The sequence below is a fragment of the Papaver somniferum genome, chromosome 4 (assembly GCF_003573695.1).
Source record: "Papaver somniferum cultivar HN1 chromosome 4, ASM357369v1, whole genome shotgun sequence".
Classification (NCBI taxonomy): Eukaryota; Viridiplantae; Streptophyta; class Magnoliopsida; order Ranunculales; family Papaveraceae; genus Papaver; species Papaver somniferum.
The window spans coordinates 136,329,402-136,384,919 of record NC_039361.1 but is presented as its reverse complement, the minus strand read 5'-3'; the positions used below and the strand labels follow the sequence as shown (position 1 = coordinate 136,384,919).

At 36.5% G+C, this 55,518-nt stretch overlaps 2 protein-coding genes, 1 long non-coding RNA gene and 1 pseudogene across 4 annotated transcripts; 2 read left to right on the top strand and 2 right to left on the bottom strand.

Moving 5' to 3' along the window:
* The first annotated feature begins 13,565 nt into the window (after window positions 1-13,565).
* LOC113362756 lies at window positions 13,566-15,434 on the top strand. Its single transcript, XM_026605248.1, has 2 exons — window positions 13,566-14,020; window positions 14,424-15,434. The coding sequence occupies exons 1-2, from the start codon at window positions 13,598-13,600 to the stop codon at window positions 15,309-15,311; spliced, it is 1,311 nt and encodes a 436-aa protein (XP_026461033.1). The 5' UTR covers window positions 13,566-13,597; the 3' UTR covers window positions 15,312-15,434.
* A 1,604-nt stretch (window positions 15,435-17,038) lies between these two features.
* LOC113362755 (histone-lysine N-methyltransferase, H3 lysine-9 specific SUVH4-like) lies at window positions 17,039-24,018 on the bottom strand. The gene is made up of 15 exons (XM_026605247.1): window positions 23,354-24,018; window positions 23,158-23,241; window positions 22,628-22,699; window positions 22,382-22,436; window positions 22,153-22,262; window positions 21,820-21,999; window positions 21,610-21,708; window positions 21,231-21,329; window positions 20,346-20,395; window positions 20,170-20,258; window positions 19,898-20,057; window positions 19,320-19,425; window positions 18,992-19,174; window positions 18,609-18,836; window positions 17,039-17,572 (listed from the first exon to the last, which is right to left on the bottom strand). Exons 1-15 carry the CDS (start codon window positions 23,786-23,788, stop codon window positions 17,459-17,461), a joined length of 2,064 nt encoding a protein of 687 aa, XP_026461032.1. The 5' UTR covers window positions 23,789-24,018; the 3' UTR covers window positions 17,039-17,458.
* Window positions 24,019-40,094: 16,076 nt separating this feature from the next.
* LOC113273166 lies at window positions 40,095-42,026 on the bottom strand (annotated as a pseudogene).
* A 1,709-nt stretch (window positions 42,027-43,735) lies between these two features.
* Window positions 43,736-47,400, top strand: LOC113362753. Of its 2 annotated transcripts, none has more exons than XR_003365812.1 (2): window positions 43,736-45,792; window positions 46,892-47,400. It is a non-coding gene; the product is annotated as an uncharacterized LOC113362753 (long non-coding RNA). The 2 variants fall into 2 exon arrangements; XR_003365811.1 differs by having other exon boundaries at window positions 43,736-46,630.
* Window positions 47,401-55,518: the final 8,118 nt, after the last annotated feature.

Genomic DNA, 55,518 nt, shown 5'->3' with positions numbered 1-55,518 from the left:
TTTTTGATATAGGTCCGATGAAATCACCCCCTATAGATGAGGAAGGTAATTATATCCGACCTACTTACACGATATACAAAAATTACATGCACTTTTTACCATATTTTATTCGTGAGTACGTCAAGTCCACCGACGATGTTGAGGGCGATGGAAATTGTGGTTACCATGTGTTCATAGATCAACTTGGAACTTTTGAGGCAAAAGAATGGGGGTGACGACCAAATTACTTATGTAAGGCATAAGTGTTTGCTTGAACTAGTTGGTTTCCCCGGTTTCTACAAGCCAATGATGAGATTCGAAAGAAATAACACGGAGGCGATGTTAAACGAGGAGTTCAACGCATTTGAATGGCGTTTAATGGGCAACACTACATTGACAAGTGAATATTGGATGAGAATGCCAATATGTGGCTATCTACTCGCCAACTCATTCCATTGCGTTATTCATTCCATCTCCTAGCACATAGTGTTACATACTCACCAACTAGACGTATTTTTACCGAAAAATAATCTCCAAAGATAGTCATCATGGGGTTCGTGAACATGAACCATTATATAGGCCTCCAATTGAAAGATGGATGCCCATTACCTCAATTAAGGAAGGGAGACGGTGGTGACGGAGAAATACCATTAGGTTGGTGTCATAGGTTCGAGGAAAGATTTCAAACATGGGATGCATTACAGATTTCGAGGGATGGCCCTTGTCTACTAATGGATTCCGATGAGGATGACTATGAGTAAATGTGGTGTGAAGGTTAGTGATAATATGATAACAATGTTTTTTGTATGGTGGTGATTAAAATGATAATATGATAACAATGTGGTGTGAACCTATGTATTTTGAACCACTCATTATATATGAAGAATCTAGTTTTACTCTTATTATGTGTTTGCAATGATAATATGATAAAAATGTGGTTATTTAGAGGTATTTACGGCCAGGTCATAGGCTGACACGACCTAGCCATAATGACCCAAGTAAGTTATTCGCAGAATTACGGCTGAGAAACCTAACCGAAAAGCCAGTAACGGCTAGGAATCCTACCAGTATTTCTGGGTACTGTCAGATTTACGGTTGGTAATCCTGGCCATAACTCTTCCTGGAATATCAATTTCAGATTTTACTCCATTACGGCTGAGACACCAAACCGTAAAACCAATTTCGGATAGGATTCCTGCCCGTAATTCTGGGTATTGTCAGTTTTACGGCTGGTAATCCTATCCGTTAATCCAACTTACGGCTGGTAATCCTGGCCGTAAATTGCCATGGATTGTTAGTATCATATTATACTTAAATAAGAATCTGATAAATTAAGAATCAAAACACTAATATCCATTCATTCGAGGTTAAGTCTGCATAATGAAAAGTAAGTCTGAAAAGTAAATAACCCAAATCCATAACCTAAAACATGCTAAAAGTCTGCATAAACATAAGATGCAATGAGTTAAACAAGTACATAACCTACAATCATCCATTACGACCAACGATCGAAGGAACATCCTCAGAAGATGATGAAGAACTGTCGGGAGTTTGGGAAAGACTAATCCAATCATCTTCGTCGTTAGTATAAAGATCATCCTTCGCTGGATTATGTGACTCCTAAGCCTGAGAAGCGGTGTTCTTTGTTCGTCGCAATCCAAATACAAAACCTCCTCAATGTTACAGATCAATGCCCTGGCAATCCACTTAGCTCTCTTGACCTATTTTCACATCATTCAATTAATAGTGGTATATAATTTGAGAAACGTATACAAAAAAAAGATCATATACTTAGCCTACGTACCATCATCGTAGAAATATGACACATTGGTAGTTCCTGGGGTTCTTTCTCCCTTTCAGGGTTCCTAAAAATGATGAAAAACATATCAAAAGATAGGATCAATTCACACGGAGTGATACAATTACGGTTAGGAAATAACAGATAACCCATCCGTTCTATAAAATATCGTCTGGGAAAAGTGAGACCTCCTAACCGTAAACATAGTCTGGGATAAGAAATATGCGGACAACCTAACCGTAAACACAGTATCGGCTGGAAAATACAAATAACGGTTAGGAAAATTTATTTACGGTTAGGAAACTCCCAGCCGAAACACTCATCACTCAATTTTACTCTTCAAACACATGACGACTTACGGCTGGGAAAGTCCCATCCGTAAAGGTATTTCATGATTGGGATCTCAACTTTTCCTAACCGCGTGAGACATTAACGGCTGGGAGTTCTTGATGTCCCAACCGTTAGGTATATATTATGCCCAGAACGATATGATATCTCAGCATACGCTCCAGAAAACCATTTTTGAAAACCCTAAAACCATCAATAGAACCTATTTTTCAATCTAATGGTAAAATAACTGATGGGTTTTTCGATTCTTACCTAATAGGAGTCATTTGTGGAGGATTCGCAGGTGTTTGAACAGATTGGTTCACCACAGGAGGATTTGCAGGTGTTTGAAGAGATCGGTTCACCACATCTCCATGAAAAGGAACATCAATAACTTGCCCTGCTTCAGAACTAGGGTTCAATCGGCCGGATCCTGTCACTCTTGATCTTGCTGCCATCTTGAGAATCAATGGAGAAGAGAGAGAGATATTATTAGGTTTTTGAGAGTTTTTTTTGAGAAGAAGAAGAAGAAAGAAAATGAATGGGTTTTGATGTTTGGTTTTGATCTAAGATTAAGATTAGGATTAGGTTTTTATTTTAAATTATTTATTTACAAAGGGTAAATTTGACTTTTCAATCACTTGAATATCCTCTTATCTATTATTTACCTACCCAAAGCAATGAAGCCCCCAAAACGGTCAATGGGTTAAGCCCCAATAATAGGATTCTTTTCATTCGCCAGGAGGAGACGGGGTAATTGTAAGACCTGATACGGCACAATTAAAAGCATCTCCAATGCAGGGGTAAAGGTCCTATCTTTAAGGTTGTCTCATTTTTTTTTCTTATCCAGATATGACATAATTAGAGTGTCTCCGATGTTAGGGGTTAAGGTAATCTTACTTGGAGGTTTTATTAACACCTTCTTTGTGGGGTCATTGCTAAATGACAAAATAAAAATAAAGATAAGATTTTTGACCTAAAGTTCATCTATAATTCTTAAGGTCTTATCTAACATCTTTTTGTTGATGGTGGATTTTCGACAAAGGCTAAAATCATAAAATCATAATTTTTCATATTTCTGACACGGCTTCAGACACGTATGTGAAGTTCATATTTTAGGATTCAGACGTGAAAACACATTTCATAATCTCTGACTGAGTGTACAATCTCTCAGAGCATGCATGAATATGTGATCCTTAAAGCCTCTCAACCGAGCTTTCAATACTTCGCATATTTCATCAACACTTCTTTATATAATTGATAATGATTGGACGGTTCCTAGACATATTGCATGCTAGTATAGAGCGTTAACGTCTTCAGGATGTCTCAGTGTTCCCTGACTATACATAATTAATATTCAGAAGGAGTTTCTACCATCTCATACCTCAATTCTCGAATAAACATAACGCTCCTAGACATATTGCATGCTAGTATAGAGTCTTTCATAAATTATTTATAGCGCAATATTCGTCAATTGAATTTCTAGCAAATAATATATTTTATCTTATTACTCTGTTCCATGGCTTTTCTCAGCTAAATTACATGGATAGTAATAGATATCCACTTTTCGGGCATTTGGGCCAGCACCGAGTAAGCCCCCATAAAATGGCGTGAATGTAATTAACAATAATGCACGAACGAGCACCTAAATATGCATGATGAACACCCAAATATGCATAAACGGGCAACCAAATATGGACGAACGAGAAAATACGAGGAACCTAGGAATAATAATAAACAGGGAAGAGGTATCACAAGACCAGGCCGCCGGCCGTGACCGGCCCCACACCTCCCTATTTCCTTATTCTATTATTTCCCTCATCTCTTAAAACTATCTCGTTTGAGCAGAACTCCTAGTTTCCATATTTTTCCAAATATTGCTCAACTTTCCAAAAAAACTAATTCCACAACTATTAGGTTTTGTTTTATTAATAATACTGAAATAACATTATTTCAATATTTTACAATATTGGATGCATGCACAAGAAAGTATGGAGACCTATGCAAAATATGAGAAGAAAATAATAGTAAAAAAGAACTAAAGAGGCGCACGCATGGGACCGGGCCGTGGCAGGTCCCACGCCTCTCCATCTTTTCTTTTTTACCTTATTTTATTATTTTTCCTCATCTCTTGAAAACTCCCTGGTTTCAGCAAACTTCCTCGCTTGAGAAAAACTCTTAGTTTTCCATATCTCTTCACACAAGGTGAAAAATAATAATAAAAAGCAGGACTGGGCCTACCGGCCAAGCCACATCCGTGGTCGTTCCCACGCTTCTCCAGTTTCTTATTTTATTATCATTACTTCTCTCATCTCATGGAAAAACTCCCTTGTTTGAGCAAACCTTTGGTTTTCATGTTTTGCTCAAACATCCAAAAAAGCCAAAAAGTCAAATGGTCCACAACCATGTCCGGGCTTCTCATGAAAAATATTATTATTTTAATATTCTAAAAATATTGGTCGTAAGAGAAAAGACCTACTTGCTCATTCATGCATAATGAGAGTTTCAGTCAAGATCAAACTCTTCTGAAAATCCAGAATATTGCTCGAACGAGCAACAAAATACCTAAAATTCTCAGGAATGCACGTGCGAGAGTCATGGTGGCCCGTGCACTACCATGACCGAACATGGGCGGTCCCTTGGTCATCATGGCCGCCTGGTCCCACGTTTTTCCATTATTATTTCAATAATAAGAATTCATATCTTTCATGATCCTCCAATGAATCCTTGTTCATGCAAATTCCTCCGCACGAGCGACTATCCATCATCAATGGCCGGCTCTCTTGCCCATTGATTGGTCAACATTCTTAACCCATATTGGACCAATCTCCATCATTCAGGATTCTCCGAAATTAGGGTTTCGAATTTACGGTAATTCGATAATTTTTATATTGATCCAGCAATTAATATTTAGTCCTGCTACTAGCATTTTTGCTCGACTGAGCAACATGGTTCGAATGAACGACTATTCAGTATTTACGTGATTCCTACTATGTCATTCGAACATTCATGACATATTAAATCATAAATAAGCATTTTGCATAATTTAACAACATATATGATTTCTTGTTGAATATTCGACATATTATAATAGGTCCACGATCGAGCAATCTCATCGTACGTGCGTCAATCCAAATTATCAGAACATCATTATTACCTCAACTGGTAAAATGATATATCTCAATTCATAAAGACTCAACGTCTGAGCATCACTACTGTTCCAACATACACCTTATTGTTAATTCATGAGTCTTAGAGTATATCACATTGATTCATTATGCTCAACTCATCAAGGCTAAGACTCATAATCTAGCCAAGTCAACAATTGTAAATACACGTCTGCCTTGCAGACTCCATATTCATGAGACATCAATCATGTCACATGGGGGGATATTCACTAGGGTTTTGGTCTGGTGGCCTACGGCACGTGTGTACACCCACGATGAGAAATGTGAGTAAGTCGTGCAAGCAGTTGAAGGAGTTATCAAAATAGTTGATGGATAATCAACCAATTCTCCCATGCACGTGGAACTGGTTTGACCACGATTTTCCTCTTTCACACTCTCACTCCATAAACTGTCACACTTACTGGGGATCAATGTGTCTACTATTTTTGCAATATAAATAAGTTTCTGGATCCACGACTGAGGACGAACAATTTCGATCAACAAGAAATTATCACTCAATCGATCGAAACTTATCTCATCTGAACTCGACAGTTCACAAACTTGCAGAAATATCCAACACATCCACAATCCCCGATCATCATTGATCTCGCACACACTTCTCAGCTTCCCTCCTACAGATTGACCCTCATCCCTCTTTGTGACCGAATTGACTATGGAACGACCATTTTCTTGGTTTAGGCCGGAGTCCTATAGATTTATCTTTCGAACTAAAAGCACTCTCGTGCAGTGCATCCGTTTGAAAAAGGTTTAAGCAATTTGCTCGTTCGAGGGAACGACCGCTTGTCTCTCCATTTTTCCTTAAAAACAAGCAAACCGTTTTCACCCATCAACACTTTTATTTAAATTTAGAGATAAAAAGATGACGTGGGCTTAACACCCATGATCATGAAGAAAGTCTAATATAGACTTTTTCCTTTATCCCCACTTAGGCATGTCATCTTTCTTTATGCCATTCACCTTGCATTGGAGATAAAACTTTGGTAGAAAATGTCTTAAATCCTAAGTGTCATGTTATTTTAAGACCTTTACCCCTTGCATTGGAAATGTCCTAAATAATGGAAAGGGGCTCGGTTCTAGCATTGGTGTAGGCATCAGGTTGGATTTTTTTTGTAAAAAAAAATAACAACAAAAGAACCAAAACATATATTACACAGAACGTGTTGTATGTAAGGAATTAACAAGACAGGTGGATGCCACATAAGTTACTTCACAAGAAGCTTTAACCAATGCATCAGCAACTTTATTACAACTTCTATATATACTCAAACACACAAGATCAATAAAGGTTAATATTACATATATTTACACAGTTACTAAGAAGAGAAGCACTTTGCCAAAGAGGATGAGGGGAATGTTGCTGCAGACAAAAACTTTTTGTTAGAGTATCAGTTTAAAAAATAACTTGTTACCATCCATTAATAGTTTCCATTTCCATAGTTTCAATCATATCCCAAGCCTCAACTTGATGTACATTAATAACTCTTTTTACTACTCTTTCTCACACGACATAGTTTCCCACATGATTTGTGATTATAGTTCCAACACCAGCTACTAAATAATGAGGACTAAAGGATGCATCAAAATTCATTTTCAAAAATTTCAGAGGTGAAGGTTTCTAAGTAAGGTATAGAATGATACTAGCTCTAATTGAATGAGTGTCAACTACATATGCATCACCTAAATGATGATAAGAAACATTAAAACCTACTTGATATATGACAGTCTTAGGATTTGGAGTGATACTACTAATCGACATTTATGTTTCCAAATACTACGCAAAATGCAAATATAAGATGAATATAATGAGAGGAAATGTAAATATTGATAGGGAATCATAATCTATCAAGTCTGAACTCAAAATCAAACAAAATATTGTTGAAAAATATAAGTAAAATTTTGAGAAAAGAAAATTCTTCAGATATTGAGTGAAAGGACAATGAAGCGACATATAATCCCAATCCTCAACCTGGCTAAAATTTCAAAGAACACGTTTATGATTAAAAGGATCTAACTCTGACTACTAAGACATCATGCAGATTTTTCCACAAAAATATTTGATACTTATAAGGCATTTTTGATCTCCAAAACTTTAACCAACAATGTCGAGGCATTTTTGATACTTATAAGACATTTTATAAGTTAAAGAAATAGTAAGGATACTAGCACATTATACCAAATCAACGATTGCGAGTCATTTATACCCGTAATTAGGAATTTAAAAGACATATACACTACACCAAAATCCATGATTTGCAACGTTTATTTTTGTAGCTAATAATTTAAGCAATGCTTATGTACGTTGCCCACACAGCGACACAAATATTTTTCAACGGGTATAATCGTTGCTTAAATTAATTAAATCAGCGATTTATCCCATACGGTGTAGTGATATAAGTGTCTCAAATCGTGCGTCCGGAATCCTTTGAGACACTAAAAGCGACGCTTTTAAATGTCTCCTAATAAAATTAAGCGATGCATTTTAAGCGTCTCTGAAATAAATTAGTGACACTTTTTTAGTGCACTATTATTTTTTTCAGTCTAATTAAAGCGACGTACATATTAACTAAGAGACTTCTTTTATATGTCGCTTATTTTTATACACAACACATAAGCATACGTCTCAATTATCTTGCTACTTATATTTTTTTTTTGGGTACGCTTATATCTATCTCAAAATTAAATTAGCTTTAAAAAAATAAAAACTAATTTTTTAATTGGGAATCCCCAAAATTAAAAAATTTCGCACCTAAATAAAGGCACCTAGCCTGCCATTCAATATTTGAACACCACACTGTATTAAGTCGCTACAGACACTAGCCCACTACAAGTTAACTTCGTACTATAATGTAGTTGATCCCTAACCAAGTCTCACACAGATTAAGGTACAATCACGTTCCTTACGCCTCTGAATCCCAACATGACTCTATGCACTTGATTCCCTTAGTTGATCTCACCCACAACTAAGAGTTGCTACGATCCAAAGTCGAAGACTTGATAAATAAGTCTGTTTCCCATAGAAAAGCATATTCTGATAGATAAATTTGTCTCCCACAGAAATACCTCAGAAGTTTTTGTTCCGTCTTTTGATAAATCAAGGTGAACAAGAACCAATTGATAATCCGGTCTTATATTCCCGAAGAACAGTCTAGAAATATCAATCACCTCACAATAACTTAACTATATGGTAGTAGAAAAAGTTATTGTGGAATCATAAAGAATGAGACGAGTATCTTTGTGATTACTTTTTATATCTTACCTATCGGACATAATCTCAAGCCAATCTTAGAGAAGATAGTACTCAATACGATAGAACAAGTAAGATCAGAACACACAACTACAAAGAAAATAGTTGGGTCTGGCTTCAGAATCCCAATGAAGTCTTTAAGTTGTTAAGCTATAATGGTTTTAAGAAAAACCTAGGTTAAAGGAGAATCGACTGTAGTCGCAACTAATATCACACATGAGGTGTGGGGATTAGGTTTCCAGTTGCTAGAGTTCTCCCTTATATAGTCTTCAAATCAATGTTTGATAGCTTTGAAACAAAGCAATCAATATTCACCGTTAGATGAAAACTTGATTTAAGATTCAAGCTAAGTTTGCTTAAAACCAAAGCAATATCTCTCCACCGTTATATGGTCTTATCTTGTTACACACAAATGAAATATGCCTTCCTTTATATATGGGTAACCGTACCTAAACGTGTATATTGAGTTGGCTCAATAAAAGTTAACCGAAGTTAGCCATATGAACACTTTTGTATTAACCACATTCATCTAACACTTGTAGATCAAATGACAATCAAATGAATCTATTTGTGTTACTCATAGAGTCGTTCAATTTTTTATATTCTCATAGAAGTATATAAGACACAATTGAAACAAAATCGGATTTGATTCAAGAAAATCAATTCATGAACATTTAGCACGGTTTACAAAGATTGCATTCCTTAATACATGAATGCATTTGTTCATGAGTATGAATTCATATTTAACCGATTTTAGAACTTAAACCAACTTAGCTTGCTAACGGGTACGCAAACTAAAGTTCCGGACATTGGTCTTGTCCGAAAGTTTTGCAAACGAGTATGCATACTGTCATACCGGACCGCAACTCAGGTGAAGTTGTTTGCAAATGGGTATGCAAACTTGGTTCCCGGACTTTGACAGTAAAAACCGTTCTGGTATGCATACTTGGTTCCCGGACCTGAATCACACTACAACAGTTTGCATACTGGTATCCATACTGTGCTATATCCAAACAATGGTTAATTGTTCTAAACTCCAATTTCAATCATTGAAACATCCTTATAAGACGACAATAGCTGTCTCACAAAAACTATTAGCTTATAAGTAATTTTCAAGTGATTGAATGATCAATACGAAACATTCTGAGTCTACACCAAATGACTGTCTCACACAAATCGTGTAAGATGTTTCAAGGAAATTTTCACATTATCATCTTTTGACTCATTTTTTAGTTTCCAACAAATAAATCGTTTCCAACTAAAATCGTCAAGAATAATGATGAACGTAGTTAAAGCAAAAAGCTTTCCAACACACATTTTGAGAAAGATATAAGCGAGTTAAAATCATCTCGAAATATCAAATATGTATAATGTAAAGTATATATAGTTATATGACTTAGTCTCAATAGGAGATAAAATAAAATAGACTTCTGAGTGATATATAAGTTTTAGTCTCCACATACCTTTTGTTGATGAAGTTCCTCCAAGATCTCCAGTAGATCTTCGTCTTCAATCGATGAACGCCGTGAAGTCTAAAGCCCAACTACATATTCTATCCTAATCCGAGACATAGCTATAAGTAGACTAGAAATCAAGACTTATAGTTTTGATCACCTAAACTTGACAAACAATCTTGAGATAGAAACGCTTGCGAGTTTGACCGAGCAGTGCTCTAACAAATCTAAGTATATATGTCCGCTTAATTGTAATCGATTACAATACTTCTTTCTTGTAGAATTCGCATCTTGAAAGATATATAACAAGTTTAATCACTTGGCAGAATTCCGACTAGATTATTTGGATACAACTAAATTGATCTTGGATATTGATTTTTTAGATCGTCCAAGTAATCTGCTTAACAATCAGATTCACAAACCATGTATCCATATACATACTAATTGAGTAGTGGTTGGACATATAAACTCTATATACACATTGTCAAGGATCATTAAGTTGGTCCACTTGCAGTTGCATTAAGTTTTGTCTATCCAGGTTGTCGAGCAAAAAGTTTGGTGTATTTGGTGTCCCGTGCGTTTTCAGAACCTGTGATTGATCACAAATCCATCTTTGTGTAAACACCGGTTAAATATTATCTTCAAAAACATACTTTTCTAATCAAACAATAAAGTAGCGTTCAATACGAGGTTCAATAACACCAGCCCGTCTAAGGGTTCTGATATCGATTGTTAGGTAAATTGGCACCCCGAGCGCAGCGGAACACAAGAACACAAATAGAAAATTGGTGATTTGAACCAAATAGGGATAAATAATAATAAACGCAGAAGATAGATAAGGAGATTACAAAAAAAATAATCATGGACTATGAGCCCTTAAAAAACCAAGCAAAAAACATTTGGACATGGAAGCCCTTAGAAGCAAGCATTTAAATCTAAAATAACTAATGCCAGCACCCTCAATGTTAGTTAAGAACTCCGGTATTCCTTGAAAAGAAACAATTATCCCTTTTTCCAGATTTGCAGCATGTCTCGACATAGCATTTGCGGAAAATATTAATTTTCTGGAAGACATGTTTAAACGTAATCCTAGCATACATCGTCTTCAATCTTTTCCATCTTCCCTTAACACTCCACGACAGTTTACACCTCGTAAAAGCACTAACATCACTGTTAGAGTCCGAAGCGACTACGATGTTGTCCAACAATCATAGAACCGCTCATTCTGAAGCTCACTCCAATCTGGTGACTATAACTTCAATTTCGACCTCATATATTGTTGTTGCAACCAATCCTACTGCTAAAGCATCCAAGAAAAGGCGTTGAGCATCACATAGAATGCAACCAGCACGAGCAAGGCATGTATTTGGTTTTGCAGCCTCATTGCAGCTTAACATAAGCTTATTATGTTCTCGTAGAATCGATTCACACTCTATCGAACTCCTATTTTGAACCTTACCGTGGTTCACATTAAACAATCTGACAAGATCCAAATCTTCTTCACAATTTTTCATATAACTTTTTATCTTGCGAGAATAACTTGAAATCAAAAGTAAAATCTTGGTTTTAGAGCATGGAAACTGACATTTTCACCTTTAAAGAAAGTTGCATTTCTAGTTTTCCATAGCTCAGTAACTAGTATGGATAGTAATTGCAGGTCCTTACTTATATTTGTTATAGCTTTGTAACAAGCTTTAAATTCAGCAACTGGACGAGTGTGGAAGACATCTGCCAACCAATTCCAGCATTGTTTAGCAACGTGAAGGTCCCATCATATGTGGTTCAGACTCTCTTCAGCATTCTTACAGATATAACAGCGAGAAGCAAGTTTATAGTATCCACCAATCTATCTTGAGTAACACATCATTGGGGATGCAGAATTCTCTAATTAAGAGCAGCAACAGTTGGATGTACTACTCTCTTCCATAAAAGACCGACATCATTAAAACTTGCAGTTTGATGCTCTTTTATAATTTTAACCGCTGATTTCACTGGAAAATTTCCTAGCTTTCTAAGGCTCCAAATACGCTTATCTTCACCACTTGCTTGCATGATTATATTACCTATATCAACCCCACAAGCTTCCAGAATTCCGAACATAGTGTCGTTGAAATTCCAGCCCCCATTGTAAATGTAACTACTTAACTTGGCCTAATTTCCCTAAGATACATTCTAAGCATCAAATAATGATAATTAGGCTTTTAAAAATAAAGAAAATCAGCATCTCTCACTCATATTTAGGAGCACCTTTATTCATTGATATATTAAAAATAAATTTTTTTGACAAAATTGTTTAGAATATGGAATAGTAAAACAATGGGTGATGCCGTTAAGATGATTCAAATAAATATTTTCTCTCCAGTATGCCTATCTACAATGGGTTGTTTCTCTCTACCGAAGAAAATAACTAATACAATTAGTGCCATCTAAAGGGATTTTTGGTGAAGAAAACAGAATAACTCTAAAGGTTTTTACCCAATTGGTTGGGACTTTCTTTGTGAACCCGTAGAACTTAGAGGATCAAGCAAATAAAATGAATAAGGCCATGATTGCCAAGCTAGCTTGGAGATTCACAACTCAACAAAATATTCTTATGGATTCTCTATTAAAATATAAATATTTTAGAAATACAACTGCTTTTCATTATAAGAAAGATTACAATGTTTCTTGGATATTGAGATATATTTTGCATGGTGTTTCTTTGATTCATAAGAAATAAAGATTCTACTTTCCTGTGACAATGTTTTGGGTATTTTATTTAAGAATCGAAGATGCAATGCAATAGTTGGTATCTTGGCAAGGAAGCACGAAAAAGAGGAATCCACAAACAACAATGGATAAAAATGCCGGATTACATCACCACTGCTCTTAGTTCAGATTTTCAGTTTTCAAATTCACTTATAATTTCATACTCAGTTTATGGATTAACAATATGTCGGTGGATGCCAATATCTCAAATCATTTCCATGAGGTAAGGGCAGTCAACACTTTGGATAATCCGACGTATCGGTAATCTTTTTCTTAATCTGCTTAATTTGAAGAAAAAAAAACAAAAAAAAAATTCCCTAATAGGATACATCACATGCGGATGGTCACCACCACCACATCACGGATGGCAAGACTGCTAATTGGGGTACCAAATTGTTTGGGGTGTACCAAAATACATAAAGGATAAAATATACTCCTTCCGTCTCAAATTAATTGAGCTATTTGATTTTAAATTTTGTCCCATAAATAATTGAGCTATTCACTAATCAAGGGGATATCTCTAAAAATATCCTTTTAAATTGATTATTATTATTATAATAAATATGTATAATTTGATAGTCATGTTTATATTCGTTATGTAGATGTTTTAAAATATTTTTCAACGTTATAAAATTTATGAAAAACCGTGGTATAGTTTAAGGGATATATCATTTCCAAGTTTTACTAGTTATTATCCCTTAAACTAGTTTTACTAGTAAAACTTAGATTTATCCTTTACATTATACCTCGGTTTTTTGTAACCTTTATAATAAAGCCAAAAACCATCGGTAAAAATTAAAGGCGGTGTGGTGTAACTACAAAAACAAGTTCTCGATTTGAAAAAAAAAAAGGGGAAGCAATGGATGATAGTTTCGGAGTTCGAGTTGATAAGATATTCAGAGGTTTAGATGGTCCTGGTGGCTCAACGTCTACCGATTCAATACGTTCTCTTTGGTCATTAAGTGATGCAGAAGTTGAGAAGAAAGAATGGAGAAAACAACAGCCACCGGAAGAAGAAGAAGAAATCATCCCTTCTTCTTTTGATCAATCATTCATTGCGAAGAATAATAGTAAGAAGAAGATAAAGAATGGATTTGGTGACTTTGATGATGATTTATTCGATTTCGACGATCTCGAAGATGATGGTGAAGAGGAAAAAGACGGTGGTGACAAAGAAAAACCGGGTTCTTCTTCGAGACAGGGTTCTAATGGTGGTGGTGACGACGATGATGAGTGGGAAATTAGAGGTTCCATGGGATTAGATTCTACTCTCGATAATGAGGTAAGAACAAAATTTAACCTAATTTTGACCGCTTTTGACTAATATTGACTTAGGATATCACTATGTGAAATTAGAGCTTCCCATGGGATTAGATTGTGCTCTTGATAATGAGGATGGAAACAAATATCACTCCAATTCTGACCAAATTTTTGACTAACTTCTTAAAGGCTTTCAGTTCCCTAGTTAGGATTATCGTGCTCTTCTGAATAGGTAACCATTAGATTGTACTCTTGAAGAAGAATTACTCTAATGTTGACTACTTTGTACCAATTTTGACAATTTTGGCTTAAGAGTTTTTGTTGTTGTGTTGAATACATGTTGGTTGTGTTTGTGTGTCTTCTGCTGGATCGATAGATAGCATATGTTTGTTGTGTTTAATAGCTTTTGTATGTGGCTTATGCAGGATGAAGAAGATGAATTTGATAAATTTGCTGTCGGAAGGGAAAAGGCTGGGGATAGAACGTATTTGAAGGATGTAACTGATTATGGGGATTATCTGAACTCGTACAATGTGATTCCCAGCTCGTTCAAAGATCACGTTAGGGATCCACGAGCAATTCTTCCCGAGAAAGATAGCATGAAAGAAGATGTTCTGGTAGGTAGTGAAGGTGTTGGAGATGCTGGGGTTATAGTAAATCATGATGTTGGTAACTTAAAGCCTATACTGAAAAGAAAGGAGAAGAAGTCAGGTTCGAAGTCGCAAAAACGTGTTAGATTTGGCCCAGAATGTTTGGACAATTGTAGTGATCAAGAGTTTGAGAACCTGAATTCTGTGAATGGCAGCACTTTTTCGATGGGGACCACTTTAGATGCTGAGAAAGCTTCTTTTTTGCCCAGACGTACTTCAACAGTTCCAGATTATTTGCTCAACCCTGGGAAGTACACACAGTATAGCTTTGATTCCACTGATGATGATAATGAGCAATCTAATAAGCAAGCTTGCATGGATTTCCTTAACACAATAAGGAAGGCGCAAACTACAGAGTCGCAGCAGGAAGACATTTTTGAACTTCCAAAATCAGTAACCTTTACACCCAAGAAAAAGGCTACTGATAATGATGAGGCATCAACGAAGAGGGACACTGAGATGAATCATGACCAGGGAGATAGTTCTAAGGAATCCCATGTGCGTAGGGCAGGCATACCACTTGGTGTTGCTGTACTAGAGATGGTAGAAAGTGAAGCATGTGCAATGGAAGAAGATGAAGAGCAACCAACAATGAAGGACACAAGCAAGAGCTCTAAGAAACCAGGTCGCCAGTATCGGCCAAAAGTTATCTGTCAGGAGTGAGAACTGTGTCTCTTGACGGGTTTTTGACAATTCAGTCAGACTGGTATGCTGGTATTTGCTTCAACTTGTACTCGGATCGTTTAATGAAACTTAAATAATTTATCTGTCTACACTTGGTGGTCATTCTTTTGTAGTTCATTTGCATTTTTTTTTCCGCCAGAGAGTAACATGGTCATAACTCTCACTATGTATGTAACATATATCTGTTCATAGGCTAGTTGTAGGAGGACATAGCTACCATGACAATTTTCATAGCATCTGCCTGCGGCCAACAGTGTGGATCTCGTTTTCTTTGTGTTCTGTCTGAAACCTATGAAGGGCGATAGCTCTATATACTCTGAATGTGGCCTGGCATGGATTCTATCACGACTCATTTTGCTATTTGTGTAAAGGCTTATGAAGTGTGCCGAGAGCTGAAAATGCTTGTGCTGGCATTTTTCGTGCTGGCATTTTTCTGAGTACTAGCACTTGTTTAGTTTTGTACTTGACGAGGGAGGGGATTTGGTGAACATAACTTGGTCCTTCCAGTTATCAGTGATGATTTCTACTAGCTTAAGAGTGCTTGCAAAGTTTGTTTCTTGTACTTCCCTTCAAGGGTGAATTTGGTGCATGTATCACACCTCTCAAGCTAAGGTGCAGAATAAAAGTGGCACCAACGACGCCACGCCTACCATCTTAAAGCTACAACGTGCAGAACACCTCCAAAATTTCAACTTTCCTATGGTAAACTGTGCAACGGCTTACCCTCTATGCTGCTCATACCCAACATCAGCATTACCGATCTCTAGGATGGAGGCCTCCTTTGGTGTGAAAAGGGTTTTGCATGTAATCAAGGGATTCGAAAACAACAAAACCCGTATGCCCGATGGTTACATCATGGGGTTCTGTGTTGTGGCATGCGATGCTGATATTATTGGAACTGACCTTCTTTCTTTGTTTCGCAAAAGTTCCATTCTAATGAAAGATGTGTATATAAGAAAATGAGAAACAAGTGGGGTTAAGTCACAAGATGAGGTCTTGTTTCATTTTAGCAGAAGAATCACCATTAGCTTCTTTACTACAGGTGAAGCGCTGGAGTTCTAGCTTACAGACTGTTACAATCGCCTGCTTGCCGCTGTTTATGTTATGGTGTTCTAATATAGAGAATTTCATACATACTCCAACCTATGGGTTCTCTCCAGTTGGAAAACTTTCATATTTCCATTAAGCATTAAGTTTTCTTTTAATATATCAGCCTTGTCTCACCAAAAAATAAAAATAAAATGTCTTCCATGGCCCGTGTTGCGGGCTGTCCGACTAGCCCACAACATCTACTTTTTAAATGTTGTCACTATCACTTGCGACCTGTTTACACAGGAAACAACCACCACCTTGGTGCCTCCTTATCAAAACCACACATTTACACAGGAAACAACCACCATCTTGGCGCCTCCTTATCAACACCACACAAAATAAATCTCTCGTGCAGAAGATTACAGGGGCAGTAGTCCAATAAGCTTATAGAGACAACTCAAGCTGGTGATGCATTAGCTTACAGCAAACATAAGATCTCAGGTTTCAATTTTTAGTGACACAGGAGATATTATTTCATGTGGTACTGTATCTTCTGAACCCTGACTACCATAATGTCTGTGCAATGTTTGATAAATAAATTTGTCGGTAAACTTGAAAAATACAGGTAATGTTCGTCTAGCAATCTCCTAGCAGAATATGGAAAATGTTTAGAGCTACTAATGCGGACCTGGTGGTTATGCAGGGTTTCATGTAATAGAATTAAATTTAACCTGACATGTACATAGGAAAATCATCTAGTGCAAAAAAGGGTTAAACTAATTCAAAGACCTGACATAACCTACCTACTGACTTCCAAAAAAACATAACCTACTGAGCTAACAACATCTTTTGTCAACAAAAATTGGAAGTCAGCTGAGTTCCATCAGTGGCACGCAGAAACTGATCTACAAAGAAAAATTGGCCCTACAACCCCTTAGCTCTCCCATCAAAATCAGAAAACACAAAAGGGTCGCTACCCCTTTCTATGTCAAAAAGAAAAGGATTATTATATGAGCATATACAGGTGAAAACTGTCTGAGGAAGTACTGTCAGTATGGAAGAGAGAAATGCTTGGGGTTCTGCTACTAAAAAGTCTAAAATAGACGCTTTCTACATTTATCTGCACCACAGTGGCATGCCATTTCCCTAACATTGCCTTCCGCATCCAATACGCTACCTATTGGGTACCCGTAGTCATACGCAAGCTCCTGTTTGAAACACAACCACTCATCAGTTGCCGGTGGAAGAAATTTCAGAAAGGCACTCAATTAGAACATCATTTATGCATATGATAACCATTAACACATGGACTTCATTGCTAATGTATCCATCTGATAGATTATCAAAAATACTCCCTCTGTCCCACCAAAAATGACCTATTTCACTTTCAAGTTTGTTGAATTCTTAAGGCAAAGAGGAAAGATATATATATATATATATATATATTTAGGTATTTTTTCCAATTATATCCTCATGGATAACAAAAGATAAAATTTTAAAATTTGAAATGATATCTCTTAAACTATATCACGGATATTTGTAAATTTTATTTCGTTGTTGGAAAACATTCTAAAACACCTGCATATCGATTATAAACATGACTATCAAATTATACATATTACTCATACTGAGATTAAATTAGTTTATCCTTAATTTAAATCGTAAAGATTTTAGGATTCATACACAGCTTTGGTAATAATCTATCAAAAGGATAATTTTAGAAATAAGACCTTGTTTATTTTATAAGTCAACTTTGGAGGAACAAAGATTTAAAATGAAAAGGTCATATTTTGGGGGTGGGGGGGGGGGGGGGGGGGGGGGGGGGGGGGGGGCGGCGACGGAAGGAGTACATGACAACAGACGCCTGCACCATAATTTCTAATCTGTATATCTTTCTACAGTTACCAGTGGGACAGAGAACTGCCTATGACCTTGAACTACAATGGTTTTTTGTTTTATTGAAACTGGTTGAGCTAAATAAAGGACGCTAACAACCTAAGTTAATGATCAAGCTACAGTACATATGATGACAATTAGCGAGTTTAGACGAGAACACGTTGCATATGGAAAAATGGTTGAAAATGCACCAACTTTCGCAATAGACTATACTTCTATAAAGTGTTGAAGTAGTTGAACTTATTTTACCTAACTCGCAGCAAAATTGTACACAAACCACTATAAATCAACAGTGGTAATCAATTTCAAAAGATTGAAAATTAGGGTGGGACTGCGTCAATTGCTAACCTGCAATGGAGGTATATTTTCTGCAGCAAATAGCATGACTCGAGCAAGTTTAACATTCTGATGGGAGCTCAACACGCACTGGACAAACAAATTGGGATCACAACTGTGATTGATGAACCTTGCAACATTGCCAACTTGGCCTGCATCTATACAGAACTCGGGCACACTTTCTAACTTCTTGTCATCAACTTCGACATGAGGATGTGTAGCAGCATCTCCTAAGCGCCGCTATCAAAGATAGAAGAGAAAATTCCCGACCAAAAAATATAATGATTAATTGCAGAAGTGAACGGGTTAGGCAGATTTTAATACTTGCCTTCCAAGTAAGCGATGAGAAAAAAAATGAAAGGGTTAAAGAATGTTGCTTCAATTCAATATGATACCTCTCTTCCGTCAAGACCAATCATGGTCTGCAAACAATCAATATCGAAAATATAATTATTCTCCGTAACGTTGTTTATATCCTCAGTCCTCATCAGTATGCCCGTGTATTCACATACAGGGGAACCAGATGGAATAAAATCCCAAGATCTCACGGCCCATCCTTTTTTTGGTGTTCGAAATACCTATAAAGAGACAAAATAAGAGATTAAAAGTTAAAAATAATTCCTCACAACATAAGTGTTATTAATATCAAAATAGTATGGATTCAGATATACAACCAGCATAAGTGTTATTAATATCAAAATAGTATGGATTCAGATATACAACCTCAAATCGGTACTTCAATCCATTTTGGGAAGTTCTATTTACGCAGCCATCGCCACAGCCACACTTCGGTCCACATTCATAGACAACTGACTTGGCTATCACGAGTCTGCATTTTTAAAGGTAAGATTAATCTTGGAAGATAAATTTAGGATGAAAAAAATGATACTCCCACCGTCCCACAAATAGGTGACCTAGTTCAAGTTTGCACAATTCTTAAGGCAAGCTGGAGAAATGAGTACTTTTTAGTAGTTTCTACAATTAGGCCCTAATGAATAACAACTAGTAAAATTGAATTGATTTATCTCTCAAACTATATCATAGATATTCGTAAACTTTATACAATCGAAAAGCATTTTAAAACACCTACACAACGAATATAAACATAGCTATCAAATTATACATATTTCTTATACTAACAATAATTAATTAACAGGGTAGTTTGGAAATATCCATTCTTTAATGATATAGGTCAACTATTAGTGGGACAAAATTTAAATATAAATGGGTCATCTATTAGGGGACGGAAGGAGTCATAAGCACCACAAGGAAAATTCATAAGGGTGAATATGGCATCATACCTGCCACCATCCCTGCGAATGTATGGAAAATCAGCACCATTGAGCTTTGCGCAATCACAAATACTAGGATCTGTACAAGCCCCTTCGCATCCGCACCCAGAGGCTCTTGTAGGAAGATTCACGTTTTCGGCAAGTTCAATAGATTTGCAATATCTAAACCCTGAATTTTAAACAACATCAACAGACGTCCATGCTGATTGTCCATTTATGCAGAAACGAACCTTTAAGATAAACACAGTGAAGAATTAAAATATAACAGAGGTTGAACTTGCCTGTAGGTGGAACAGGAGGATCATCAACTAAATTGGTGGCTGGAATTGGAATAGCTTCCTTTTTACCACTTATGTCATTGCAAACCAACCTTCAACAGCAAGATGTTTAAATCAGGTACCTGTAAACATGCTTCGCAAAAGAAAGGAAAAAGAAAATTGGCCTCCCAGTTTCATACCCACGTAATTCTGAAATACAATTGGGAACATGTCCTCTAGAATAAGTGACCTGTCAACATAAAATAAATTTCAGAAAACTGGGGATGGATTCACAAATTAGTGAGACAAGTTCAAATATGTGGGTAAATGAGTTGTCCTCAACTGACAAACTTTGTAGTGCTCCCTCCGTTTCTGAAAAGAGATACTTTCACTTTTTCAATTTGGCCTAAAAAAGTATCTCTTTTCAGAAACGGAGGGAGTATGTAATAAGGTAAAATTCAAAGAAAATAAGAAAGGTGTTTTACACCAGTGGAGCTAATATGTCTAAGCCCATGAAATAACGAACAGATACAAGAAAAAATCAAAAGCAATATAATTTAGAATCAGAAAGACTTGAAGAAAAAGTTCATCAAACTTATATATACCATTCAAACATCAGACAGACCAAATTGAAAAAGTGAAAGTATCTCTTTTCCAAAAAGAGAGGGAGTATGTAATAAGATAAAATTCAAAGAAAATAAAAAAGGTGTTTTACACCAGTGGAGCTAACATGTCTAAGCCCATGAAATAACGAACAAATACAAGAAAAAAAATCAAAAGCAATATAATTTAGAATCGGAAAGACTTCAAGAAAAAGTTCATCAAACTTATATATACCAATCAAACATCAGACAGGCCAAATTGAAAAAGTGAAAGTATCTCTTTTCCAAAAAGAGAGGTTGTATGTAATAAGGTAAAATTCAAAGAAAATAAAAAAGGTGTTTTACACCAGTGGAGCTAATATGTCTAAGCCCATGAAATAACGAACAAATACAAGAAAAAAAATCAAAAGCAATATAATTTAGAATCAGAAAGACTTGAAGAAAAAGTTCATCAAACTTATATATATCAGTCAAACATCAGACCTGTTTGGTTGTCAATGGAGGCTGCCCCTCAAGCCGTTTCAAGCGAAACTTATAAACAGTGAATCCAGAAATACCTTTCTCAGCCCAGTAATTAACTACCTGCAGATGGAAAAACATTACACGAATCAAGTATTACAATGCTGCGTAGGCAATCCTTGGAAACAGCAATAACAACTGAACTGTAGGGAAGAAGAAGTGAAGCAGCTAGTGAAACCAAGTACATATGTAACTAGACAACCATTGAGACCAAGTACATATGTAACTAGACAACCATTGAGAAGATTTTTTTAACAGAACAGTGGCTAGATAGTTCTTCACAAGGTAGAGAAAACAAAATCAACAACGTAGATAGGTCTCACATGTTACTATTTGTACCGACCTTGTACAAGCCATCATACGTGTAAACCTTTCCGCATAGACTATGTTTTGATTTATGCCCACGGATTACTCTCACAGGGACATGGTTGTCGACATTGTGCTGACAAACAACAAAATATTTTTGATTATGTTACAAACTAAGGATATCTGAACCACATGAGAGAATATTTAAAACATTAGCAAAAAACATTAAGCAAAATAGCAAATGCACCTTGAGCGCCAAGTTCCCACGAAGCAACTTTTGGTTCCCAGATTGTTGCCCACTACCCTTAAGATCATTTCCACCTTGACCAGTATAAACTACATCGTCGGCATTATCCACATCATCTTCATACTGCCCTGATATAACAATCGATACTGCCAGCGGAAAAGTGTAGCCTTTGTACTTTTCCTGGAGACAGAAAAAAGAAAGTTTATGTTAAAAGACATGAGACAAAAGTACAACACAGAAAGATCATAAGCGAGACATGTTGATGTAACCACCATCAACCACTACAATCAGCACAAAGAAAATAATAAGATGGCAAATTTTAACATGCATCACCTTATCTGCGTAGGACGTTGACATGTAGTCAATTCCATTAATCCAGTGACCATGCAGACCAAGTGCAACCATCTCACACCGCGCCAAGAACTGCTGCCCAACTTCAACACCTACACAAAAAGAATAGATCCAATAAACATTCAAAGGCAAAAACCCTTTTGTGATCAAGTAAAGCTTGAATCAGTGCCCATGACAAACACACGAGCCAGAACCAGTTCAACCAACCAACCTGGAAGAGCTCCAAATTGCTTTTCTGGGAACAAAATAGTCTTGGTCTGCATCATCTGTAAAATAAAAATGAAATAGGTTAGAGTGAAACAAATATACTGTTGCATACTCCTACTGGTTTGGAGACTATCCGGCAACTTAATAAACAGGACAAAACACAAACACCTATAATCACACGCTTTCAAATATCAGACACGTGATGCAAACAGGCTGTTGAACATTATAAAGAAGTCCTATAGTAACTTGCCTTTGTTATTGTCTTGAGGTCTGGTCTCATTGCAGTCCCAGACTTCCCTCCCCTTCCGCACCCTTTTCCCTTCTGAAAAAAAAGGTGAAGATGCTCAAGAAATCAGGCAGCAGAAAATACCATCTTTCTGAACTAGCTAAAGCAAAACAACAATTCCACCATGATTAGTAGTATCATTCCAAACAACATCACAATTAAACTTAAACCAGGCAGCTGTGGGAGAATTCAATGTGCTTGATAATTTGGTTTTGGTCAGAATTTTAAATAGAGTGAGTTCTTAGGTTTAAACACCTGACTAATGTACCCAAGTATAATATACCTCAACCTCTTCATCTGTGCAACACTGTTTAAAGTGCAAGCGCACACCAAGTATGGCTTAGACAAAATCAAGTGAAATTAACCGAATGAATTTAACTGTTATATTATAAGCATATCAGTCAAACAAACAATCCATGTTAATAAAGAAAAAATACGAAACTAAGACGATATCATTCAACTTAAAAGAGACTAAAAATGAAGAAACCATATACCTTAACTTCAGACCCTTTCTTTGGAGCATCTTTTGAACCACTTTTACCACTTTTATGTTCTCTACCGCACCGAGTCTCTTCTAACTGTTCACTCGCACAAAATAAAAGTAAACAAAAGTTAGGGTTTACGAAAATAAAAATTACCCAAAAAAAACAAAAAAACAGAAAAAAATCAGAAAAATCAGGATCATATTACCTGAGCAATGCGAAGATAATAAGCATTGAAAAGCCTCAAAGTTTCTTTAACCTTCTCCTTATCATCCTTCCCAGTCAAATCAAGTTTAAACTCCGGACCACCAAAATCATCAGACTGAACCCCTAAATCACACGCAGAAGTAGAAGATGGAGAGATTTCATTTCCGTCATCTTCTTCTCCTCCTCCTTCTTTCCTATACATGTTCAACTTCATTTCCAGTGATTTTCCAGCCATAGTAGTTTTCCTAGCTAACACTTTACTTCTCTTTCGTTTCTTAACCGGTGAAATCTCATTATCAATATCAGAACCATCATAAAAACCCGTTCTCTTTACTTTATGTACAACTCTACTACTTACTCTTCTTACTACTACTGGTGGTCTTGTTTCTATATCTTCAAGATCAACCACATTACCATGGATTCCAAGAGAATTCATACTGAACTGAGAAGAAAATTCCAGAAAAAAAAAACAGAAAATTTGTAGAAATTTCCTCAAAGTGCAAGAGAGAAATGATATTTTGTTGATTCGCTTCAAAACAGACTAATTCTTTCGGAGAATTAACAAGAGGGTTTGAAAATTTGTGAGGAATTTTTGAGAGAGAAAGAGGAGATGTCAGAAAAACGCCATTTTCTGGTTTTCTTTCTCTCTCCGCTATTCCAAATGAATCGGGACTGAAAAGAACAGGGGATCGTAAACTAAGGACTGACATTTATAGAGAGAGACTTTAGAAATGACATGGTTTTTGTACGATTATTACATAGATGCCATTTTATTGTTCTGTACGTTGTTACTGTTACCCTCTTTTAGATGAAATGATTTTATATTTGCTTTTGTTAGTGCACTAGGAGTAGGACTGTATTCCTATTCCTGGTGTCATGGACTCATGATAAGAGCGTGGATCGTGAGATGACTGCTAAAATGGAGCGCTCTCCTATAGAAGTTACCGAATTCCAAGTGGTTACTAAATCTTTATTTTATTAACCTAAACGATCTTCATCACGGGATCCGTTGGATTGGTGACTTCGGTGGTATTGATTTTTACTAGTATCGCTCCCAGTCCTTTCAGGGGTCCTGATTTTTATTAGTATACATCTTTCGCGTGATAAAACAGATAGAGCACCCTCGTCATGACTTTTATTTAGGAAAATATTTACGGTCTCAATAATATTTTTTTCCTTTTTTTTTTGGTATACAATAATATTGTTACCCTTGTCTAATTTAATCTAATTAATAATATTACTACCAACACATCCAAAATCCCAAGTTTAATATTTGGGAGGCGGAGGTGAATAATAGATTGAAGAAATGTTATTATTGTCTTTCTTTAACCTTAGTGGCTGTCATTATCGTCTTGTATTTTCCTATAAACTTCTCCTTGAAACCCTAATAGTTCTCGGACCTTGTTCTATATATCTAGAAACTTATCTTTGAGACCCTAATAGTTGTCATTATCACCTTGTTCAAATCTGGATCGGTTGGACCATATCTGAACAAGAATTTTGTTTTTCTTGAATTTTAATGAATTATTTTAATTGAATAACATATTGTTTTATTATTTTTAGATCGTTTGCCACATTTGTTCATTTTGTTAGTGATCTTATTTTCGCTTGGAAAACAATTATTCTTCATTTTGATGGTGATTCTCTAAATTTTTGTTAGTTGGTTTATGACTTATTACTCTAGATTTAAGAACATTGAAGATTCAACAAGGTATCGTTTTAGGTTCGTCTTCAACAAAAAGGATTTACGGCATCCGGGTTTTTCGTTCATATGTACGAGGGTTAAGCACTCCTTTCACTTTGGACATTTCTTATCTTATATTAAATAAAACAAACATTTTAAATGATCAAAATTGGTTCTGGATGATACCATACCATCTTTTCTTTTTACATCTCACAAAAAAATTGGGTGTTTTGCGGTATTTTTCCCTTTTGCTTCGTAATTTACATGTAATTGGTACCTTTATTTGTATTTGGATTTTAATTTCTTGTATTTTGATGTTCTTTTTCTTGCAAACAATCATGTAGTCACTTTTAAAATTGAATGAAATGTGATCTGGTTGTTCATCAAGAAAAGAAAAAAAAATTAATGAGCGACTATCGGAAAAAAAAAAAAAAAAGGTTGATGAAAGCAACAACAAAAAACGATGGGATGACTTGATTGAGTAGCTAATGACCAATTATTGGTATACAGAGGGACAATGTGGATGCATCGAAATAAGAAAAATTTAAATTATGGATGTCTAATTTCAATTTAATATGATGAATTTGTTGATTAGCTTATTTTTCTATTATCATTTTAAAAAGTTATTATTTCAGTCATTTAGTAGAGCATGATTCGCGTCGTTACTCGAAAACATTTGTGTCTGTTAAAAAAATTGACACCTTAATGATGTGAACTATATCAAGATAATACTATCGGGATAACTTTGTTAAATATTTTTTGTGAATAAGGATTTCATTGAAAATTCTACGACCCCTGGAAAGTCTGAATTACAGAGTTAGTAGAGCATCTAATATAGAGGGATGCTTCCTCTTCATATTAGATTTATCTATTGAAAGTTTTTGATTAATACAATCTAGGGGATTCGAGTCCCGATCTAAGACATAGGTGAAAGTTTTTGCTTGCTTAGCTAATGCATCAGCAATAGCATTTCTGGGTACAAAATGAAAACCTAAGAAACTTGGGCATAAACATGTTATCCTGTCAGCTTCTTCTAAAAGGTTTTTGCTATACGCCAGGATAATTTATAGTTGTGCCCATTAAGATACAAAAAGATATTTCCGCAATCACCTTCTATGCTGAAGTGTTTAATTCCTTTGTTTTGCGCCCAATAAACTGCCTGGAGGATTCGTACGGCTTTCGAATCTTCTTGATTTGCACTTTCTGATGGTTCTGCTCTGCCTCCTCCAAAGTTACATGCATCATCCCTTGGGATTAGAAGAAAACTAGATGGAGCCTGGGATGACTCCAAAGCTGCACCCACATTAATTTTGAAGTTTTGTATTTTTGGTGATGTCCAGTGTGTACTGGTTTTTCATTTTAGGTGTTTTAGGATTTCTAAGTGAAGATTTCCTTGTCCACAAGAGGATGTGTTTTTAAATGTTGTGGACAGTTGTTGATGAGTCTTTGAGGTTTCTTGGAAAGCTCTGTCACAGTCTTCATTCCAAATAAACCACATTTTAGTTAGAAGAATTTCTATTGATATCTCAAATTTTTTGTTTTGAAACCAAGATTTACTTAGGTCAAGGATTCTTAAGTTGTGGTATATCTGCATTCTTATAGGGTGAGGTCATGTTTCCCATACAACTTTAGCATATCTACAATGAAGGAAAAGGTGTTTTGTTGTTTCAAAATCCTTACCACACATTGTGCAAGTGGGATTTTATGTCTTTTACTTTTCCAACTAAATTTGCATTGGTTGAGAGAGCATTTTTAATACATTTCCAAAAAAAGAGTTCGATTCTTGGTGATACCATAAATATTTCCAGAAAGGGTCGGGAAGAGATAAATTAACAATATTGATTCTTGTTTCATTAAGTTTGTCTTACATAGATTTAACCGTGTAGTTTCCTGATTTTGTTAAAGTCCATCTAAGGATGTCCTTTTTAAGAGAGTGAGATTTATCCTGAAAAAGGGGAATGCTGCAAATCTTTGCAGTAATATCAGTTGGGAACATATCATATTAGACTATGATTTAAAGCTCTGAATCTGGGTCAATAAAGTCTGCCACTAGGATTACAGATACTAAGAAAGAATTATGATACATTAAGAGATTTCCATTCAGACCGGTACTCAGTTATTATGATAAGTTGGATACTAAGTTGCAAAAATATTAACAATAATTAATTAAATTCCTATAATTATTAATTAAAAAATGAAGAAGAATAGGGAGGTGATCTAAGTGTAATAGATCCAATATCCAAAGCCTATTTTCCAGTAGCATGTACCAGGTTGGGCGGAGATAATCTCTCATAAAGATCTTATCTCCAAGATATGGTTAAGTTTCTACACTAGCTCACCTGTCGGAGACAGTAGTAAGTTCTTGGTACCTTCCGTGTCGCGGGTGGAACAGGGGATGATCACACTATTTTATTAGGGTTTACGCATTCGCGACCGTTAAAATAGCATGCCCACTTTATCCTGATCCAGAGAAAGAAGGGCTACAGGGAGGAGTCCCCCTTTTCATGATCACGTTGCCTTGCATAGACACAAGAGAGAGTCCCTCCTTTCACATATATGCTAGGATGGTTTCACATGTTCACTGTTGTAAGGGACAATAGTCGATAACTTTTCGACAGCTAATCACAGGGGACCACAGTATTCTTTCTCTCGGATAACCGAGGAGAGAGCTGAAGAGGTAGTCATGCTAGTTGTCGCCGCGTGAAACAGGGGCCAACCAGCATCGTAGACCAAACACCACTCATATGCCAACACGTATTGTCCCTCGAGGAATGACCGTCACAGGAAGAACTACTAACTCATGTCGGTGATTGATAGACACATTTTTGTGTCTAAGTTGTCCTCAATTTTCTGTATTGTTGGTACTCGATTTCGTACTTATTTTGGTGTTTTATGTGATTGTAGGTGTTTTTGGGAAATAAACATTTTTTGGAAATTTTGGCTCGAAAAGTTGTTAAAGGCACCCCTGGAAAAATTACTAAAGGCCCCTCGTTTTGGACAAGGGCACCCCCAGAGCACCCGGTGTTAAAGGCACCTGCAGAACGGATTCAGGGCACTTCATCTTCAACATTCAAATTATGTTTTTGGCGGGAAATTTGGTTCTTCCTCAATAGTTCGATTTTGGAGAAGATTCAAGGAGACTCAATGGTTGAAATTTCATGGGAAGGCCTGTTTAAGCTTAACAGACATGGTATGATCAATGGTTTCGACCATAATTGGCTATAATGGTGGAGTTGAAGAAAAAACAGAATCTCAGGTTTATCTTCAAACGGAAAGCTCTGTTTCGAATTCCGAGGAGTTTGAGTGAGAATCAATCACTGGGTTTGGTTGCTTTTGGCCTGTTTGGACCAAACAGGGATGGTATGGTTGATGGTTTCGGTTAGAGTTGGCTGCATCGTGGGTTTGAAGCAAACAGAGCAACACGTTCGTGGGAGAGTTTTCACGGGACTTTCTATGAATTTCGTGTGCTGCTGGGACCCTAATTCGTGTACTGCACATGTATGGAGAACTCTGAGTTGCAATAGACACGTGAAGGGTGTAGAGAAGGATTTAAAACCATAACTTTGGAAATATTATATTCCCGAGTAATGGCTTTGCTGTGAGAGAATTTGGAGACATTATTACGAGATATTTTGAAACTGTTGTGTATATAAAGCGTATTCTGGCATCTTAGAAGGGTTACAGAGAGTTTGGGGAGATTATAGAGCATCACAAAGTCGAGAAAATCAAGCACCAGAGATACTTTTCTGCTGCTGCTCATCTGAAGAACGCGAAGAATAGACCATCCAAGACAGTCGTTTTTCAACAGTGGAAACGACACACATGCGAGGGTCGAGAACCAGCGACAGTACTGTTCTATCGTTCTTTTCAGTTTGTAACACTTATAACTGTTGCAAATCCGGTTTTTAATAGTTTTTCTCCATTTCATCTTTGTAAACACCCTTTGAGCAATAAAAATGAATTTTGAGTGTGTTTCCAACATGATGATGAGATAATTCTCTCACAACCAAGGCAATGAGGAAGCTATTCACGCATGAATAATGGGTAACTATTTTATTCTCTCTAATTTTTTAATTATAGTTTACTCAATCACTGCTCTTGCAGATTTTTTAAATGTTTACATAATTTTCTTAATTACTTGTGATTCAATTTGATAGATTATACTTTGTCAATTGATAGTCTATGCTTGGGGAATACAATTAATATTTGAGAATATGTTTGATTAATTGTGAATTAATAAATAAGGGACTTAAAAGATAATTAGAGTTTTGGATTATTTGCCATAATTTATTCATGTGTGATAGTGGAATCAGTGTCTTGGTTGTTCCTAATAATCTTGAATTAAGTTTTGTTTGTTTTTAAATTTAATTAAATCTAAAATCTTTTGCTTTCACAAGTCTCAACGAACCTATTACTACAACTCAATCAAAAAAAAATCACATCAATATTTGGCGCCGCCGACGCGGACTTTTCTTTAGTCTAGATTTTTTAGGTTTTTAATTGTTTTTCATTTTTATTTTATTTGTTCTTCTTTACATTTTTGGGTTTTTGTCTTTTCCTTACAGATTTTGGAGTTTGGAGCGAAAGAAAAAATTGCCAAAGTTTTTGGTGAATACTTAAAGATTTGAAGTAAAAGCAAAGCGAGGAGAGCGAAAGAAAAGAAGAAGAAAAATTAATTAAAAAAAAGAGAGAGAGAGAGAGACAAAAAAAATTTAGAATTTTTTTTTTTAGATTATCTTTTTCTTTTGCACTTTATTTTTGGACTTTGGACTGTGGACTTTGGGACTTTATTTTTTTTAAAACCCTACGGAAGGGTAGTTTAAATATAAACGGTTTGTAGAGAGGGACCGCGATTACGATATCGCCTGGGCCCCTCGGGTTCGTACATGACATAGGAGTCGTGGTCCGAGTCGACTTCAGCGGTTCATCCCCCGTCTGGTACGGGAGGTAAGTTTGTCGAAACACTCGCGAATCCCCTGTCAACGATTTACTGTATTCCTTCGTTTGCATATATGCTGAGGATTTGAAAACGGTTGCTTTAAATTCCTAGTAAAGGGCAAGGACTGGCCATACAAGATAAGGGTTCGGATTTCATCACCGTTCCCTTCTTGCCCGCCTTAGGAAAACGAAACCAAACGCGAACCTAAGCCTAAAATTTGACTAGAACGAGACCTATAGGGTAACGAGCTTAATAGGAAAGTCATTCAAAAAATATTGGTTACTCTTTTAAGCATGCTTCAAAGTTCATAATGGTTTTTGCGAGTTAAATACGCCGCCTTGTAACGCCGGTGAGGCCTTGGGTATCAAAGCTCCACTGAGCTTCCCTCGTCTCGATTCAACTTACTTTAACTCGGATTGATTCCAGAGGGGTTTGCTTAAATTGTAACGAATTCCCTTTCGAAGGATTAGAAGCTGGTCTATAAACAATCTAGAAACATGTTAGGCAGAAAATTAGTGCTAGTGTGCAACAAGAGGAAGAGTCTCTTTATAGGTTTTTAGAGAGATTCAATGATCTCCTATCCCAGTGTCCTCACCATGGATTTGATAAGATAAAACTAGTAGAGATTATTTATGATGGTTTAGACTATTCAACCAAAGCCATGGTTGAGTCTATGTGCGCTGGTGAGTTCACTAGTAAAAGTGATGATGATGGTTTTACCTTCTTAGGAGTTGTCGCCGAAAAATCCCAACAGTGGGAGTCTTGTGTTGAACCCCCAAAAAGACTCTTGGTCAATAAAAGTAGCACCAATGTGGTAGATACAAGCTTCGGGTCTGATGCTAAGTTTGCTGCTTTGTCTAGTAGGTTAGAAGCTTTGGAATTGAATCATCCTAAACATAGGTCTCTTGTTGAACCTGGTGATAGGTTTAGAGCCTCTCAAGTGTCTAATTATGGAGTAGAACCCAATAACTCATTTTGGGAAGGTCAGGTTAGTGAAGAGCAAGCCCATGTTGTCTATAACAATGCTAGGTTTGAGAACCGACAAAAGTTTGACCCATACTCAGAGACTTACAACCCTGGTTGGAGAAACCATCCTAATTTTTCTTGGTCTAAGGGTCAAAATCAAGGACATTCTAGTAATTCTCAGCCTCCCCCAGGTTTTGATTATGCTAAGAACTCTTCAAGTCAACCCCAGTTTCAGAATGAGAAAAAGATCTCCACCTTAGAAAAAACCCTTACTATGTTAGCAAAGAACCATGAGATGTTATCAAAGAACCACTATGGTTTTCAAGAAGAAACCAAACAGAATTTTGAGAATAATTCCCAGTCTCTTGCTAACTTAGAACTTCAATTTGGCCAAATAGCTAAGTTTCTTAGTGAAAGAGTAGATGGAAGGTTCCCTAGTCAAACTGATCCTAACCCTAAAGGAGAGAAATCGTACAATCATGTGAATTTTATAACAATCCTTAGGAGTGGAAAGAAAGTTGACAATAAGTTTGCCATGCCTGATAGTTAATATGCTGTAGTTCACCCTTCTGAGCCAGAAAATGAGGAGACTGATAGAGTCTCCAAAGAGTCCAATGAGGGTCCTGCTGAGCCCGACTTTGTTCCCAGAGCCCCGTTACTCCAGCTGCTAGTTCCAACTAAGAGGGAGTCCAACATTAATGATATATTGGAGGTTTTTAAGCAGGTTACTGTCAACCTCCCATTATTAGATGCGATTAAGCAGATTCCCGCTTATTCCAAGTTTCTTAAGGATATGTGTACGCGAAAGCGAAAACTTAGTGTCTAGAAGAAAGCCTTCCTAACTAGTCATGTGAGTTCTATTATTCAGAATACCACTACTCCTAAGTATAAAGACCCAGGGTCCCCTAATATTTCTTGCATAATAGGTAAATACCGTGTCGAGAAAGCTTTGCTTGACTTAGGAGCCAGTGTGAACTTACTACCATACCATGTGTACCTTAAGCTAGGACTTGGTGAGATGAAACCTACCCAGATGACAATTCACTTAGATGATAGGTCCGTTAAAATTCCTCGTGGTGTGATCTAGGACGTTCTTATTGAGGTCTACAAGTTTATTTATCCAGTGGATTTTGTTATCCTAGATACCCAACCTGTCCCTGACCCAGAGAACCAAATACCAGTGATTTTAGGTCGCCCGTTTTTAGCTACATCCAATGCGATCATTAACTGTCGAAATGGTATTATGAATTTGTCTTTTGGTAATATGACTATTGTTCTGAACATTTTTAATATTAGTAAGCTACCCTCTAAACTAGATGACTCGAACATAGAAGAGGTGAACATGATATGAACATTATTCGGGGAGTCATTACCAAACACTTTGTTAGAAGATCCATTAGATAAATGCCTAGCCCACTTTGGGATTGATTTTGATGATGACGATGTGATTAATGAGGTGAATGCTTTGTTAGATTCAACCCCTTTGATAGACACTAGTAATGGCTGAAAACCTAAGTTCGAACCTCTACCCGTTTCTGAGTCTACCCTAGTTCCTTCGTTAGAAAAGCCTCCTAAGTTGGACTTTAAACCATTATCACATCCCTGAAGTATGTGTTTTTAGGCCCATCTGAAACTTTACTTGTGATTATAGCATCCGACTTGGATAGTGATCAAGAAAGTAGGCTAGTGACCGTCCTTCAGAATAACAAGGAAGCTTTAGGGTGGACCATAGTAGACATTAAGGGTATAAGTCCTACTGATTGTATGCATCATATCTATTTAGAGAGTGACACCAAACCTTCTAGGGAGATGCAACGTCGGCTGAACCCTAATATGAAAGAAGTAGTTCGAACCGATGTTCTTAAGCTGTTAGATGCAGGCATTATCTACCCCATTTCAGACAGTAAGTGGGTCAGCACCGTTCAGGTTGTTCCCAAGAAATACGGTATTACTGTAGTCCAGAATGATAAAAATGAGTTAATCCCAACCCGGGTGACCACGGGTTGGCGTGTCTGTATTGACTATAGGAAATTGAACAAGGTCACTAGGAATGACCACTTTCCCCTTCCCTTCATCGACCAAATGCTAGAGAGATTAGCTGGACGTAGCCATTATTGCTTTTTAGATGGATACTGCGGTTATAATCAGATTGTCATATCCCCAGAAGACCAAGAGAAAATCACTTTTACCTGTCCCTTTGGTACCTTTGCGTATAGACGCATGCCTTTCGACCTATGTAATGCCCCTGCGACCTTTCAACGTTGTATGTTGAGCATATTTTCTGACATGGTAGAACGGTTCTTAGAGGTCTTTATGGATGATATTTTAGTGTTTGGTTTGTCTTTTGATGAGTGCTTGCATCATTTGTCATTAGTTTTGACTAGGTGTAAGGAAAAGAATTTAGTGCTTAATTGGGAGAAATGTCACTTCATGGTTCGTTCAGGAATTGTTCTAGGGAATATCATATCTTCGAAGGGTATAGAGGTAGATAGATCCAAATTTGACCTTATTAAAACTTTACAGGTCCCAAAAACCCTAAGAGATATTAGGTCATTCTTAGGACACGCAGGTTTTTATCGTCGATTCATTAAGGATTTTAGCTTCATTTATATACCTCTTTGCAATTTTCTTGCAAAAGACGTTAAGTTTGTCTTTGATGATGCTTGTTTAGAGGCTTTTGAGAAGCTTAAGAATTTCTCACTACCGCCCCCATAGTCCAGGCACCCAACTGGAACCTACCCTTTGAGATCATGTGTGATGCTTCAGATTATGCTATTGGTGTTGTGCTAGGTCAGTGAGAAAATAAGTTACTTCATGTGATTTACTATGCTAGCAAAACTCTGAATGATGCCCAGTTGAACTATACCACTACGGAGAAGGAAATATTAGCTATTGTGTTTGCCTTAGACAAGTTTAGATCCTACCTCTTAGGTTCTAAGGTCATAATCTTTACCGATCATGCTGCTTTGAAGTATCTTCTTTCCAAGAAGGATACTAAACCTAAATTGATTAGATGGATCCTATTGTTGCAGGAATTTTCCTTAGACATTAGAGATAAAAAAGGTTCAGAAATGTAGTAGCAGACCACTTGTCTAGGCTTGTTGTGGATACCCTTAATGATTCTCCTCCTGTTAGGGATAGTTTTCCTGATGAACAACTGTTCTTTGTTACCCAAGCACCTTGGTATGCGAATATAGTGAATTATCTTGTTACTAGTCGAATGCCCCAACATTGGGGTAAACAAGATCGTTCTAGGTTTTTAGCCGAGGTGAATCACTTCTTTTGGGATGATCCTTATTTGTTTAAGTATTGTCCAGACCAGATTATTAGGAGATGTATACCTGAGAGTGACCAGTCCAATATTATTTCCTTTTGTCATGATCATGCTTGTGGGGGTCACTTTAGTAATAAGAAGACTGCTGCTAAGATATTGCAGTGTGGATTCTATTGGCCTTCGTTGTTTAAAGACTCCCATAGTCACTGTGTTACTTGTGAGTGTTGCCAGAAATTAGGAACCATTTCCCGTAGGAACATGATGCCCTTGAACCCTATTTTAGTAGTTGAGGTCTTTGATGTGTGGGGTATTGACTTTATGGGTCCGTTTTCTAACTCTTTTGGTAACCTTTACATCCTTGTCGCTGTAGACTATGTCTCTAAGTGGATTGAGGCGGTTGCGTGTAAAACCAATGACCATAGGGTTGTGATTGAGTTCTTGAAAAACAATATACTTACACGTTTTGGTACACCGCGTGCTATAATTAGTGATGGAGGGTCGCACTTTTGTAATAGACCTTTTAGGCTTTTGATGAAGAAATATGGTATTACACATAAGGTAGCTACCACGTATCATCCACAGACTAGTGGTCAAGTAGAGGTTTCTAATAGGGAGATAAAACGTATATAGAAAACAGTTAATCCTAATCGGAAAGACTGGTCGTCTAGGCTTACTGATGCCTTATGGGCTTACCGTACTGTGTGTTAAGACCCCCATTGGAATGTCGCCTTATCGACTTGTGTATGGCAAGGCATGTCATTTACCTGTTGAGTTAGAACATAGAGCTTATTGGGCTGTTAAGTAGCTAAATTTTTCACTGGACAAGGCAGGAGCCTATAGGAAACTCCAGCTCAATGAGTTGGAAGAGATTTGTATAGATGCTTACGATAGTGCGAAGGAGTATAAGAACACAATGAAATTTGTGCATGATAAAAAAATATTTTTAGAAAGTCATTTTCTCCAGGTCAAAAAGTTCTTCTATATGATACCCGCTTGCATCTTTTCCCTAGGAAGTTACGTTCTCGGTGGACGGGTCCTTTTTATTGTTCGCACTGTCTTTCCTCATAGAGCTGTTGAGATTGAGACACCGGATGGTAGTAGTTCTTCGAAGGTTAACGGTCAGAGATTGAAACCCTATTTAGATCCCTTTCCTACAGGTGATGTTGAGGAGGTCCCTCTGGAGGACCCTGTTTACCCTTGATTGATCATCGAGGCGATTGTATGTTGTATATTAGTTTTTGATTTCTCTCTTCACCCAGGTACTATCTTTCCGACTTCTCTCTTTACTGATTCCTCATGTTACTTTACTTTTTTGTATTTCTCTTTCATTAGAAACATTGAGGATAATGTTAGATTTAAGTTTGGGGGTGGGGAAGAAACTTTTTGTTAGCTTTTAGTTGCAATAAATAAACTCCAGAGCCTCGAAATTTATGCTTATTAAGGTTGGCACTAACCAATCTAAGTGGATGGGAACATCTTTATTATAAGAGTTGGGGAACCAATCTGATTAGATGGAAACATCTAAAGAGTCTATTCATAAAAGCACAGAGCTCAGGTGTATGAATTAAAAAAACATGGTAGTTTCGCCATAACTCGTTGAATCCTAATCCCTTCTATTTTTATTTCTTAAGTGATTTGGTGGGGCACACGACTCAAGTTGTTACTATTGCTAGGTGAAAATAGAGAGATTGAGATATTAAAAAAAAAAAAAATTGAGACCAAACCATCAGACCAACCGGAATAAAATCAATAAAATCGACCACTGGTGCCCTTGTATATGCCAGTTGTGTTGACCTATAGTTAGGTTTATCGACCACTGGTTCCCTTGTATTTTCTAGTTGTGTTGAAATTAGTCAGACCGGTATCTCAGTCCATTAGGATAGGATCATCTTGGCAGAGGCCTTCAGACAGATATGGGAAACACTGTTCACTTTAACCGTCTATTTTTCTCTTTATCCATCTTCTTAATCTTTCCATGTGATTGGTTGACTCCGGTTATGATGCCTAGAAACTATCTGAGTAGAGCTCTGTCACTTATATATGAATTATAGCATGCTGAGTGCAAACTTGTGTACAACAATTGGAATTTCGCATCAGGGTACTTCCTCCTATAGTCAATGTTTGTATGCCAACCAAGGAGATTCTTTAGTGCCATCCAAGGTTTTGCGTAAATAGCTAGGGTCTGGAGTAAAGGTTTTGTGGGTACACCTCTGGTAAACCCTCCGGAGACAACACTCCGCCGCTAGGGCCACCTAGCGGTTTAACGGCTTGCTGCACGTGCTAAGTGTAGTCATTTTATATTAGATTTGCTCGAGGACTAGCAAATACTAAGTTTGGGGGTATTTGATAGACACATTTTTGTGTCTAAGTTTTCCACAATTTTCTGTATTCTTAGTACTCGATTTCGTACTTATTTTGGTGTTTTATGTGTTTGTAGGTATTTTTGGGGAATAAACGTTTTTTGGAAATTTTGGCTCGAAAAGTTGTTAAAGGTACCCTGGAAAAATTACTAAAGGCACTCTCGTTTTGGATAAGGGTACCCCCAGAGCACCCGGTGTTAAAGGCACCCGCAGAACGGATTCAGGGCACTTCATCTTCAACATTCAAATTATGTTTTTGGCGGGAAATTTGGTTCTTCTTCGACAGTTTGATTTTGGAGAAGATTCAAGGATATTCAATGGTTGGAATTTCATGGGAAGGCCTGTTTAAGCTTAACAAGCATGGTATGATCAATGGTTTCGACCAGAATTGGCTATAATGGTGAAGTTGAAGAAAAAATAGAATCTCGGGTTTATCTTCAAAGGAAAAGCTCTGTTTCGAATTCCGAGGAGTTTGAGCGAGAATCAATCACTGGGTTTGGTTGCTTTGGGCCTGTTTGGACCAAACAGGGATGGTATGGTCGATGGTTTCGGTTAGAGTTGGCTGCATCGTGGGTTTGAAGCAAACAAAGCAACACGTTCGTGGGAGAGTTTTCACGGGACTTGCGATGAATTTCGTGTGCTGTTGGGACTCTAATTCGTGTACTGCACATGTATGGAGAACTCTGGGTTGCAATAGACACGTGAAAGATGTAAAGAAGGATTTAAAACCATAACTTTGGAAATAATATATTCCCGAGTAATGGCTTTGCTGTGAGAGAATTTGGAGACATTATTACGAGATATTTTGAAGTTGTTGTGTATATAAAGCGTGTTCTGGCATCTTAGAAGGGTTACGGAGAGTTTGAGAAGATTATAGAGCATCACAGAGTCGAGAAAATCAAGCACCAAAAATACTTTTCTGTTGCTGCTCATCTGAGAACGCGAAGAACAGACCATCCAAGACAGTCATTTTTCAACAGTGGAAACGACACACAGGCGAGGGTCGAGAACCAGCGACAGTACTGTTCTATCGTTCTTTTTAATTTGTAACACTTATAACTGTTGCAAACCCGGTTTTTAATATTTTTTCTCCATTTCATCTTTGTAAACACCCTTTGAGCAATAAAAATGAATTTTGAGTGTGTTTCCGACATGATGATGAGCTAATTCTCCCACAACCAAGGCAATGAGGAAGTTATTCACGCATGAATAATGGGTAACTATTTCATTCTCTCTAATTTTTTAATTATAATTTACTCAATCACTGCTCTTGCAGAGTTTTTAAATGTTTACATAATTTTCTTAATTACTTGTGATTCAATTTGATAGATTATACTTTGTTTAATCAATTGATAGTCTATGCTTGGGGAATACAATTAATATTTGAGAATATGTTTGATTAATTGTGAATTAATAAATAAGGGACTTAAAAGATAATTAGAGTTTTTGATTATTTGCCATAATTTATTCATGTGTGATAGTGGAATCAGTGTCTTGGTTATTCCTAATAATCTTGAATTAAGTTTTGTTTGTTTTTAAATTTCATTAAATCTAAAATCTTTTGCTTTCACAAGTCTCAACGAACCTATTACTACAACTCAATCAAAAAACAATCACATCAGTCATGACAAGAGAAGCACGCACTCCCGAGGCAAATCTAAGTATAATAGAATATCATATTAAAGATGAGCGGGGATCCAAAAAAGTTAACTCATAAACAATTTATAGCCTTACAATTCAAGTCTCAAGCTTAGGGGAGAATATATCTAAACGAACTTAATCTTATAATGGTAGTCATTGGTCATTACTAAACTCATCTAGGAAAAACTTTTGTTAAAAGGAAAGCAAAACGTGATCTGAGGAGAGCAAAAATTGTAGTCGACTGGGTAACTAAGATCATCTCTTTAAATTTTTCTAATACGGCCTAAATTACCCTTGCAAACAACACAACCTTTTACGCACTTTAACAAAACAATTCATTCTTTTGATGTCTTCTTCTTTTGGTAAAAAAATCATGAACCCTAAAATGTCTTTGGTTTCAATAATAATCATAAATTATTATCTCCTGCATGAGTGAACCTCAATAATTTGAATCCGTTAATCAATCCATTAACGCTACTTTCACAAAGATTTCTATCACTAGTGGTACTAGATTGGCATCAGTCAAATGTGTTAATTCTATATCTCTCAAACATCACCATCAAAATAAGTTACCATCATCTACAAATAAGAAATGTTCACCGAAAAATCATCCATGCATGATCGTTCCTTTGCTGTTTTAACCAAGTCCAAATAAATAATAACAACTATCAAACAATTATCCATCAAATAATCACTGGTTATGTGCACGTGTAAGTCTATCGGCCAAGTCAAACATTTTGGGAATTAACGCAGTTGAAGGAGAATTAGTTATTAAATTTTTGATTCTTCCTTCCTCCCACAATCAAAGAAGATCAGGTTGATACCGGCTTCTAATATGCTTTAAGTTATGTCTAGACAATGTTGATTCATAAATAATCATCACCAAAGGCAGAATAACAACATCAAATGTAAGCTTCATAAATTGAAAAAATAAACAAAGCAGCCAGATACGAAAAACATCATATATAATATACATGAAACTTAAGTTTTTTCCGAGTATAAGAGTTACAGATTTGAACGTTTACAGTCTTCACCACGAAAGTACAATCAATTAGAATAAGTATCAATGTACCATAGAGCTGAATCACATTCAGAAGATGAATATAAGAGAAAGTAAATTTTTCTATGGTTGCCATAGTGAAATAAAAGCTCTAGGATCGTGGCGTGTGAAGAGTTTGTGTGGGTTGTAAAGGTAAATTGTATGAGTTAGAAAATTTTAATGAGTTGATCCTAATTACCGAGTCGAATACGATTTTCGCTCCCCCTTTAACAAAAATCATAGGAAAAGTAAATAACTTAAAATAAATGTCATCATTTATTAGTGGGATCCATCTTATTTTCTAGATGGAGATAGCGAAAACACTTACAATAAAACAAACAACCTTCAATGTAAAGCCAACCGCTTTCCAATAATGCAAGTGGGATATTAAGATCTCTTTACTAAGAAGAAAATAATAGAGAATCGTGAAAGTAAAGTTTCCTAGATAAGTAAACTTTGGTGGCAGTCATACTTTAGCTTTTCACATGATCAATTACTAAGAAAATTACCATTCTTCAGTTTCAAAAAGATGGACTCGTTTCATACATGAAACAGAGGTCGGAGGTAGTAATTAATAAAATAATTAACAAACTCTTCGCCCAATGTATGATTTAAATAAAGAAGATCAATGGCGTCACAAATATGAAGAGTAACATGCTAACAATTCTAGCACTCTAGATATCATACATGGGGTATGGTTACCTAAGAATAACACATATATAGTGACTGAGGTTAAGGAACGTTTGCTTCCTCAACATGAGAGGAACATTTTCTCCAAATAGGGTATGTGATCATATCGTCCATGGTACTGCTACTAAAAAAAGACAAAGATAAATGATTCAGATCATTGTATATGAAGTACCCGAGGGAATTTTATTTTCTTTCTTAGAAGTTTTCTTCTGTTTATTCTCAGATTGGGGTTCTTTCCTCTTTAGTTCAGCGCTGAAAAACCTCAACGAAGAGGCCAAATGTTTGTCCCTATGGGCTGCAACCAAATTTGGTGCCATACATTAGTACTAATGTTGAAAAGGGACATATATTAATGGAATAATAAAGGGTGATATCTCCAAAAGACTAAGAAAATGGGTATTGGGAGGGAAGGTACAATTTGGTAGCTTAAAATCTACCCCCAGCAGTGTACTTGAGTACATATTTAAATACATTATCAAGAGTAAACTACAACCACAAAGTATATATCTAGTCGAGTTAAGTGCTAAAGAAATAATTGTGAGATCCATCACATATACTATGCGACTTTCAACACCTCAAGTGCAGAAATCATAAAATGGTAAATACACACTTTCCCTAGTAAGACTTTAAAATTACAAATAAGTGGATACACTTACCATAAAGTATAACATCGTATACGTTCCCACACTTGCGACCTGCATGTTGTGCAAATAGCTCTAGATCCTTAGCCAGTTGTTCTTGTCAAAGAGAAAGCAATTTTACACACAAGAAACGTAAACTAAAAACTAAAAACTTGCCGACTTATTTTGTTCCTTAAACCCTAAAAGGCTTTTCGAACTCTAAAAAAAGGAAGAAAACATTCACCATTACATAACATAGTTAATCTCATTCAAATAACAAAGATCCTAGAGTTTTCATTTGATGCAAAAAGAGAGATTTTGTGGTAGCACAACACCCACCTTTTATTTCCTTGTATTCTATCTTCTCATTGTAAGATGCCGACATGCCAAAGAAGTTGCGAATAATCCTAGGCTCCAAGATGCTTGGAAAAAGAACTGAAAATGAGTTATGAAATGTGATAAAAGTTTGTTTCATGTGTGTTCAAGGAAGTAAAAGAGATGATTATTGGGAGAATTACTGAGGCACAAAAAAAGCGTAAAGACTAGTGGATATTGTTTCTTCTGTCTATCTCTACGAAGTTTTACTCTCTAGTTTTCTCACAACTGGAACCATGACGAGGATTGTGTTGTGCAATAATTAAACTATTCGAACTTTTGTTATCGCATTTCGGTTTAGGCATATGCTAGTGAGAGGTACATTAAGTGCCTTATGAAGCATGGACAAGATACACATGGGTAAGTATGCGGATATATCGCAGACTGGCAGTTGGCCAGATCGAGAAGTCGTGATAATTGTGTATGTAGGTTGATTTAGCCAATGCATCAAGAGTCAAGACAACTGTATATTTTCATCTATATCTATCTATATATTTTGAGAAGATCATCCTCGTAAAACATAACTGCTAAATTTTTTCTTGTTTGGACCATACTGTCTACACATGAATCAAGACTGATTATAATTTATATCCTTGGACAAAACGATGCACATGGTATAAGCGAAATACTACTATGTGATTCTTATAAGAAAGGTTAGGAAAATGAGGAGAGATGCCATGGAAAAAGTTATTAAGACATGCTAATGCTGATCTACCACTATACATAAACTAAATCATTCTCATGTATTTCAGTGTCAGTTCCAACTCATGCCTTAAAAAAACAAAACATGAACAAACAACAAAATGTTATTTTAGGGAAGTTATGATTAACCTGAAAATTTGAAGGCAAGATCAGAAATACGACCCATAACATGCTCAGATATCTCCATATTGTTCTTTTTCCCTGTCCAATTTCACGAAGTGGTAGGTTTAGACAAGATTAAGAGACCTTCAAAATGAAATTGGAATTTATAGAACCTTCAGCTTCGGCGATTGAGATAACAAAAAGGCGGAATCGATCTTTTACGACATTTAAAGTTGATTCTTATTCTTCCCTCTTGAAATCACTTTCGCCTCCTTCATCCATTGATTTGAAATTTCAAGGGTCTCATTGCAAGGCTGAATTGGGGGCCCTGGAAAAATAATTGGGACCCCTAGCTACAGGATAAAAAGGTCATGAAATAGTAATTCGGAGTTATCCTTATCCCCAACTTTTTTAAATGGCTAAACTATCCCAAATCATCATTAGTGGTAATTAAGTTAATTAATTGTTAATTATTGTAATTAGATTAAAATCAGATTTAGGGATAAAATTTTGATAAAAGAAAAATTTTGTTTTTGTGTTGTGGAGAGGAAGAAGTTGAGTTTTTGGGGGATTCCAGTAGAGGAATCATATTGCTCAAAATGAAGGAACCAATCCTCAAAATGAAGAACCCGAAGCTCAAAACAATCAGGTAAACTTCTTATACTCTTCAAATTGTATGAATGATGCCCCAAGTGGTCGATTCATGTACACTATGCAACTACTCAGAGTGAGGGTCGTTAAGTCGAGAGGGTAATAAATGAACGACTCTAAGGAGTCGTCAATTACTTGACACAACCTTTGACGACTCAAACCTGCAACTTTTGCAGGTTATGAAAAATTGTCAACCAAGTGTGATATAATTGACGACTCCAGCTAGTTAGGTCATATAAAGTTGTTAACTTAATATGTTTAGAACCCAACGACTCTAATTTTTTTTACTCTCTGAAGATGTTACTCTTAGGGTCGTTAATTAGGCATTCCTATATACCGACGACCCTAGCGAGCCATTTCATAGATCAAGGGTCGGCAAGCAAAATTTATAAAACCAATCGACCCTTCAACATCGTTAACGACTTCAAAAATTTGACATGACGACCCTTCAATATAGTTAACGACTACAACCATTTGACATGACGACCCTTCCTATTTTTTGAACAGGGAACAAATTTTGTATCATATAGAGTCGTTAGTTTCATAAAGGGGTTGTCAAACAAAAAATCGTTAATGCTTTAGAAATATATTGACGACCCTGTCACTATTTGGGACAGAGAGGTGGTTCTGCATAAGACAAAGTCGTTCGTATTTAAAAAGGGTCGTCGAGAAGAATCGTTAACGATTTATAAATCATTAGACGACACTATTCTAGGGCAGAAAACCAGGTTTAGGGTCGTTATCTACTACACCCTAATGGTTAACGATTTTTCATCAATTCAACATGCATATCAAAAATCGTTAAGCAATAAAAAACCGTGGTTAACGACCCTGGAACTGTAACTGCAATTTTGCAGTTGAAAACCTAATTTTTCAATCAACAAATCAAATTAAAACGCAAACCCAACTTAGATAAAGGGGTTTTAGTTCACTTACGACGATGAATCGGTGAGAAATTTTTTTTCTCAGAAGTCGTTAATGAAATGGGTAACAGTGGGACTGAGGGAGCGGAGGAGAAGAAGAATGGGAGGAGAAGAAGTTATTAGAGAAGGGTAAAATAATTATTTCACCATCACTTGGAAGCCCCATATATCTTTTGGTGTGGGTATAAAATGTGTCCAGGCCCCCAATTAGTTTCCTTGGCCGTTGTTTCGTTGGTTCTTCCGTAAATGGCGAGGGAAATAAAAAAGCGGGAAAGCATCTTTATGTTGGGCTTGGGTCCCTTATTTTCTGTTGTGTAATTCTTACCAGACCGTGGAAAGATCGACCATGTCGACGACCCGTAACCCGTAACTCCAGCTTTGGTATATAGTTATCTCTTTACCCCACAAACCCTAAGAAAGAGAAGAGAAGAGGAGATATCTCTTATGATAATCAAGGTCTCCTCCATTTTCACAATCATCATATAATCGTCCTTGATTTTGTTTGCTATGGCTTATCCTCTCAGAGATTATGCAGCAAAGAAACAAGAAGAGGATGGAGGCTTCATCAGTTGACAGGAAAGTTTTCGAGTCATGAAATTGGTTATTCTTTCGTGTTTGTTTTGAATTGATTGTTTGTTTTCGAGTCACCATTGTCGTCAAGCAAATGCAGGTGCGAAGGATCAGTTCTAATGAATGATCCAGTGAATGGAGAACTCCTAAGTAGTACTCGTTTCGAATAGAGATGTTGGCATCTTGTAATGACTTGCTTTGTTTAAACCTTAATGGGAATCTACACTGATTATTTGGAACCCCGTATACTGAAGAATCTTAGAAAATATTATTGATGCATAATCTATGGAATAAACCATAACTTTCTCGAGCCATAGGTTATATTTCTGATCATGAGCAGTCTAGGGTTTTTGTTGGTAAGACTAAACTAATCCTTGACAAATTTAGGATCATAAATTAACGTATGCCAACTCTTGCATACGCACTTGAAACGTAAGGTGGATTTCACCGGTAACCTTAACAGTATAACTTCTTCGATCTCTCGGGGAAGACTTGACATTGTTGCTTTCTTCATTGTAAGTACCGAGCTTGGGTAAAATTGATTCGTCAAAGAAATAGTATTTAGGATATATGAAAAAATATATGGGTGGCAAATAGGATAATTGGGGGTGACAATTAATGAAAGTGGCAAATAGGAAAAGTGGAGGTGGCAAATAGGTGGAACCATAACAAAACCCTGGCCTTTTCACTACTTTCTCCAAAAATTAGTTTATTTTCTGTTTTTAGTTCAAATTAGTAAAAATCCCATCTCAATATAATTAGCATATTTTTTTTTTTGTTTAGTTAGAAATTGACTGATGTATCATAAAATTTGTTTAATTGGTGTTACTATTAGTCCTTGTACTGCCAACCTTGCACTTGTGGTGTGTAATAATAATACACGGTTTTTGGCGTCCTGCCGTGTAATGTTATCGGAATTGCTGACTAGGAGCATTTTCGTTATCATTCCCCGGCAGCGGCGTCAAAAAATTGGGTAGAGGCTAGAGCTAAACTTCAAGTGTGCATTGCTTATCTGGAGGCAATGGCAATTAGAGGTCTGTTTCAGTGAGGGACTGTTGGAAACACTGACCATTGGTGTGTAACCTTACTAACCAAAATAATTTTTGAATATTTTTCAGTGAAACAATTACTTTACTATAGGCAGGAAACTGGGTCTTTTGGAACATCTTTAACTTCACCAAACATTTGATCAAATTCTAATGCTGTCATTCTCTGCCTTAAGAATGTGGTATATCTTGGAGATGTGCATTAGTATAAGGTTTCATGGCTTTATGTGCCTCTAGTTCTTATTTTTGTGACTCAAGTATTGTACATGCATTAATAATGGGTAAGCTCAAATATCCCCTTTTCACCCTTCTCTCTCCCGATAATCGACATTTTGGCTGTACTTAATTCAGATGAGGTTACAGAATCCTACTATCCTTTTATTGTGGCGGTTTTTGATTGAAAGCATTTAAGCTGTTGGTCAGTTTCTGCAGATTATAAAGCAGCACAATCGCTGTTTGATTTATTGATTCACTGCTGTTTTACTCTTGCAAGTACCATAAAGGGTGTAAGAGTTTTTTATTTAGTCATACAGTGGTGGTCACATCATCTGCTAAATACCAGTGAGACTAGTTTATCCGAAGATCAAAAGTGGAGATAATCGGCATGGAAATGTTTTCTGGAAATGCAGGTTTTCCCTATGTATGTCAAGTTGTCAACTTTCCCTTCAAGTTCTGAGTGATTTCCAGATGACAGTGGCCAAACCTTTACGTAAGCAATCTGTGAAGTTGGTACAGCTGCAGTTATCTTAACAGTATTGTACAGCTGCAGTTATCTTAACAGTATTTATGTTGCTTAAACATGATATACCAATTGCAATGCAGATGAGTAATGCGCTTCTGGCTCCTTGGCAATCAATGGTCAGTCTTCTGACCAAGCTCCACTAGCATCAGCAGAATGAAGCTCCATTTATAGAGTTTTTATATTAGTTACTTGTTTCCTTATCTTATATTACTCCTTTTTCCATATGCTATCTAAGCTGTTTGATTCTGTACTTAAACAAAAGTGATTTCCGGAGTTGCATTTAGAGGATTTAATAGAGTGAGGAAGTTAATGTGTGAAATTGTAGTAAGGACACATGTCAAAGATAAGGTAGGCAAAAGTTTGCGACCAGATTAGTTGGTGATGGATGTGGAACCCGTCACTTATCAACTAGAAAACATGAAACTTGCACCTGCCGCTGTTTGAAGATATTAATGATGTCCAGTGTTCTATAATTAAGTACACTGCTGTTTGAAGTGCACGAATCCTGACTTAGTTTCTTGTAACCGTGTAATTCTTGAAACTCCAGATGCAATACCCACCTGTCCAATTTTTGTTACTGATTAGATAGATTGGTAGGCAATGTTGAGTGGAGCAGTCTTTTGGGAGTTGCACCTCCTTTCTTGTTAGCTGGATTTGGTGTAGAACCATAGGTGTTTTCTATTGCTTTCCCCTCTTTATACTATCGAGCTTTCACCGGCCTCATCTCGACCAAATAATGGCGTATGAAAAATGCCAATATCGTATTCGATAATTTTTGTTCTTTCTTAAAACAAACTCTATAAATGCCTATGTTGAATGCAGATTTAAACTGTTATCAACCATAAATGTTACAAGTTTTATGTTTTTCCTGTACAAGATTGTAGGGTTTTATGTTTTGAGTTTGCATGGCAGTAGTTTCTTCAAGCTGTTGACTGACTGACTTTTATCAATATCGTAAGATCTCTTCTTTGTATGTTCAAGTTTCAGAGTTTTATGGTTTGATCTAGTAATTTAGGAACTGCCTCTTTGCATTGTTAACTTTACAAATGCTCCTTAGTTTCAAAGTAAAGGGTTTTTGTTCTATCGAGTTTAATATCTGTATGAATTATCAAACTATTCAGTCTTCATATACTGATTATAGTTTAATATTGATGTATGCTCTGTTCTCCTAGATAAATTGATAATTGATTTTATCTTTTGTCTACCTTCTTACAGATGCAGGTTTAATGCTTGCCAAAAACGCAAAAATTCAAGTTAAGATTAAGTCTATGCCCAGAAGCACCTGGACGATGATACAGGACCTTAGCCAACGGCAGCATCTAGCTAGAGAGACTCTACTTTGCATTTGGTTCTGCAAAAAAAGATTTCCTGGAAGTGTAATTGGAAAATAGTTACTCTTGTGGTTGCATGCTCAACCAACAACGCGGAGGAGAAGGGTCCTCTATATCTTATTCGTCGTTATTCTTCGTCTTTGTGGTGGCATGTAGTTTTCTGCTAAAACCCAACTAACATCAACACTCGTTATTTGAGTTCTCAAGTGATTTTTTTAACATCATGGAGTTGTGGAAGTTTCTAGACATTGACTTGAAACCTAAATGTTTTTAGTACTTGTATAGTGTTCAACATGGTGATATAATGATGCATTCATTGCTAACTGATCTAGTAATTTTATTTGCATCTTGTATGCGGTAATATTTGATAAATTTTTGACAGGTTTTTTTTTTTGATGGGGGCATAAGGGACAAATCAGATGTTGACAAGTGTCTTTATGCTGAAACATAAAAAAGGTGAAGTTTATCTAGTGAGAGTTAGTGATAGATACATAAGGGAGGAGTACCTTCGCGGTCTACAATAGAAGTTTTGCATATTTCCCTAATAGCCTGTTTGGATACTGAAGTGCTTCTGAGAAGTGCTTCTGGACTTCTCAGAAATACTTCAAGAAGTCAAAATTATTAGAAGTTAGTTTGGCTACTTACCAGAAAAACAAAAAAAATCAGCAAGCTTTAATGGTTTATCAAAGAAAAATGGTAGATTTTCTGGGCGATTAAATTCATGTTGCTATGATTTTCACCAGTAATGTTAATAAATTTTATTCAACCATGAAAAAAGAAGAAAATTGTTCTATCACTTTACTTGGGTTAATGAAGAACACAAGTTTAGGTTTTGGAAAAAATGGTTTCAATCAGATTACGAGAATAACAAATTGGTGATATGATCCGCTAAGATCTCCAAGAAGAAAAAAAACTAAGATTACTATGTTGATGGAACTAAAGATTTGATTAACATGAATAAATATTAGGTCTAAAACGTGATTTAAGATAATAGAAAAAATTGATTAGGAAAGACAAAAAAAAAACATAATAGCTGATCAAAAAAGAAAATAAAATCCATTTCAAAAACCCAGATTGAAGATCATAGACTGTGGGTTTATTTGTATAAAGAGAAAATAAGGAAAGAAGAGAAACAAAACCAGTGATTTCAGTGAGAAGTCGATCTCTCAGAAGTAGAAAAGCAAAAAGTTTTTGCTCCAAAAATAAGTAACTTATCTACTTCTATAAGTCATTCCTAAATCTGGTTACCAAACAGACTTATGACTTTTTAACTTAAAAAAGCAGAAAAGCTATTTATATGTTTGCATCCAAACGACCTATAAAGAGTCTTCCCAGTCTACAGTAGAAGTTTTTGCATATTTGGTTAAAATGTTTGCTATCGAATTTCCAGTTCTAGGCACAAAAAAGAAAACCCAGATACTTTGGCAAGACTTTGCCACTTTAACTAATTCTTCCAAAAGAGTTTTGCTACGCCATGCCGATTGTTCTTCGTTGAGACAGTTGACTAAGCTTTGATAGTAACCTTTTATGCTGACATTGATGATGTTTTTTCTGATTGGCCCAAGTTGCTGCTTGAAGAATCCCTACAATTTCTGCTTCTTGTGGGTTTAAGCTTGTGGATGACCTACTTTTCCTTTTTCAAATCGACTTGCATCATCTCTAAGAATTAGTGTAAAACTAGATGGTAAATATTCAGAGATCCATGTTGCATCCACATTAATTTTAAGAGAATGTCTTCCTGGTATTGTCATGGAGTGTTGGACTTCTTTGTTGAAGGCTGAGAGTCTTTCTCTGATGGTAATTTCTTAGACCAATAATGGACATGTCTCTTTATTTTCTAGAAAACTATGTTATATCTTTCTTTCCACATGAACCACATCTTAGTTAAGACCAGTTCTATAAAAATTTTCTTATTTGGGTTCTACAAATTCCAATCCCTACACATATCTATTAGTTTGAATGAAGAATCAAACTGAAAACAAATTGGTTGAGTCCTAACTTATAGACAACCTTTGCATGTGCAGTGAAACAGTTGATGTTGTATAGTTTCTACTTCCTCCCCGCACTTAGTACGGGAAGGATTGATGTATTTTATTTTCCCATAGAGTTAGAGTTGGTGGATAATGCATTCTGTAAGCATTTCCAGAAGAACAATTTGATTCTTTGAGAATGTCCATTTTCCATAAAGATTTCCAGAAAGTTTCATTTAGAGATAAGCTCGAAGTTATTACCTACTTCATTCAGTTTATCATACAAAGAATCTCCATATTTTTTCAAGCTCCATCTAAGTTTATCATTTTTTTGAGAGGTAAGATTGTCCAAAAACCGATGTATCCCACAGTTTTTTGTCGCCACATCAGCTGGAGTATTGGTAAGAATTTTTTTTTACTTTTATTGACAGGATCTATCAGATCATCCAGAAGTGTTAGAGAGTTGTTTGAAGCATTACAATAATGAGATAATTTTCCGCATAGTCCTGGTATCCAGTTATCATCCCAGATATTTATGCTTATCTACCAACTTCCCAGATACTTGGTTTATTAGCTCCATACCTTGGCAAAGATATCTCCAAATCCTAGAGCATTTGCCGGGTGGTTTTGCCCTCAAAGGAGATTTGGTTCCTCAAGCGTTCCTGGATAAATCTTCATAAGGATATATTTATTGCGTAACAGTTAACCAAGCGATAATCAAGTTGTTATCAACAACATTTAATATTTAATCAGCAAAGCTTAATGAGATGGTCTTTAAAAGATCTGATCTGGTCAACGATTTCAATCTTGACTATGTTTTCATTCATACATACTTATCTGACATTTCTGATATTGTGAAGCTGAAAAATACATCAAAAAAGGTTACTACCTTGTCCAGTTGTAACCTCACTGTCGCGATTAACATTAACAACACTAAGTGTGGAACACTAACATAATGTATTAATACTATATGTACCTATCACACATGTGCCAACACTATCTGGAAGTACTTCAACACCTGAACCTGAAGTACCAACTAAAAGAACTGCCCCACCAATCATCACATCTTCAACACAGATGGCAGGTGGACTACTACAAGTTGTTCTAATAGGGCCAGTTATAACACCTGAACAGAGCATAAGGTTACCCAAGGCCTCTAACTCCTAACACCACACATGTGGTACAAATACCTGATGACATGTTCTAAGATTTCTTAAGATCAATCAGTTGTTTTGCTGAGAAGGTCAATCATTTAACACCACCTCAAACTCAGTTCGGTATAACACCAGTTGTGCAACAACTTGTGCTTAAAGCACCTCAGAATGCACAACCAGAAAAATCAAATCTTCACCTCAATATGCGGCCATTACTAGTCCAATCATCTCTGTATAACCAATTACCAAGTCACCATGACATGAGACAACAATTCATAAATTACAGCTCATTAGCAAATCAGTATATGTAGATGCTGAGGCACGTAATTTCTTAATCAAAACAACTATCACAGTTGACTTAGTATAAAAATTTATAGATTAAAAGACGTAGAGATTGTTAAAGGTGCAAGAATACAAATTTAAGTTGATGGTCAATAAATCAAAACCTAATCCAACTTACAAGTTTAAGGAGAGGAGAGTCCACTCTGAAATTAAGTTTGTTATTTTTTCTTGCTGGAAAAATTCCACCCACCGACCTTTAAAAGCTTCAAAGGTGACTTAGATCCAAATGATCACATATTTCACTATCAGAAGAGGATGACACTCTACCTGGACAATACTTGGATAATAAAAAGATTCTTTCCTAGTATCCTTCAAGACGATGCTCTGACATTGTTTAGGTGTCTACCACCAAACTCAATACAGACATTCGATGAAAAACTCTTCTCATTTAAAATTTCTATTGCAATATCGAGTAAGGATATGTTCAGGATAATAATTAGTAAAATCAGTCAAGGAGAGGAGGAAAGGTTGACCGACTTTTTCAGATGCTTCAAAGCCACGAAATCTTCTGTTGACAAAACACGTGAAAAAGTGTTTTATGTGTTATTCAGAAATGCTCTTTTAATGAGAGAAATCACAAATTCTTTAAATGGACACATCCTACCTTCACTTAAGGAAGTTTATAACAGAGCATGATAACCTAATTTTTCCCAACAAAGACCATAAAGTCTACTTAGCTGGACAATCTTTAGTTGAGAAGTAAGCTCTTTCGCCTAAATCACCAAATCAACAGTCCAAAAAGAAAATTTTCAGAGAAGAGACTGAACTGAAATGGAAAGAGGATTCCAAGAACTTCTTAAAAATGAATACTACTATAGAAGTGATATTGAAATAAAAGAAAGATAAACCACACTTCATGTCTCCAATAAAGATGAGGGTGAAGGAAAAGGAAAATCTTATTGTGAAAAAGCGGGGGTACAACAACCTCACCCAATATTTCGATTAGCAATATGTATGGACTAACTCCAATGTACTTTCTAGAGAATCAACTAGACGGTCAGAATCAATCTAGATAAAAGTATACCAAAGAGTTAATATCTCTATCTCTCGATTTGATCTATACTCAAGCAAATAGAAATCTGCGAGTCTTTATCAAATACTATAAAGATAACTTGGATGGTACCAAAGACCAATATCCAAGTGTCAATTAATTTAAATCAACAACCAAAGGTTGGATATTCTAATTGATTGATCCTAACGCACAACCTGTGATGTTTCAATTATATAACAAAATATAATAAATAACACAGACACCAGAATTTTGTTAACGAGGAAACCACAAATGCAGAAAACCCCCGGGACCTAGTCCAGATTGAACACCACACTGTATTAAGCCGCTACAGACGCTTACTACAAACTAACTTCGATCTGGACTGTAATTGAACCCTAATCAATCTTGCGCTGATTCAAGGTACAGTTGCGCTCCTTACGTCTCTGATCCCAACAGGATACTACGCACTTGATCCCCTTAGCTGATCTCACCCACAACTAAGAGTTGCTACTACCCAAGGTCGAAGACTTTAATAACAAATTTGTATCACACAGAAAATTCTATGATAATAGATAAATCTGTCTCCCATAAATAAACCTATGAGTTTTTGTTCCGTCTTTTGATAAATCAAGGTGAACAGTAACTAATTGATAATCCGGACTTATATTCCCGAAGAACAGCCTAGTATTATCAATCACCTCACAATAATCTAAATCGTATGGTAGCGAAACTAGATATTGCGGAATCACAAACGATGAGACGAAGATGTTTGTGATTTCCTTTTATCTTGCCATATCAGAGATATAATCTCAAGTCAATTATTCAATTGGACTCGTACGATAGAAAATGGCAAGATCATATTGCTTAACTACAAGAGAAGTAGTTTCGTTTGGGTTCACAATCCCAATGAAGTCTTTCACTCGTTAACCTACAGGGTCTCGAGAAGAAACCTAAGGTTAAAGGAGAATCGACTCTAGCAAACTAACTAGTATCACACAGGAGGTGTGGGGATTAGTTTTTCCAGTTTCTAGATGTCTCCTTTATATAGTTTTCAAATCAGGGTTTGCAATCTAAGTTACCTTGGTAACAAAGCATTCAATATTCACCATTAGATGAAAAACCTGATTCAACCAATCTAATATCTTTCAACTGTTAGATCGGAACTTAGCTTGTCACACATAAATGAAATGTATTCATTTAGGTTTGAGTAACCGTACCTAAATGTGTACACTTAGTTGGTTCACAAATAGTTAACCAATGGTTAGACATATGAGATCTTTCATATTAAACGTATTCATCTTTCTCATAACTAGTTCAAATGACTCATAAGAACTATTTGATAGAGTTGTTCATTTGCTTAGGTCTTTATTCATAGACACAATTAAAACAAAATCAGATTGATCAACTTGAATCAATTCATGAACAATATACCCACGGTTTACAAAGATTGCATTCCTTATAATTTATTGTTTTAAGTTCATGAACTACCGATTTGAGAAATAACTAGCTTGGTACGCGTACGGGTATGCGTACCTTAGGTAACGGGTTTGAGTTGGCTTTGGTTTCCAAACTCAACAGAAATTTCCGGGTATGAAAACTTCTGTGGGTACGCGTACGGTTATGCGTACCTAAAGTGACTGGTTTACTAGTTTGCAAACTACAAACTCAGCAGAAATTTTCGGTATGAAAACTTCCGCTGGTACGCGTACTCAACCTGTCCCCTTCACCAATACCGCATGCACACATATGCACGCACTTGGTTTTCGGCACATGGATTTATACACTAATGTGCGAACACACTATATATGCTTATACCCATAGATGGTAATCTCAACTCTACATTTCAATCATTGAAACATTCTTCTATAATGTTATAACAATTGTTATTCACGACTATCGTCATCAAAGCTATTTTCAAGATTGAAACGTCATCATGACTTTCGTCACGGGTAAAGATGAAAATGGTTAACGCAAAAGCTTACCAACACATATTTCGAGAAAAAGATAGGCGAGTAAACTCGGCTCGAAATAGCAAATGTGTATGTATGAAAACTATCATACTTATACGACTTTGTCTCAAGAGTAGGAGATAGAATAGACTTTTGAGTGATAGATAAGTTCAAGTATCCACATACCTTTTAGTCGGATGAAGTTCCACATGTTCCTCGAGTAGTTCTTCGTCTTCATAAGATGATCGCCATGGAGTCTGGAGCTCAACTACACTTAACCATCCTAGACCGAGACTTAGTCATAAGTAAACTAGAATTCAAGACATATAGTTTTGATCACTAATATTGAAAAACATGCTTGAGATAGCACCGCGTGCGAGTTCGACCGAGCAATGCTCTAACAATCTCCCCCTTTGTCAATTTTAGTGACAAAACTATCAATACATATGGATTGCAAAATAGATAAAACTTTGTAGCTTCTCGTTCACATGCTTGATCTTCTTGGTGCTTCAACATTACTCGAAAACTTCGTCTTTTCCAAGTACTCATGATTCCATAGATGTTCAATTTAACATTATAGTTGTTGAAGTTCCGTAGCCATAACAATGAGAAAACAATATCTCTCAATCATTGTTATACATTGTCATAGTATTATTAAACAATATCAAAGTTCTCATATCACAACTTCGACAAAAATACTATGGTGATATGTATCACTCCCCATTAGTCAATACTTCGTCTCAACACGAAAACCACTCCCCCTTACATAAAGATCCGAAAACCATATGTATTTGTAGTGTGAACTGTTAGAGCATTGCTCGGTCGAACTCGCATGCGTTTCTATCTCAAGCATGTTTGTCAGTGTTAGTGATCAAAACTATAAGTCTTGATTTCTAGTCTACTATAGTTAAGTCTCGGACTAGGTGTTTGAGGGTGAAAACAGTTTCTGCTGATTTCGGTAATTTCGGGTGTGTGGGTGAGAAACGAGTCCAAACCCTAAATAATGTACTGCAAGGGGGTACTTTAGATTCAAGTGATCAATCTGTACAAATCCGACCTAAACCAAGAAATGATCGTTCCAGACTTGCTTCGGTCACAAAGAGGAGGAGAAGGGTTGGTTTTGGGGAGGGAAGCGAAGAGAGTGTTGAGACCAGAATAGTTGATCCTGGAAGAGTAGCTGTTTTGTGACTTGCATCAGAAAGTGGTAAGCTAACGGATGGGAAAGCTAGCAAATGTCTTCTGAGTGTTGTATGCTCCTGACCAGAACTTTTTTTCGGTGGAAATAGGTAATGCCTATTTACAAAATTCGAAGTGAAACGTACTCTGGTCTCATTAAGAAATGGAAAACGGGTGAGTAAATGGAAACCTTGGACGGATAGGATTCATATCTAGGATGGAAGGGTGGCTGTTGATCATCGCACACCTTCGTTTTGGTAGCCGCATAGGGAAGGCCGGCATGGTATGGCGCGGCAAGGTGGTTGGAATGCCATTGGCACATGTGGCATGGCATGCCTTGGCGCGGTTTGGCGTGGCCAAAACTAGAGGTTTGGGCCAAAGGTTACCATGCATGGTTTGGCGACCTTGGACGGATAGTATTTGCATCTAGGATGGAAGGGTGGCCGTTGATCGTCGCACGCCTTCGTTTTGGTAGCCGTGTAGGGAAGGCCTGCATGGTATGGCGCGACAAGGTGGTTGGGATTCCATTGGCACATGTGGCATGGCATGCCTTGACCCGGTTTGGCGTGGCCAAAACTAGGATTTTGGGGAAAAGGTTACCATGCATTGTTTGGCGACCTTGGACGGCTAGGATTTGCATCTAGGATGGAAGGGTGGTCGTTGATCGTCGCACGCCTTTGTTTTGGTAGCCGCATAGGGAAGGCCGACATGGTATGGCGCGGCAAGGTGGTTGGCATGCCATTGGCACATGTGGCATGGCATGCCTTGGCGCGGTTTGGCGTGGCCAAAACTAGGGTTTTTGGCCAAAAGTTACCATGCGTTGTTTGGCGACCTTGGACGGCTAGGATTTGCATATAGGATGGAAGGATGGTCGTTGATCGTCGCACGCCTTCGTTTTGGTAGCCGCACAAGGAAAGCCAGCATGGTGG

What these genes read in the sequence shown, in the direction of transcription:
- LOC113362755 (XM_026605247.1), bottom strand. Translation starts at nt 23,788, where the DNA reads ATGAATTCTCTTGGAATCCATGGTAATGTGGTTGATCTTGAAGATATA. An exon ending in CAACGTCCTACGCAGATAAG is followed by an intron (nt 22,000 to 22,152) that starts GTGATGCATGTT and finishes TTCTGTCTCCAG; the next exon opens with GAAAAGTACAAAGGCTACAC. An exon ending in TCCTCCTGTTCCACCTACAG is followed by an intron (nt 20,058 to 20,169) that starts GCAAGTTCAACC and finishes TTTAAAATTCAG; the next exon opens with GGTTTAGATATTGCAAATCT.
- LOC113362756 (XM_026605248.1), top strand. Translation starts at nt 13,598, where the DNA reads ATGGATGATAGTTTCGGAGTTCGAGTTGATAAGATATTCAGAGGTTTA. An exon ending in ATTCTACTCTCGATAATGAG is followed by an intron (nt 14,021 to 14,423) that starts GTAAGAACAAAA and finishes TGGCTTATGCAG; the next exon opens with GATGAAGAAGATGAATTTGA.